This window comes from Microtus oregoni, unplaced genomic scaffold (assembly GCF_018167655.1).
Source record: "Microtus oregoni isolate MIOR12 unplaced genomic scaffold, Mior012 000011F_ref0000422, whole genome shotgun sequence".
NCBI classification, from domain to species: domain Eukaryota; kingdom Metazoa; phylum Chordata; class Mammalia; order Rodentia; family Cricetidae; genus Microtus; species Microtus oregoni.
Window position 1 is genome coordinate 9,142,217 of NW_024543070.1, and position 63,632 is coordinate 9,205,848.

The window sequence follows — 63,632 nt, forward strand, 5'->3', positions numbered from 1 at the left end:
TTAACAATTAACTTGAGCTACAATCTATGCAGCTCCTTAGGTGAAAATCACAGACCCTGGCCGTGTAGCATTTCCTTGAATCTATTTTTATTCATTGAAACCCTGTATAAGCTATCATTGTTATTATCCATTAGATAGTAGTACAGCTTGGAGAAGAATCATCATCTTGACGATCCATAAATAAAAATGCCCAGCAGAACAGGATGTTTCCATGAGATAAACACACTACACGGAGGCAGGGAGATCTTCCCACACCCTTAGTTAGCAGCAGCGAACACATAAAGACATTCCAGCGTCTGTAGTCCGGTGTCCTTCCCTAAACTAGATTCACCCATCAGAGAGTTTTCTCCTGGTGGGTTGACACCTTGAACTGAAATTGCCACTTGCTGCTCCTCTGACATGGCCACCAGTAGATTACTAAAGATTTAAGACTTAGGAAGTAGAAAAGATATAGGCAAAGCCATATAACATGGAAGAACTGGCAACCTGGGCTAGAGTTTTGGGTGGAGTCTGTTTAGAGGAGTCCATTTTGTCCTCTGTATTAAATGCTTAATGCCACTTGAGATCTGAAATTGATTTACACCAAGGGCCCTTTTGAATTGCTTTTAAGTATGGTACATAATTAGAACTCAAGGAAGCTCTGAAGAAACATCTTCTGACTGATTGTTACCATCCCTCCAACAAGAAGAGCTATCTGGTAGGTGATGATTTTGTTTTTGAAGAGCCTTATCGTTTGGGCTATTACCATCATAATCATTCGGTGATTGCACTTACAAAGCAGTACACACACACCCTTTGCAATCTGCCTCTTAAGAGACCTTTCTCGAAAGCAATTCTGAAGTGTTTTTATAGCTCGGATTTTAAAGTACGACAGCAAGAACGGCTGCACTCTTCTCCTTTTCTTCTATCCTAAGTTAAATATCCTCGTAGAGAAGATAATCACATTAGCTTCAGAAGGCATTAATATTTTATCTCAAGAGCATAAGCTCATATCTACTTTGAAGATACTTACTCCTTGTGAAAAGTACAACAGTGTTGAGATGTGGCTATAAACTAGAAATACCTTTTGATTATTAGCTTTCTCTTTCTCTGAAATGTGGCCCCACCTAACCCCAAGACACCTGAATGCTTTTATATGGATGCCTTCTCCTTTCTTAGGATTTTATGTAGGAATGTTTTGAGAGTTCATATAATGCTAACTTTTGCTGCCCCTTGTACATATAACATATACTCTATAGATTGCTTTGCTCCATAGGTTCATAAAGACTGGCACTTTTGGGAGGTGTGGCTTATTAGAGTAGCTGTGGTGTTGTTGGAGAAAGTGTGTCACCGGATATAGACTTTGAGGTCTCAGAAACTCAGGCCAGGCCTTGTGCATCTCAGTCTCTTCCTGGTTTCTGTGGATCAGATGTAGAACTCTCAGCTCCTTCTCCAGCACCATGTCTGTCTGCACGCTACTGTATTTTCCTTCATGCTGATATTGGACTAAACCTCTGAAACTGTAAGCCAGCCAGTTTTAGTCAGGGTTCTCTAGAGTCACAGAACTTACAGAATGATTCTCTTTTTCTCTCTCTCCGTCCATATACATATTTTATTATAAATAAAACATATATATATATATAACTAGTAATATATTATTTTATTGGAATGACTTAGAGGCGAAAGTACACATGCCTAGCTGTGATGAAAAGTCCAAGAGTTAGTAGTCTCTCAGTCTCACAAGGTTGGGTGTCTCAACTGGTTTTCTGTCTGTGCTGGAGTCCCGAAGAAGTAGGTTCCAATGCCAGTGAAGGGATGGGTGTGCTGACAAGGCGAGGGCAAGCAGGCAAAGAACAAACCGCCCCTTCTTTCTTCCATTGTCTTTCTATTGACTTCCAGCAGAAGATGTGACCCAGATTAAAGGTGTTCCTTCCCACCTCAAGATATCAAATAAAGGTGTGTGTCATTCCGCCTCAGGATCCAGATCAAAAGCCTCTGTCTCTCAGCATCAAGAACCAGATTATAAATATGCCCTCCATCTCCAGATTGTAGTTCATTCCAGATATAGTTAAGGTGACAACCAACAGCAGCTATCACACAGCCTCAATTAAATATTTTTCTTTATAAGAGTTGCTGTTGTCATGGTGTTTCTTCATAGCAATAGAAACCCTAACTAAAATAGAAATTGATACCAAGGGGGTGTATAGCTGTGATAGACCAGACCATGGTTTCATTTGGAGGAATGTGGACCTTGGGATTTGGGGTTAGGAAAGTACTACAATGTCTCAGCTTTGCTTAATGGGCTATAATAGTAGGAACATGGAAGACAGTGGTGCTGAGGGTAATAGAACTCGGAGGGCCTAGCTCAAAGGTTTCAGAGGAGAAGAACATTAATATGTGGCTTAGAGATTCCTACTCCTGTGATATTTTCATGAAGAATGTGACTGCTTTTACCTTTGTCTGAAAAGTCTGCCTAAGGCTAACTTGAAGAGTTTTGGATTAATTTCATTGGCAGAGGAAACTGCAAAGCAGCCTAGTATGGACTCTGCCGTGTGCTTATTAGTATTCATACTTACACAGATGTATAATGAAAAGGAGCAAGATGAGCAAGCAAAAATACAAAATGTCCCATTTTAGGAGAAAAGGAACACCAGAAAGAGTAAGCAGACAAAGAGAAACGTGATGCTAAGTGGAATAAAGGGAGTGGTTACCTCAGAGCAAGACCCCACCCAGCTCAGCTTCCAGTTTGTAGAAATAAATTAAAGAAAGGTGAAAAGGAATTAAAGAAGAGCTTAGGGCCAGGAGTGGTGATGCACACCTTTAATCCCAGCACTTAGAAGGCAGAGGCTGGAGGATCTATGAGTTCCAGGCCAGCCTGGTCTACATATCAACTTTATGCCAGCCAAGTTCAAGCAGTGAAGGACAGAAAGCTGGTTAAGGTGTAATTGAATGAGGGAACCATGTTCCAGCCCCAACAAGCAATAAAATTTGGCTGCTTCAGCCAAGTGGCTCTGGTTTTAGAGTCAAGGAGAGAAGAAAGGGGCCATGGAATCTCTCTCCACAGTTAAGGAAAGTCTCTGAGTCAAGGGAGATATCAAGGGTATACCTGTGTGGAGGCCTAGAGAGGCCACTGTGTGAAGCCTAGATTGCCTTGGAGGCCCCACAATGTTGGAGATGGCCAGAGCCTTGGGATAGCTGGCTGGAAGAGCTACTAGCAGGGAGTGGAATCAGCCCAAGAGAAAGAAGTATGTTGTAGTCAACATAGCTGAAAAGAATTGGGGATATGAAGGTGACTTTGACATCAGACATGCAGATACAGATTTTAGAGTTTTCCCAGGTGGCTTTTGGTCTTTCTTTGATTCAGTATGTCCTCTCTGAGCTCCCTTTCCATGCTTTTGGAATGGTAACATATGTTCTGCGTCATTGCATGTGATCTGATTTTTCATTTTGGCATTTAGAGGGAATTGCCATTAAGGTTGCATGAATCTCAGAAGAGACTTGAACTTTGGACTTTTAAACAAGTTTGAGACTATTATTGACTACGGCAACTTTTGAAGTTGAACTAGATGCATTTTGCACTATGATATAGCTGTTAGTCTGTGGGTGCCAGAGAGTGAAATGTAGTTTGAATGAAAATGGTTCTATGGGCTCATGGGGAATGGCACTAAAGGGAGGTGTGGCCGTGTTAGAGTAGGTAGGGTGTTATTGGAGGACATTTGTCACTGGTGATGGGCTCTGTGGTATTAGATCTCAAGGCAGGCCTAGGGTGTCTCAGTCTCTTCATGCTGCCTGGGATTGAGATATAGAACTCTCAGCTCTTTCTCCAGCACCATGCCTGCCTGGCTGCCACTATGCCTCCCACCATGAACTAAACCGCTGAAACTGTAAGATAGTTCAAATTAAGTGTTTACCTTTATAAGAGTTCCCATGTCCATCATGGAATTCCATGGCAGCAACAGAAACCCTAACTAAGACAACTCCTCACCCCCAAACTATCTCTCCAGCCCTGCACTGTTATAACATGTTAAGAGAATGCATCCTATGCCAAACCTTTGGGACATATTAGGAAACACAAAGAAGCAAGGCTTCTACCAGACAGTCTGTATTCTAATAACATTTATAATAAATGGTTACAACAATAAATAAGTGAGATAAATTAGATAATTGCAAGAGACAATAGAAAATAAAACAGAGGAGCTTTTATGAAAACATGGCAGTGTGACATGAATAAACAGCAAAAGTTGACAGAATAAATCTGCATCTAGAGAATTCAGGAGAGAAGAGGCAGCATGGAGGGGCACCCAGGGTGGGAAATATTTTCTAGGTTGCATTTATTGAGAAAGCTGCCGCTGAACATGGGAAGGATAAGATGAAATGATGACTTAGGAAAAAGAGGTTGCTAGGTCACACTGGATTTATAGGCTGCGATAAGGATTTAAGTGTATTCTAAAAGCAGTAGGAATCTGACAGCAGGGTGCAGAAAGGGCATTGTGGTAAGTTCAAAAGTGAAGGCTTACACTCCTTAGCAGTAGCTGTGTGTTAGTTCTGCTCTCCCCTTGTGTTAGAGCTTCATGCTGTGCATTTGGAAGTTTGTAGTGGGAGGCTGCTTGTTTGTTTTCTGGCCGCCCAGGCCCAAAATAATCACACAGAAACTATATTAATTGCAAAACTGTTTGGCCAACAGCTTAAGCGTATTTTTATTATTCAAGAACTGGGTGAGCCTGATGTCTGCCTGCATTACTGCAAATAAAAAACCGCAGTTGCCTTTTAACGTGGGCAGAAAAGTAATACCACAATCACACCAGGTCCTCATTCCTGGTACTAGTATAGGACCTTATTTGATGAAAAGCATTTTTGAAGATGAGAGTTAGAATCTTAAGATGGGGAGATGATCTTGGATCACCAGAATAAACTCTGGTTGTCATCCAAAGTATTCTTACATGTGAGAGGCTGAGGCAGCTGGAGATACTGATGGCAGGAATGGTATGGTTAGAGGAAACATGTTTTCCTCTAAAGGAGAGAGAGAGAGAGAGAGAGAGAGAGAGAGCTCTGCTTTGCAATTTTTGTAAATACACTGATTTTGTTCAGTGACAACCTCTTTGGATATATAACTTGAAGATTAGTGAGAGAATATGATTGTATTTTCACAAATCAGTACTTGTAACTTATTACAATAGACCCAGAAAACTGATACAGTTTTAAAGTAGGAGAAAGTGATGTAATGTGTGGGAAAAATCAGGTCCATTGATGATTATGTACACACTTTTGAGAAGCAGATGAGAAGTTCTGAGTACTGTTGAGAAAAGACTTTTAATGCATTGTGTACATACTTATTAGAAAGCAAGCAAGTACTAAAGTTTCATGTTAATGAGCTGTATAGCTTAAGTGAATTGGATTTAAAGGCATGAAATCAGAGACTTTAAAGGCAATAATGCTGACTGTCAAAGTTTTATGGAAAGATGGGAGAAGGTAAGTTGGATAGTTGTGTATCTTCACAAATCAAAACGAGGTGGGTAAAAGCACAGTCGGCACTTAGGAGGCAGAGACAGGCAGATTTCTTTGTTCCAGGACAACAAACAGAGTTACACAGAGAAATCCTGTCTTGAAAAACCAAAAAAAAAAAAAAAAAAACCAAAAAACAAAACAACACAGTTGAATTTGACCAGCTGTTGTCTGAACCACTCCCACTTGCTTATAAAATAGACTTCTGTGTCTTTGAAAATGACAGTAAAAACACACATACACATGCATACAGACATTGTAAATGGAGTCAGAGCTTCCTCCATGGTGGGAATAGTAGGGTATGGTTTGGGGAGGAAGAGTCTATCAAGTTATATTTGTAGATAAGACAATCCATGTGGGATGTATGACTTTTATTTTCTCCCAAGGATTATGGTCAAAGTACTCTTACTGTTCATACTTTATCTTATTTTAACTCTTTCTTATCTTTTTTTGTTTATTTGGTTTTATTTTTATTTTTCAAGACACGGTTTTTCTGCATAACAGCCCAGGCTGTCCTGGAACTAGCTCTTGTAGACCAGACTGCCCTGAACTCACAGAGATCCACCTGTTTCTGCCTCCTGAGCACTGGGATTAACGTCATGAGCCACCACCACCCACCTCATCTTTCTTATCCCTACCTACTGGAGGAATTAGGGATAATTGAAGAGATCTTCAGTTTAAATTGACCCCATGTGAATGTTTCAGCATCTACTGCAAGTCAATTAACAGATAATGGGTTCAAAATAATTTACCAGATTCCTGGAATCTACTACTACCCTAAACAGCAGTGGATTGCCTCTTCAGCCCTTGAAGTCTATTTGAGATCTCTACATTGGGTCTAGTAGACAGCCAGACTCTTAAGAATTTTAAGTAGAATTACATAAGCCGGTGTGAATTCCTAACCAAACAACTATTTAAATGTGCACTAGGGCTAAAGATGAAATGCAGGAAACCAACGTAGCTAAAATACCCAGGAAATCATATGTTTCTAGGGTAAGACAGACAGCTGAGGAGCACAACTGCTCAAGAGAACACTTAGTAAAGGACATCCTGGGGACAAGAGCCAAGTTTTGCTGCTTCCGTATGGTCCCCAAGCAATTTTTAAAAATGTATTTTCAGGTGCTTGAGAAAAAAGAAACAGTATTGCTGTGCCATATTAAAATGATACAAGATTCAAATATTAGTGCAACTGTTTTTGGAACCCATGCGTGTTTTCTGTGATGGCTTCACACCACAATGGCAGGGTTGCATGGTAAAGGGAGAGATCATGAGTCTCCAAAATCAAAAATGCTTGCTAGCCTTTTTCTGGAAGTAAGTCAGAAAGGTGATCACTGGAAATGCATAAATCTCAAGTGAAGTGATTAAAGCATACATTTACAAATGGAAAATCCTATAATAAATAATTTCAGAGGTAAAGGAGGCTGTGGGAAACAATACTGTTTCAACTTGTCAGCCAAATTAACCTTTTGAAATTAGTTATTTTCTTCTATTATAATTATTTTCACCATTTTTGAGATTATTACTAGAGTCTAAATCAATAGTATATATAAAGCCTTTTATATATATATATATATGATATATATCGTATATACTATAAAGATCCTGTTTACCAGTCCTTGAGATGGTCATTGCTACCAGTTTTTCTTGTGTTTCTTTGTACATTTTAAAGTTTTTATGTTTCTGTCATGACTGAAATGCTTTTCTATTTGGTGTGGAATTCTAAGATCAAAAGCACTATGTTTTAGAAAGAGACAAATATCTTCCTTCAGTTTGTCAGACAGAAATTTTCTTTTTCAGTATGCTTAGTTTTTAAGAATTTTAAACTAATAAAACCACCAATCTGTTTTCCATCTTTATTATTTTCATTGTAAGAATATTAAATAAATGGAAACAAAATAACATTGCAATTGTCCTTTTTGTTTACATGGCAAAACACCCTTGGGATTAATCTGGGTTGTTTTCAATTCAATAATTTATTTTTATTGAAGAAAAGTCCGTGGTGTGGATGCACTGTCATTTGTTCACCCTTCAAAGACATGAGTGGTTCCCAGGTTGAGCCGTTATGAATATAGCCGTGAAGAGCTTTTCTGTGAATGCGTGTTTCTCCGAAGATCATTATTTTTCAGGCATACATTCTCAGGAGTGCAATTGTTATGCTTGAATATGGTCTGCTCAGTTTTGTAAGAAACCACCATGTTTTTCTCCAGAGTGGATTCTTACAAAACTACTTTGCCATCTACATTCCCACCAACGACATAAACGTGTCTTTTCATATCCCTGAGATCACTGGCAATATTACTGTGCTTTATTTGAGCTATTCTCATAGGTGCACATTCACATCTTATATGAATTATACTTTGAATTTCTCTAATGGCTACCAGTCTCAAAATTTTTCCTGTATGCTAGTCTGTATGTTTTCTTTAATGAACGATGTATTCATTTTTCACCTCTTTTCTAACTTGGTCACTGTTTCCTTTTGGAGTTGTGAGTCCTTTTTCCTTTCGATGGACAAGTCTTTTTTTTTTTTTTGTTCTGTTGTTTGTTCCTACTGTCCACAGCCTTCCCTTCTCTTTGCAGTCTTTTTTTTTTTTTTGGTTTTTCGAGACAGGGTTTCTCTGTGGTTTTGGAGTCTGTTCTGGAACTAGCTCTTGTAGACCAGGCTGGTCTCGAACTCACAGAGATCTGCCTGCCTCTGCCTCCCGAGTGCTGGGATTAAAGGCGTGCGCCACCACCGCCCGGCTCTTTGCAGTCTTTTTTTTATGTAAAAATGTGACTTTAATAGGTATGCAGGCCAGCTTGTTAGAGAAGCTGACCAAGATACATTGAGGAGATACAAGTGGCCATCTAGAGTTTCTATACTGCGTTCGTTTTGCAGAATATTTATTAAGGTTGCTTAATATACAGTTTTCATTTGACATTTTGGCAGTCCTTTATTGTAAAGATAATCCTTTTGTCTGGCGACAAACAGCAGCCACAGCAGTCATTCTGGACCTCCACGCTGGATGAAGTCCATTTCTTCTTGAGTTATAGGTTTTCTTCTGTATTTCTGAGGTAATGTTTTTAGTATTTCTGCAGTGTCCCTGATGCATCAGCAGATCTGGGGATGTGCTTCCTTTAGAATGCTGTGAAATTACAGAAAAGTGGGAGGGTAGCCCAGCAGGTCTCAAAACGTCTGAGGCACTGAGTTTAGGATTGTCTCTTCTGTCAGGGAACCTTATTAATGGAGTATGTGGCTTCACTACCTGCATGACCCTGCTGGCGGAAGCCATCATGCTGCCCATCGTGACCCCTCTTTGCAGTCTTTTTAACAACAACTTCGGCATTCTGATGAGGTCTAATTAATGATTTCCTATTTATGGATTGTATCTTTTATTTCAAATGACTAGTCATATATTGTCAACAGTTCCTTTTACTTTTCTTTGAAAAAGTTAATAGTGTCAGGTTTTATAATTAAATTTATTGCTCAACCTGGGTTAACTTCTGTTCAAGAACCCTGCCCACTCAACTTTGTGTCTTCCTCTCTTTTTATAACCCTTCCAATCCAGCTAGCGCTGCTCATATACTCTTGGATATATTTCCTTTCACTGAAGTGTGGTTGACTTTCCATGGGCAACACCTTTAAAGAAGACCAACTCTCCTTCTCTCAGTACCAGTCGACTGCCAATGTCTCCTTAGTAAGGATTGGTGACCATATCTCCTCTCCATGCTGGGGCTTTGCTTGGCTTGAGGTCTATTTTTGAGAATTTCATACATGTATATGATAAAATACGGTCCTATTTTCCCTTATTCTGCTCTCCAACTCTCCAAATATAGCTCGCAATACCCTCTTCTGGCAATTTAATATGCTGTTTTGATAGCTCATTAAATTCGAGTTAGCGCTGCTCATGTGTGCATGGGGTGGAGCCTTCCACTGAAACCTGGGTAACTTATCAGTGGCCACATCCTAAGACAGAATGATTTTCCTTTCTCCAGCAGTAGTCCCCTGCCAATTGTTCCTCGGTATGGGATGCAGCTGGAGGTCATCTCCCCTATCTGTGCTGGAAGTGTGGTTAGCTTGGTCTTGTGTAGGTCTTGTGCAAGTAACCACAGTTGATCTGAGTTCCTGATTGTGATAGCTAGGTCATAGCAGAAGATAATGTTTTTCTTGATAGTGCTCCTCCCTACTCTCTAGCTCTTACATTCTTTTTTTTTTCTTTCTCCTATGATGTTCCCTTAGCCTTGGTAATGAGGAATTATTATATATGTGCCAGTTAGGGCTGAACACTCAGTCTCTTACTCTCAGCATTTGATCAGTTATATATCTCTTCTTTGACTGCTCTCAACTGCAATTAAAAAGCTTTTCTTGCCGTTGGTAAGATCAGCCCAGACTATGGGAAAATAAGAAGTTCTATCCTTGGGCTTTTCATGTTCCCAGTCTTGGGCTTTTGACATGAAATTCCTTCCTATGGAGCAGGCTTCAAAATCTATCAGAAAGCAGTTAGTTATTCCATAACAGTTGTGCCACTATTACGCCAACAGGTACATTTTACCTACCTAGTTGATATTTAGCATTCAGGGTCCAGAACTGAGTAAAATCACTTATGTCTCCCCCCCCCACCCCCAACAGCTTCTACCACTAGGCACTGAAAGCTGGCCAGCAGTGAGGGAGTTTCCTGATTAGTTTGACGTTGATTTCCTATCACAGTCAAAGTGGTGTGTGGTGTCTTCAGCAATACGGCATTACCATTTAGTTAAGGTACATCACCAAGGCAATGACAATGGCCATATTGAGAGTTTTTGTTTATTTTTGTCTTGGCTTCCATTCTTTCTCCCAAATCTTAAGATTTATGTCCAGCCCTGATCTTCACTGGCACAACTAATGTTTTCCCCCTGAGCCCAAAGTTAGCATAGGAGATAGCTGTTTGCAAAGTGCTTTGAGAGCCTAAGAAGGAAATGACTGTGCAGGCCTTAACCTGCTAGCAACATAGGATAATGAAAGTTGATTACTATGGGCCTGAACCTGCTGGTAATATGGGATAGTAAAAACTGGCTACTACAAGCACCGTCTAGCCCCTTGAGTCAATATGGTAAGAAATTTAAAGAGAGGAATCTTTTAGAAGCCAAGATTCCAAAACACTCTTGGATAGAGAGTGTGATGGGGGGGCGGGGGGCTCTTCCTTCCATCCTCAAAGACTGCAGAGCATTATAACTCTTAAGAACAGAGAAGTATAAGGAGACAAAAAAGCTGTTTGTGTAGGGAAGATTGTAGCCACATGGAAAGGGAAAGATGATATATTAAGAATAGGCGAGCCCTGTGAATAAAAGTGGATTCCAGTCTGCAAAACTAGCTACTCATAAATTTCTACATCTGTCTAAGTGATAGATTGATTATAGGCAAGCCTACAAACTGGAGGCTCGGGACATATTTTATTTAGCTCTCACCCTGCTTTTCTCTTTCCTTTATTTTTCTTTAAAAAGAAAAATATTTCCTTTTTCCTTCAGAAGAGTCAAACCCCGACGTAAATACTGAGTTGTCCGAATCGAGGAATGCTTGTGTCAGACGTCATTTCTCTACAGCCTGCTCCATCCCAGCGACAGGAACGCATCGCCTCTGTGCCGTCTCACCCTTTTCCCCTGGCTCCGGGAACTGATTTCTATTCCAAGCTGCTTTCAGTACACTAGCTGGAGAATACATTCTTTCTCTATCCCTACTTAAAACAAAGGTCATAACAATTGCATTTAAAATAAGAAGAGGTGAAAAAGGGAGCATTTGGACACAGTCTTCTAAAAGCTCCTCAGTTTGCATTCTTCCCCAAAGTGACCGGGGTTACAAATGTGAGGTGCCGTGTCATAAATTTTCATGTGGGGGCCGGGGATCTGAACTCAGGTCCTCATGCTTACACAGCCAATACTTTACCAACTGATCCATCTCAACATCCCTAGAACATTTTTCATTGTTTATCTCGAGTGACAACTTCAAACACTTCTTCCGTTGAGTTTATATTATTCTTATTTAAATAACTCTTAATTGCTAATGCTGAGGATGTATTTCTTTTCTCATTCATTACCTGTCTTACTCTGAGCAGCTTTTTCCTGGATTGTTTTCCTCTCTTGACTCTGGGGTGTTGGTCTTCCTCAGACATCAGTCCTTTGTGTTCCTTCTCTGGCTTTGCAGTCTTCTCACAACATGGTTCCTCTAGGGAGGGGCCCAACCGCAGCTCTAAACTCTCCGACTTAAAGACACACAAATGCTATTTTATCATGTTCTCTCATTGACAGTGTGGAAATATTCTTCATCTTCTTTTTCTCTTACCCTCTACCTTCTTTATCTGCTACATCCATCAGTCAATAACAGCTGCCACTTCTGTGTCCTGCATGCCTCAAATGCCCCTTCTCATTATTCCCTTTGTATCTGCCTGGCTCACAGTCCCATTGCTTCTAGCCTGAGGTATTATTTCACCTCCTGACAGGCCACCTTCTCTCTGGTCTCTTCATGTGTTTGTTTCAATAATGTAAAAGCTAATTGTTTACTAGACAAGGTCAGATTGATGCCATATATATGTCACATATTTACATATTGTTTATATTTATATTATATATTAATATTTATATACATATATAATTATATAATGTTTTTGTACCAGTTCTTCAGGTACCATAAAAAGATAGTATTCCCCTTTGGCATTATACTTAATTTGCTAAGCATACCTTTTTAGGTAAGTGGCAGCTTGGGAAGTATCCAATTCTATACTAATGGATCATTGATCTAGTGAATTCCTCTAAAAAGATGCGCCATCGTGAATTTGTTTCCCTTGTAGTAGCCATCCAGTCCATTCTCTCCTATTAGTGCTCATTTCCCACACAGCCAGGGGCATTAGCCAACCTCAACTCTAAGGCCATGGCCTGGCTATCATTGAAAAAAGCCATATCTGATGTTTCTATTTATATATTCAAATGGTTGGTATAACAGTGAAGAGGCCTAGGTCAATATTCAGGCTTACAGTTAGATGACTTTTTTCTAGAAAAATATTTAATTTCAGATACAGTGAGGCCCACAGATCAGGCAAGACATAGCTCCTGTTTCTGTACTGTTCAGTATCACTTCCAACAGGCAGGAGGAGGAAGGTGCCAATTTTTAGGGGGCCTTGGGTAATATTTTTATTCACTCTTCTTTGGAAAAGCCTTTTGATGGTGGAGAGGGAAGACTCCATGGTAATTCAGCGGGCCCGAGAACCACTTTTTGAGGCACAGGCCTCCTCGCTGCTTTCCAAGACTCTTTGCTATGTAAGGCAATTTCATGGCAAGTTGAGGTTTTGTTGCTGGTCTTAGAAGTCATGAGTCATCTGCTTTTCTCATTTATTTAGATTTTTAAAAAGATAAAAAATATCAGACCATGTAAAAGCAGAAGTACACGAAGTCTCACTACACATTATGCTGGTTCATGGAGGTCCCAGCATCCCTCTAAACTGTCACTCTTAGAAAGTGTGATGCTTCCCTCTGACCTTCCGAGATTTCCTCTTCATATCTGCTGAATAATTGCCTCATCTAAAACTCTGTGTAACATTCCATTGTTGCCTCATTTGCCCAGGATTCGGTTCTTCAAGGAGGTAAAAAAAGGTTATGGGGAACATTGCTGGTGAGTCAAGTGAACGGTGCACACATTTAACACCCTGATCTAGAGTCACTTAATTTAAGCTTTCATTTGTTCAAATGCATAAGGACGTTCATTAAGTTTCGTGAGGTGCTTTGGATTTCGCTGGAGGTTTAATTTCCTTGTCTGGAGATGTCACACTGAATACCATCTTGCCGACTGTTGTGACAGCTTGATGACCAGAACTAATGTGTATGGAGGCCTTGGTGGAGAATGAGACACAAGAGTGGTGGTTCTGGCCTCGGCTGTTGCCATCTTTGCAGTGTTTATAGCCTGCATCTGCAATTTCTTGCACAAAATAATCATTCAACAGTTTAGAATGGAACAAAGCACGCTATTTTGTCTTCCTTAGTCATCTGGCCACGGCAGTTGTAGGAGAAAGGAAGATGAAGATGTGTTTGTTACTCTTGAGCATTTCTTCCTTGTTCTTTAAGATAAAAGTTGCTCTCGTTTTCTTTCTAGCAATAAATGGCAGTAAGTGATCTGTGTTTAAGAATTCAGCTTTAATGTTTTTTTTTTGTCTTTTCTGTGGAAGATGTCCTATTGATTTTCATAGCTAAGCTAATATTTATTTAAAGAAATAAAAAATAAAATTAATTTTATGGTCTTTTTTTGGCCTTGTTTTTGTTATGTTTCTCTTTTTAGGTTCTGATGCCGGAGGGTACTAAGTAGTGCCTGTGGGGGGGGGTGACATGTGTTGGGGGGTTATACATGTGAAATGGGCTTCTATCAAGTTCACATCTTGCCCTGATCTGGTTAAACAATCTCATTAAGGAAGAAAAGCAGGAGATCATTGAGAGTTGAGAAGAAAGAATGGAGACTTTATTTGTGATATTTATGACTGGGGTCTGTTGGAGAGTGTGTGTAGTGACAGACTAACCCCGTATATAAGCCAGAACAGGCTCCATTAGAAGGTATTATGTTTACTCAGCATTGCAATTACTGAAGAATATGTAGACTGTAGCAGTGTGTGCACGCGTGTGTGAGTGCGTGTGTGTGTGCGTATGTGTGTGTGAGACAGTCTTTCTGATTGTTTCCTCCCTCATGTTCATTTTTCCACACACTTGCCGCAGCCTGGAAAGTAGAGGTTACCCTTGTCATCTAAATACCTTGCTTCTCACACCGTTGAGTACTGCGTACGCTCGCCCCTCTCAGTTTACTCAAAGTCAGAATATAGAGCCTGAAAGGTTCTCCATTGGGATTATTTCCCTCATGGCTGGATCCAGAACAGGTATAACCTTGCATTCTTTTCCTCTGTGTGGGTCTGTGTGACTGCAATTAAAACATGCAGTCTTTTATTTTTTAAATAAAAAAAAAATCCAGATTGTAGAACTGTTTTACCTAGAACAGTTTATTGAGCTTCTACTTTGTAAAGTATCAGCATTACTTAGAAATGTTTTTCCATTCATAAACACACATTGGGTTTTAATGGATGTTGACACTTGGTGATGCAGAACTAAGAATGGAGGTGGAAAGATGCATTTAGAAAACACATTTCCACATGAAACATTTCAGTTTCCTTTTTTCTGAAAATTCTCTAACACCTATTTGAGGACACGTAGGCCATTGTGTCTCTTTTTGATATGAAAAATGGTCTTGGCCCGGAAAGCATCAGTATTTAGAACAGGGAATTTAATGAAACACAATACAATGTCATACATTTTGAACCCAAGCAATACAGAATAATTTATACATGGAACTGTTGATAGATTCTCCAGCAATTTAGTCAACTACAAAGACATAACTCTTTCTCAAGGATACAAGCTTCTCTGTGGAAAGGAAAAAGTCTAATGTCTGACTTTTGAGAAAAAAAATACGGTGGAGTGTTATTCCATAGTTTACAATTTAGTGGCTGCATTTTTGTTTTTTTATTGAGTATAAGCTGCCCTTTCTCAGGTCTGCTCCTATATTAGACTCAATAGTCTGACTTTAGCTTAAGTTTTCTGTTCTACTCAATTCTGAGAATTCTAAAATCCTGCTTTTTCACTTTTCTCGGTGGCCTCTGTTACTGATTGAATTTTTATTGCTGTTTACTGAATATTTTTCTTAATCTCTTAGGAACCAATTTTTCTTGCCTGCTATTTCAAGCCTAATCAGTCAATCTTGCTTTAACCTATTGTTATCTCAAAGACATCTTTGCTGTGTCTTTACTGTGGGGGCACTGTCACTACCTCGGTAAGCCCTGTTTTGTTTTTTCCCAGATAAAAACTATTGGCACCCTTTCTCCAGCACATTCAACAGCTCTTTCTTGCATACCTTCCTTCCTTACTTCTGAATCTGCCCTTAGTACAACATTTAAGCTCCACTTAGACATTATTCTCATAACATTGCCATTATGGGACTTCAGTTACTATTCTAGAAGCTTCCTCTCTGCAGATAATCAGAATGAAGTGAATTATTTGCAGAGCAATTGCATGGATCATTGTGATCATTCAGACACATGACACACGATAAGGGACTCTGTTCCATAGAGAATACATTAATAAGCCTCAGGTCAAACTCTTTGTCATTATCAGAAGGGTGCAACCGTCCCTAAGATTAAAATCTATTTTTGCAATAATTAGTGACATTATTTATAACCAAACTCAATGAAACAAGCCAAACATAGTCACGATCATGGTACTATATTTTGGCTTATGAAGTATTCACACAAAAATTCACAACGCCAACTGTTACATATTAGAGCTTTTCTGTATTTGTGATCATTTTAATAACCTTAGGGAAGGAGAGTTTTTTGAAAGATAAAACTTATAATGGAAGAAATGATAAATTTCATCAATATAAATTTCAGTCTTCTTAGCCTTTTACTTATGAGGTAGGTGTACTGGGAAGGGAGAATCCTATTAGGGTAAGGAAAAAGAAAAATTCTCATTGTAATCTTTTTTTCCTTTATTGTTTGGAAGCATAAGTAGAATAAAAAGGAGGAAGATTGGGATTATATGGCATTTGAATTCACATTGTTCAAAAGTTGTAATTTATAACCAAGTTTAAAGATTAAGCAAAGTTTTATAAGTAAGTTTAAAAATTACGAAGTAATTTCCTTCTTTTTCTTTTTCTTTCCTTCTTTTCTTATTTCCCTCCCTCCTTCCCTTCCTCCCTCTCTCTCTTCCTCCATCCCTCCCTCCCTCCCTTCCTTCCTTTCTTTATTTTTGTTGTGTTTTTCAGATAGGGTTTGTGTAGCTTTGGAGCCTGTCCTGGAATACGCTCTGTAGCCCAGCCTGGCCTCGAACTCACAGAGATCAGCCTCCATCTGCCTCCTGAGTGCTGGGATTAAAGGCATGCAGCACCACTGCCCGGCTCCTTATTTTCCTCAACAATTTCTTTTTATAGAAAAAAGTGTGAGGTAGCTTTATGAAACACATTGTTCAAATCTGGGGGTGAAAGAGGAGTGTTGCTTTAGCTGGGCAATTCCAAGCATTCTGGTCCTAAATGAACATAGGCCAATTACCATTTTAATGCTTGGGTGAAATTTCCCTTAGAGAGGAAATATTGTTTCTGGGGACAATCTCAATTTTGTCAGTTATGTTAAGTTTCTCCTTCTCAGTGAGCTGGCAATATATTTAGATTTCAGAATGGGAGCCTTCTTTCCTTTCCCATATTCCCTTAGTTTTCTCTCTTTCTCATGATTCATGCGTAAAATGACCCAAGTCAAACTTTACTCACTGAAAACAGTAAGTGATCTCAGGGTCAAAGTGTTCCTGTACAAGAGTTTATTAACTCATGTGAGTTTCTTCATAATTGCCTACCTTTATTATGTGGGGGAATGAAGTTTATAAAACCCGTATTAGAAGTTGGGTTCTTAGCTCAATTTAAATGAGGAGCAGTCTAACCCTCTGGAGTTTCTTTTCCATCTCTGCCTCCCAAGTGCTGGGATTAAAGGCATGCACCTCAACTGTCAGGCTCGGTGTTTCCAACAGGAGTTGTAGGTGGCCTCTCCATAAACGTCCCTACCTGATCATTCCTTCCAGGTTCCTTAATACACCAAGGGCATGCAGACCTGGATAGTTGTCTGGGGCTGACCATGAAAGAAGACATTATACAGTGTAAATTTGGCAGAAGTCAGCAAGGAGGACCCTGCGATTCTGAAAGGGGATAAGCTTTTGGTAATCCTTTGCCCATTTTGGTAACACCGTCCATTTGAAAGCTCTGGCATAAGACTTCAGGAATAGCCAGGAATTGCGCCTCTTGCATAGGAAAGCAGGACTGGCAGGAAGATCCAACCTTCCATCTGAAACCCACAGAATATTTTCTGGACCCCTCTCTGCTGCTTCCTGGGGAAAACATGCTTTGTTTAACTCCGAAAGGTGGCAGTTTTGTCCTGAAACCTTCATATATTCTGTGAAGACGAACTATCGATTTTCATTCCAGGAAAATTAATATGAGGTAAACCTCCTTCCTATTTTGCCCAGGCTACGGAGCTCATGTAGAGTGATCTTTATCAGCTGTGTTCCTTCTTATCACCATTACTATTAAGCCTGAGCAAAGCCTCTGTCGGGCTCTAATGAGGCACAGAGCAGAAGAACTGCTGTCCTCTTCCCCACAGCGACGTGTGCTTTGATCTCCAGCTTGCACATACTTGAGACTCAAGAAATACTTTTTGTGACTTCTCAGACTTAAACTCTAAGAAATCAGCTTGCTGGAAAGTCAAACATGACCAGGCAGTTGGGAATAATCGGGATACAAACATGGATAGAATTTCCCCTTCCCATCTTGATTTTTCTTCCCCAGTTCTTAGAGGTGAAGTCCAAACTCCCTGCTCATTTCTGGCAAAGATCAGTTAGAGGTAAGGGTCTTGGTTTTGAAATTAATAGGAAAATAAATAATAAAATGGTGGAAGAATAAGAGACATTGAGGAACACGTCTATGTGATCAATCTTTGAACCAGAATAATTACATACTAGTCAAAATACCTGTCATTTGGAATGTGGGAGGATCCTAGCAATATTTATTACTTCTGAGATTTTGTATACCCTCAAGAGACAAAGGCCAACAAAACATCCTATTCTCTCAAATAAACACCCCTGTTTTTAAGACATTAAGCTCAATATATCTAGACAGAAAGAAGAGAGAACAGAAACTGGAATACACATATTTATAACTTGCATATTTGATAAGGAATTTTTGCTATAGTTTGGGACCTTAGTCCCCCACAAAGATCAATGTGGCCAGTGCTTGGGCCTCAAAGGAGCACTGTTGGGAGTGCTGAAGTCTACTGGAGCTAGAGCCTGGTGGAAGGTCATTAGGTCATTGGGTACTTGCCGCTTGCATTTAAGGAGGAATGGGAAGCTCTGTGACCTTTCTTTTCTTCCTCCTGATACAGTGTGGTTTTACTCCTCTGTGTGCTCCCAGCATGCTGTTATGCTCCATCATAGGTGCAAAACACCGAAGCTTAGCAGGCACAAGAAACCATGGACTTCGGCAAGAATCCTCTCTTCATCCTTGATCATCTCACTTATAATGGTGAGAGAGGACTGGCAAATTTGACTGTTATCCAAAATGCAGAAAGAGCTCTTACATCTCAACAATAAGAACATGAGCAGTACAATTAAATGAGGAAAAGATTCAAACAGGTATCTTAGCAAAGAAAACATGCAAATGGTTAATAAACTTAAAAATATACTCCATATTCTGTGTGATTAGGGAAATGTGAATTAAAGAAAAAAGCTTATTATTTGGATTGGAATGATCAAATTAGAAACACCAACCACATGCTCAAGGACATGGAGCAGCAGGGGCTCTCATTGACTACTGTTAGAGGTAAAGTGGTGTAGAGGAACATATTTTAACAGGTTCTTGAAAAAGTAAGTTATCATTGAATCTAGCAAGAACTGTTCTTCATATTTACCAGAGTTAAAAGCTTGTGTCCTAACAAACACCTGCAGATACCTGTACACAGATGCTGGCTGCACACAGATGATGCTGGCTACACACAGGTGCTGGCTGCACACAGATGATGCTGGCTGCACACAGATGATGCTGGCTGCACACAGATGCTGGCTGCACACAGGTGCTGGATGCACACAGATGATGCTGGCTACACACAGATGATGCTGGCTACACACAGATGCTGGCTGCACACAGATGCTGGCTGCACACAGGTGCTGGCTGCACACAGGTGCTGGCTGCACACAGATGATGCTGGCTGCGCACAGATGATGCTGGCTACACACAGATGCTGGCTGCACACAGATGATGCTGGCTGCACACAGGTGATGCTGGCTGCACACAGGTGATGCTGGCTGCACACAGATGATGCTGGCTGCACACAGATGATGCTGGCTGCACACAGATGATGCTGGCTGCACACAGATGCTGGCTGCACACAGGTGCTGGCTGCACACAGATAATGCTGGCTGCACACAGATGATGCTGGCTGCGCACAGATGATGCTGGCTGCACACAGATGCTGGCTGCACACAGGTGATGCTGGCTGCACACAGGTGATGCTGGCTGCACACAGATGATGCTGGCTGCACACAGATGATGCTGGCTGCACACAGATGCTGGCTGCACACAGGTGCTGGCTGCACACAGGTGCTGGCTGCACACAGATGATGCTGGCTGCACACAGATGATGCTGGCTGCACACAGATGCTGGCTGCACACAGATGATGCTGGCTGCACACAGGTGATGCTGGCTGCACACAGGTGATGCTGGCTGCACACAGATGATGCTGGCTGCACACAGGTGATGCTGGCTGCACACAGGTGCTGGCTGCACACAGATGATGCTGGCTGCACACAGGTGATGCTGGCTGCACACAGGTGCTGGCTGCACACAGATGATGCTGGCTGCACACAGGTGCTGGCTGCATAGATGCAGGTAGAAGCTCTATTCACAATCGATCAACTTTGGATGCACGTGAGATGCCTGTTAGTCAGCAAATAGGTAAACTGTGGTTTATCTAGGTGATGTCCTGCTTTTCAGCACCAAGAAGGAAAGCACTATTAAGCTATGACAAGAGTGATTTTAAGTGCATATTAATAAAGTAAAGAAATCAACCAGAGATGATAAATATTGTATTGTTTCACACACACACACACAGACACACACACACAGACAGACACACACACACACACACACACACACACACACACACACACACACACTGCCTTGTAGAAAAGGTAAAACTATGAAAGAAGTGAAAAGACTCATGTGGTGACAGAGAAAAGCAGGAAGGCCATGGGAACTGTATGTAGTTTTAGCTCAATTTTCTTGTGAACCTAAAGCAGATCTGAACAAAATCTATTTTATAGAAGATCCTAATATGTAGGACTTAGCCATATTGGTTTATTAGTTTTAATTTTTAATGAAGGAAAGCAATGATTAAGATTGTGGTGATCATTAGAAACTTGGTTTGTGTCTTTGTCTCAAATTGGTTTCATTTTAAGGCTCCGTGCAAACTAAAACGTAAGTGCAGCTCAGTAAGTAGGCAAGAGCCACGATGAGCACTCTCTGCATGGCAAAGAGGAAAAGCTCTTCTCCCTTGCGGCATTTGAAGAGATTCTTCTCCACTCCCTTCCATCTTTAAATGTGACTGCATTTGTTATTCTCCCTCATTTCTTCACATTTCCACCATGTATTTTTTATGAAGACAGTAGTGCCAAGAGCAGAAACATTAATCTATTGGTAGTCAGACCAGGGACAATTAATTAAAGCTTTTAAGTTAGGATCAGTTTCTCAAAACCTCTACACTCGATGATGGGCTCTTTATTTCACTGAGGTTCCCAAGGTCTAGATCTGCCTATTTAAAAAGACAGAAGAAAAGTACAAGGCTGGGAGATGGCTCAGGAGTTAATAGCACTTGCTGTCCTTGCAGAGGATCTCGGTTCTATTCCCAGCACTCTCTTAAGATGGCAAACAACTGCCTATAACCTATAACTCCAGTTCTGGGGGATCTAATACCCTATTTTGACCTCTCAGGGTACCAGGCATTCATGTCAACATATACCAGACACTCAACACACACACACACACACACACACACACACACACACACACACACACACCTAGCTTCATAATTAGATCATCCCTGTATGGGGGATAATTCCACATGAAGACCCACAAGTATCTTCTTGAGAGTTCTTTCTGCCAATCAAATGCCTGCTAGTAAATATTTTTAATACCTTGGAGGAAGTGGCATCCTCTTATTGAGTTTGATAACCCTCTTCCCAGATAGTGGTCAAGTTAGCAACTAATATTTTCTTTTCTGTCCCCAAGATGAGCTGTATTTGCTGTCCTTTTCTAATTGTCCTACCTGTCATGTTTGTCCTACTTGAGGCTGGGGTCTTAGAGGTTCATCCCACATGCATTCAGAGTTATTCTGGTTGGAAAACAAAGAGAGGGCATACCCTGCGAGGAGGTACTCAGGTGGGATTTAGATCCTGTGATACATTTTTTAACTCCAGCATAACAGGACTAAAATAGGTTTAGAGAAATTCTAGTTGCTAGGGGTGTATAGGCTTTAAGCAGATTCTGAAGGAGGTATTCTTTCCATGAGAAATCCTGACTTTCGAGTGATTCTAGAGAAGATACTTAACAGACAACTTTCTAAAATTTAACCTCTTAGGTTTTGTTTATCACAGCTGAGTCCTCTGTTAGTCTCTCCCACTAAGTGTCTAGAGGTTTTGGAGCCCACTTCCTCTTGGTCCACATTCATATGGTGCCACTTTTATTACACTAACCATCATGTATTCCCTCGAATGGCACAAGATACTACATTAGTAAAAATGACCAAATCTGATTATTAAAGTAAATCTTCAGAAAATCTTGGGCCAATATCTTTCTTACTTTGTTGTCTTTGTTCATCTGTACCAGGATATATTGCAGTTGGTTACAGGATAAAAGAAAAGTTGAAAAATGGATGGAACTGCTAACCTAGCTAGCTACCCAAAGGGGAAAATGCCCAAAAATGTCTGCCTGCATAGCACAATAGATATGTTCGTATTTTTATTATTTGACTCTTCGACAAGTTAATAAATGGGGTTTGTTTAGGTTTATGATTCTTTTTTTTTTTTTTTTTTTTTTTTTTTTTTTTTTTTTTGGTTTTTCGAGACAGGGTTTCTCTGTGGCTTTGGAGCCTGTCCTGGAACGAGCTCTCTAGACCAGGCTGGTCTCGAACTCACAGAGATCCGCCCACCTCTGCCTCCCGAGTGCTGGGATTAAAGGCGTGCGCCACCATCGCCCGGCAGGTTTATGATTCTTGCTCATGGTTCTGCCCTTAGGATGCAATCACCTCTGATGGCTCTTCTTCTGGCGGAGTCGAAAGGTAATACAGGACCTCACAGAGCAGATGTAGGAAGTTTGTGTGTGTTTGTGTGTGTGTGTGCATTTGCATGCACATATGTGTATGTGTGTGTGTTCTGTCCTTGTCATCCCCTATACTGAATAATGGGGATTTTATTCTGATGGATCTTTCCTATCCCTAATCATTTTCTAAAGTTGTTGCGGGAGGTCCTCCCACTCCTCCAGCCTATAGCTGCTGAGATACCAGCCCATTGGGGTGTGGTCTCTCTCCCTTTAAAAAAGCGGCCACTTCCCTCTCCTCTCTCTCTTCACTTCCTGCTCCGCCAGCGACTAGACTCCCTTCTTGGTTGCGTAGAGGGCTGTTGCCTGGGACAGTGATCTGTAAGTTTTTCCCCTTTAAATAAATACCACCCTATTAATCATAATTCCAAACTGGTGTGGCATTGTTTGTGACTTACGCCTTCACAAAGTTTTACCTACAAATACTGTAATTGGATTAAGTTCCAACTTATTTAGCACCTACAATGCGGATTAGACTCACATTTACACAGCAGTCCAGTTCTACATCACTGATTAAAAGAATTGCCTCAGTGTGCAAAAACAACATTGCAGGTATTTAAAAAGCAGGTGTTTTAGTTTTCAAAAGAAGCCATCACTTAAATCTTGCGGAGGCCTTATCTCCTATGTGAATTGATTCCTAGTGGAATCGGATAGTTTGAAGGGAAATTTAAAAAAATATTAAAACAATTATAATTTGTATGATTTAAAAAATATTAAAAGAGTGTTATTATGAATCCTGAGGGAAGGGATGTGACATTTTAAGGCAAAAAAGACATGGTTTTGCTAATACTGAGTCTAAATGACCTACATTATTTTTTTCACTTTTAGTACCAGGAATTATCAATCATTTATATATTTAACTAAGTCTCTTGAATTTTGAATCTAACATTTTGAGACCTTGGAAAGAATAAATATGACAATAAATCACCCTATTTTGTTGTTGTTTTGTTTTTATTGATTCCTGGCAATATTCTCATACAGGGTAACTGGAAGACAGGGAAATACCCACACTTTTACTGTTCAAGAGTACTTGCTCTTAGTCACCCAGGGAAATCTTTCTCTTTCCTTCTTCTTGATATGCGTGCTTCTGATGGAAAGAAATAAATGAATTATGTATTAGGATTGGGGCCCTATTGGGAAAAAAATGCTTCTATGTGGAACAGTATGAGAAAAACTACTTTTCATTTCTAAGGTCTAGAGTATTGATGCTTTCAAAATGCCTGACTTAGATAGTGCTCTGGAAAAGCCTCTTGAACCCCCTTTTAAGGAATGTTCATATCCTCTCTCTCCTCGCTCCTACAGGCTATCTTAGTGAACACTTTTGTGTCCATATTCTATAAGAGTGGAAAACATTTGCCCTCCACTGAAGTTTGGTTGCATTTATTTTCTCTTTAGAAACACACAGCATTTCATTCTGTGGCCCTGGCTTTTCCCCATTTCTTCTGCCTTTCACTGAAAGGGTAATTTTAACATGGAACTGTGAAGCATCTCCACATGGCAACCCACAGAGCTGAGACTTGCTATAGAAGGAAGGCACGACGGGGCTTTTCTTCATGCCAGAGGCATTAGCTTTGTGGTGGTGGAATGGAACATTTTCGTCAAATTTGATCATCTTTTATCCCATGGTTCACTTCAGGGGTCCTTTACCTATCCTTGGCTGGGTCTATTAGTGTTTTGCTTCTTCTGTTCATCCAAATGGAAGAACATTCCATCTGAAGAAGAGGCCCCCAGCAGCTCAGTTGTCAGCTCTTCGAGAATACATTCTGCAGACCTTTATACTCAGCTTCGGCAGCCCTTGGGTTCCCACTGCAGTGAGATGGTTCCTCTGTTGTCATTATGATCACAGTGCTTCTGGTCCCTCGGATTTTGTTTGCTTTTGTGTCACCCATGTTCAGGGAAATCATCACATCAGCAACCTTCATGGAGATGAGCATTACTTGCGTTTTTAGTAGACTAGCAAAGAAGCATTTGAGGAAAAAGTAATGCTATCTAATTCCTAAAGAATGGTATGAGAGCTGATGAGAGGCTAGTCTTTTTCTTAGCTTATCCTCAGAGGCAGTACAGAGATTGACAAGAAGGTATGAAGTTTAAGCAAAATGTTCAAAGGATAAATAAAGAACATATTGTGCTTTTAAGTACTTTGCAAAAGAAATTTACATGTATACATTTTCTTGACATCAAAATCTGTTATTGTTTCCCGTTCCCCCAGCATTTCTCCTTCTAAGTATTTGTATATTTGTTTGTGCTTTTCTGCACTTCTGAATGTGGTTGCAAAGAATTTTTTAAGTTTTGGCTCGTGTCTTCCCTGCCCCCCACCACACTTAATTCACTTTATTTTTATTCTAGAAAAACCCATATGTATAGCCACAGCTCATCTGAAAGGAGACTCTGGTGTGGATTTTTGTAAGATGATGAGTGAGTTCCTGATAGGGAGACCTGGTGAATAGTTCCAGAACTCGGGGGTCAAGCAGCTGTAGGTCCTAGAGATGGCATCAAAGGTGGTCTTGGCTTAAATCTGGTCTGCTTGCCAGTCAACTCTGGTTCTGCACTAGCATGGTGTTTAGAACCTCACCATTTGGAAGTGCTCCAAGGGAAAAAAGCCAATAATCTTGGATTCATTAATGGGTAGGGAGAATAGGCCTATCTTCAGGGACTTGATCTTGCCCTTGAGCAGACAGCATAGTCTAAGGATGAGTATCCACTCCTTGTCTTTGGTTTTCCTTCCATGGGGCCCCCACCACAGCTACTACTTGAAGACCTCTATGGCATCCTACCTGGGTCCCCATAGCCCATCTTGAGCACTCATCCACCGTTTGGTATTTCACAAAACAAGCTTGGGTTCTTTTCATCCCTTTCATCCCTCACCTTCCAGAGATCTCTCGATCTGTATCGAAAAGCTGTAAATGGAGCTGACTTTTGGCACTGTTAAAAACAGATCCACTCTAGCCTGCAGTTTTGCTTTCAAAATATTGGTTCATTAGGACCTTGATGAAAGCCCCCTTGGACTCATTATATGTAGCGCGGTTTTAATTAACTTCAGTCATCAGGATTGATGGCAAGTCAACATGTGAAGCTTTAGTGCAGTGAATTCATGGGCAGCACATTTGGCGGTCTTCCCAAACTCTGCTATAGATTTAAGCTCAACATTCATTCCTTGGGATGTTTTGTCACCTTTCATTGTAGGATTGAGAACTGTAGCATTTAATGCAAATAATATGTGCTTTTAAAGTAAATATTAAGTAAGTGTGTAATTATCATAAAATAACAAACTAAAAGATAATGTGCCATACTTTAATATGTACATTGTTTCCATTGGGAATAAAACAATTTTCACATTAGATATTTTTAATTACAAGATAAATGCATAATTATCATGACAAGTAAAATGGTGTAAGTTGAATAAAAAAATTAAGCTCTCTACCTTAACATTCCTGAGATAATCAAGGGTGTATCTTATGCCATTTTCCTTTCTCATTGTCTTAAACCAAGACAAAGAATTGTTTGTAAAAATGAGTTGTTACTATATACAATATTTGACTTGTATTTTTTCATTTATCCATACAGAATAGTTCTCCTGAGAATGGTCTGGATATATATTGTTTAATTTTTTTTCCTCTTTTAAAATTTATTTTCTTTGTCTAAAACTTCTGACTTAAAAATAAATAAAACTTCTGACTTAAAATATTAATAACTTGTATTAATAAATATAAATAATGACCCACATATTTGTGGGTATTATAAGTTATATTAGTACATGTATTCCCTCAATGATGAATAAATAAGGCTAAACCTATTCATTTACATAAATGCTTGTCATTTCTTTATAATGGAAACATTGCTTTCTTCTGGCTTCACCAAAGGTAGTTTACATTTTTATTATCTATGCTGAAAGTTATTCATTTTAGTGTTAACTAGAAGAAAAAACTGACTGGAATAGGAAAGTCATGATTTCCCATGGCACATAACAATGCTTCAGTCAACAACAGACAGCATATATTGACATAGTATCCTAAGTAGTATGATCTAATGACATGGTGGCTATCTTGGTTTGGGCATGCATACTGTGTGATGTTTGCATGCAATGGAATCATCTAAAGATGTGTTTTCCAATGTATACCCCTGTATCCAATGAATATGATGAATATGTGAGTACTGTTTTACAGATGAGTACATATGCACAAGCATATGCACAAACTCTCTCTGTCTGTCTGTCTGTCTCTCTATCATCTATCATATCTATCTATTGTCTATCTATCCATTTATCTATCTATCCATCTATCTATCCATCATCTATCTATCTATCTATCTATCTATCTATCTATCTATCTATCTATCATCTACCATATCTATCTATTATCTATGATCTATATTTACCTATCAATCTATCATATCTATCATCTATTAATTTACCTATTGATCTGTCAATTGACCTGTCAGTCTATCATATCTATCAATCATCTATCTACCTATTATCTATCTAACTATAATAAACTTTACTTATATCAGCACCTTTTCTTGTGACTCTGATCAGATATCTGACAAGAAGCAACTTAGAGGGGGAGGGTTTATTTTGGATCAAGGTGCAGTCAGTCATGACAGGGTGACACGGTGGTGGGCGTGACTTGTCTTTGTGGTGGGAGTGACTTGTCTTTGTGGTGGGAGACACTTGTCTTTGTGGTAGCAGGTGTTTTGTGAGGCTTCCTTCATCTACAGATTAGGAAGCAGTGAGTAGACAGTCAATAGGGTGTGGCTACAAGCCACAAGGCCTTCTCACACTTCTATAGAAGCCCACCTTCTATGAGTTCCATAACTCCCAACATAAGTCTACTTACCACTGGGCAGCAGCTGTTCAAGTGTGAGCTTGCGAGGGACATTTTAAATCCACATTTTATTTTGCCTCTGGCCTACATATTTTGTTCATAGCCATCCACCTCTGTTGCCCACAAAAAAATATGGCCTCATTTTCCCCCTGGGGCCTCCACACAGTGCCCACATCTTTCCTCAGCAGTTACCACACATTTCTGCCATCTCCAATACCTGTAGCCTCCATTGTATTGGCTTCGTAGTCATAGCTTCTTTAACAGCCCACTGGGGAGCTCTCCACAGGAAATCCAGCCCTATTAGAGGTTCAGGATTCTCAGCACCTGTCTGGAACCCTGCTGTGAGTTTCTCTTATGCCTGTATCTCACAGTTGCACAAAACCAGCCCTACACAGGCACTGCCAAATTGTGCTGCCACCATGATTGTTAGCACAGCAACAGAAATGGGACTTAAACAGTATCTGACACAGGGGTCGCTCCTGAGGAACTTTTAGACGTTCTTGGGCTATAGCCAGTCTGTTCAGGAGATGTCATTCAATTTCACAAAAGCTTGGAACACTAGCTATCAGCCTAGGAAGAGGCGGCTTAGCCATCAGTCTCTTATACTTGGGGGTTGGAATTTTAAGAATGCCATTAAAGTCAGTCTGCCTCTCCCCGGTGCTGAAAGAATTTTAAAGGTGCCCCTTTAGCTTACACTTCCAATAAAATAAAATAATAAAATAAAACAAAATACCGCATGTATAGTGTGGCCCAGAACTGAGGAAGTACTGCTATTATAGTTTTAAAATATACATTCCCAGCTTTTTTTACAAGTATTATCTCTTCATTCCACAGCTAGTAATCTCAGGTAATAAGCTCAATGGCTACCTTCATGTATTCAGCTCCTATACCTTCCTTTCGGTTGTGTGAATTATTTTATGCCACAGTTATAACTCAGTCCTGAAGGTCCACGAGATCCTTCTCACAAGTCACAAATGTTCTGTTCATTTTCCCTGCACTTATCCTTTCCTCCTTTTACATTATTGCCTAGTCTTCTTTTTGGTTCGTAGTTTTTAATTGATGTTTCACAATGCCCGGTTTGCCAAGAACAATAAACCACTCCCCACCTGCTCAGAATTCTCCCATAGAATACAAACAGCAATATTCTTAACTTTCACAACAACCTTATGGGATACAATTTAAGTCTTAATAAACTAACAGAATTTTGTGTATTTACTTTTTGCCAATAACATTACATTAAAATTTAAAATAAAACTAATTTTAATTTGAAAAGAATTTGTAAGTTAATATACCAAGTAACAGATTTTATTTTACTATTTTCATGCAGAAATGTCATTCTATGTTGTCCTAATTTGCTTCCCTTCCATTGTACACCTCAGGCCACTGATCCCTAAGCTATTAAAGAGCCCTCCCCCTTTGTGTTCCATGTCCCATATACCCATTTCCCACAGAGATGGTTAATCTTGATTGTCAGGTAAACGGAGTGTAGACTCCAACCCCTGGGATTCTCTGTGAGTGAGTTTCTACAGAATTCTCACTGAGATGGAAATGCCTGTGTTAGCATTCATCTCTCTCTGCTTCCTGAGTCCATGTACAATGTGACAAGATTCCTCACTCCTTCTGCTGGGGCCAGATTCGCTTCTAAGGCCACACCATCCCCCTGTGTGATGGATTGTACCCTCCTCTGTGAAACCTTTCCTTTCGTAAGCTGTTTTATTGTCAGGCATTTTGTCATAAGAACAACAAAAGTGATTAATACATAGTGACTGATAAGTAATCTCTCAGCCACCTTCATTTAGGATTTCTTTCTTCCTCCTGTCCCAATCCCATCTCTAGTTTCATAACCTACACACGCATAACAAAGTTGCACACACAGATATGCACACACACACACACACACACACACACACACACACGCAATTTTAATCAAGGCTCCACTTCGAGAGGAAATATATGAGGTGTAACTTTCTGAAGCTGGCTTATTCTGCTTAACATAATGGTTTGCATTTGTGTCATGGCTTCATTTTCCTTTATGGCCAGATAAAATTCATATACATTCCAGTTTCTATATTCATCTCTTGATAGACTTTTAGGCTAATTCCATTTCCTGGCTCTTGAGATTAGTGCAGCAAAAGATTTGGATGTTGTCCCTGAGGTGTAGATTTAGAGACGTTTGGCCATACACCCAAGAGTGCTATTGCTGAATCATAAGGTGGTTCTATTTTTAGTTTTTCTGAGAAGCTTCCATACTGATTTCCTAGTGTCTTCATATGTTTACATTCTTTACCTGCAGTGTGCCAGCTTCATCTTTTCACGCATCTTATCTAGGATTTATTCCCACTTGTTTTCTTGATAATAGCCATTCTCACTGCAAAGAGAGAATTTCAAAGCAATTTGCATTTGCATCTCCCCAATGACTAGCAGTGTTGAACACTTCCTTGAGGATTTCCAGTAGTTTGTATTTCTTTATTTTGAGGACTATCTATTCAGTTCATTAGCTAATTTATTGTTTGCGGAAATTTTTGGTGCCAAACTTTCCAATCTTTATGCATCTTAGATATTAATAACCTCCTGATGTGTAACTGACAAATAAGTCCTCCCCCTGTTCTACAGGTTGTTTCTACACATGGTTGTGCAGAAGTCTTTAATTTCATGTAATACTGTTCATTAGTTCATGAAATTACTTCCTGTGTTATTGGATCTTAGGTTAGTTTGACAAAAGGCTCATTATTCTCATTTAGGTTTTCAAAGAACCAACTTTGATTCTATATGATTTTCTGTTCATTTTATAAATTTCTACCCTAGCACTTATTTCTTTTATATGTGTTGTAATTTGGATTGTTCTTGTTTTCTAAGGTCTGGAGATGCATCATTCATTTCTAATGTTAGTACCCATCTGCCTAGAACTACTTGAGATTCATTCCCAAGCTTTGTATAAATTGTTTTATCAGCTTCATTAAATTGTAGGAATTAAAAAAAATTATCCCTAATTTATTTTTTAAAAGAACCATCATTTAAAAGTGTAGTCTTCACTCTTTGTGTGTTTGTGTCATTTCTGAAGTTTTTCTTGCTACTTATAGTTTTATTCTCCTCTGACCTGAACATTATTTTGATTATTTTCCATTTGTTATCATTAAATTTGTGGCTTAGAATGTGGTCTATGTTAAAGTTCTGTGGTCTTCTGAGAATAATTTGTATTCTGTGTGTGTCTGTGCATATCACATTACTGAATTTGCTTGTTATTTCTAGTTTTCTGGTAAATTTTTTGGGATCTCTAATGCATAGTACCATGTTATCTGTAAATGGAGACAGTTTGACCTTGTCTTTTCATATTTGTATCCCTTTAATTTTCTTCTCTTCCCTTATTGCTTATTCTAGTATCTCAAGCACAGTATTGAAAATGAGTAGAAAAACTAGACATCTCTATCTCATTCCCGACATTAGTGGGATTGATTCTAGCTTCTCTCCATTTTGGATGATGGTGGTTGTGAGGTTTCATATATAGCCTTTATTATATTGAGAATAGAATTTTATTATATTCCCTCTAGGTCTACATTCTCTAGGATCATTATTATGCAGCTATGTTATTTTTTGCCAGTGACCTTTTTCTGCATTTATTGAGATGATCATGTAATTTTTGTCTTCAAATCTATTTACGTGGTTTATTACATTTATTGACTTCGATATATTGAGCCACCCCTGGCTTTCAGAGTTAAAGCCAACTTATTTGGTCATGATAAATAATTTATTTAAGTGTGAATGTATTCTTTTCTACAAGTAATTTATTGAGCATTTTTGAGTATATGTTCCTCAGTGATATTGGATTGTGGTTTTCATTTCTTGCTGTCTCATTACCTGACGAGGATATTAGAGTGATACTGGGTTCATCGGAGTTTTAGAGTGTTCTTTGTAATTAGAATTTTTTTTTTGTGGGGGAGTTTAAAGAGTTAGCTATATTGGTGAGAAACACTGTCAAAAAGAGACATGTAGAATCATGATCAAAAGTCCTGGGAGAAAGCCCCAGATCCTATTGCTAAAGATATAATATATTTAATAAACATTAATAAATCAAAAAAAAAAGAATTAGCTATAGACCGTCTTAGCTGGAAAGCTTTCTATTATTATTTCAATATCCTCATTTGTTATGGCTGTTTTTAAGCTGTTGATGTCTTCTTTAACTTTGCTGGGTTAGCTGCATCTAGAAATTCATCAATTTCTTTTAGACTTCAAGTTCAATAGATCGCAGTTTTTAAAATATTCCCTTCTAATAGTCTAAATTTCTTTGGTGCCTCTTATGTTTCCATTTTTTCTAATTTTGTTAATTTCTATCCTCTCATTCTTTCCTTGGTTAGTTGGGTCAAAAACAAGTTGATTTTTTTGTAAGATTTTCTTTATTTATATTTCATTGATTGGTGCTCTGATTTTTTTTATTATTTCTTGCCATCAAATGGGTTCAGGTTGATTTGTTCTCATTTTTCCAAATATTTTACTTGCATCATTAAGTTATTTATTTGTGATCCTTCTGATATTTTAATGTAGACACTTAGATCTATAAACTTCTCTTGCAGGACTTCTTTCAATGTGCAGTTGTACCCCTATGATATCATTGTATCTCCATTTTCATATAGTTCCATGAAAAATTTTATTTCTTGATTTCTTCTTTCAACCATTCAACATTCAGTAACAAGTTGCTCAATCTCCTTGAGTTTATGTATTTAGAAATTTGTTTGTTGTCAACTTAGATTTTATTGCATTGTGGTCATATATCATATTATAAAGGGTTATTTCAATGTTTTCCTTTTGTAGAGATTTGTATTTTTTTCCCAGGATATAGTCTATTATTAGAAAGGGTTCTGTGTGCTTCTGAGTAGATTCCTTTGGTATTTGAGTATTATATTCTACAGATAAACTGTTTAATCCAGTTGGTCAATTATACCCATTAATTCTGATGTTTCTCTGTTTATTTTTTGTTCTGATATCTTATATGTTGGAGAAGTCAAGGAAATGAAGTCATCTACTGTTCATGGATTAATATTAATGTGCATTGTTAGATCCAATCCTACATTTTTATGAACTTAGCTGCACAAGATTTTTGGTGCATCTCTATAGTAATATAGAGTAGTAATGACTTCATAGTTACTAGCACAGATTAGTTTTAGTTTGCAGTCTATTCTGTCAGATATTAGGATAGCAACACTGCTTGCTATAGATTTGAGTACTTTTTCCCATCCTTTTACTTGAAGGGCAGGTATATCTTTTTAAAATTAAAATGAGTTTCGTGTAGACAGCATATAGAGAGCTGTGTTTCTCAATTTATTCAGTCCATTTATGTCTTCTGAATGTGTAATTGAGGCCATTAATAGCTAAAGTTATTATTGAAATGTATGTATGTTAACTGTGGTCATTGTGTTGTTGATTTTTGGTGGTTGTGTTTGTGTTCTCAGTGGTATTTTGTATTTTAATAATTATGGCTTTGTATTTCATTTCACAGCTTTTTAGCTTTGCTCATTCCTCTCTTTAGCCAGAAACAATGCTTTCTGCATTTTATTTAGATTTGTTTTGTTGTAGATATATAAAAATTTAGGCTGTTCATATTATGGAAAGTTTAATGCACTTTCTTTGTTTTGTTTACTTAGTATTTTTAGATAACATGTCATGGGGATTTTCTTTTCTAGTCTTGTCTATCTGGTGTTCTGCATACTTCTTATATCTGTACTTGCATGTCTCGGTTTGGGGAAGTTTTCTTCTATGATGATCTTGTCTATGTTATTGCCTTGAGATTCTTCTCCTTTATCTATGCCTATAATTCAATAATTTTTTATGATGTCCTATCTTTTTTGTAGGTTCCTTCCCCATGGGCTTTTTAAAAATTTCATATTCTTTGCTTATTTGGTCTAGATCCTCCATTCTATCTTCAAGTTCTGATAGTCTGTCTTCTGCTTGATTCATTCCACCATGAGCTTGTCAGTTGAATTACTGGGTTTTTCAAATCCATGTTCACTGAGGTTGAGTTCTCTTCAATGTTTTTATCTCTTTATTGAATCCTGTTCTCAAGTCCTAGATTTTTTTTATTGATTTTTATTGAGCTCTACATTTTCTCTGCTCCTCTCCCTGCCTCTCCCCTTCCCCGTTGAGACCTCCCCCAAGGTCCCCATGCTTCCAATTTACTCAGGAGATCTTGAATTTTTTTCACTTCCCATGTAGATTAGATCTATGTCTCTCTTAGTATCCTTATTGTTGTCTAAGTTCTCTGAGATTGTGGTTTGTAGGCTGATTTTCTTTGCTTTATGTTTAAAAACCACCTATGAGTGAGTACATGTGATAATTGTCATTCTATGTCTGGGTTACCTCACTTAAAATAATGCATTCTAGCTCCATCCATTTTCCTGCAAAATTCTAGATGTTGTTATTTTTTCTTCAGTTCTCCATTGTGTAAATGTACCACATTTTCCTTATGATGACAACTTATACTGGAGAGGTTGCGGGGAAAAGGGAACACTTCTGCATTGCTTGTGGGAATGCAAGCTGGTACAACCCCTTTGAATGTCAGTGTGGAGATTTCTCAGAAAATTAGGAAACAACCTTCCTCAAGACCCAGTAATACCACTTTTGGGTATATACCCAAAGGATGCTCAGTTGTGCCACAAGGACATGTGCTCAACTGTGTTCATAGCAGCTTTGTTTGTCATAGCCAGAACCTGGAAACAAGCTAAATGCCCCTTGACTGAAGAATGGATAAAAAAAATGTGGTACATTTACACAGTGGAGTACTACACAGCAGAAAAAAATAATGACATCTTGAATTTTCTTCATCATTTCTATCAGTATTTTGTTTGTGTCTCCTTAGTTATCACTCAGGTGTCTAGTTTCTTTAATTTTCTTTCTCAGTAGTTTCATTGATTTGCTTCTTTCAAGTGTTCTTTTAAATTCTTTGATGATGTTTGTGATTATTCTTTTAAATTATGTGTCCTGGAGTTCATCTAGGTTATTCTAATTGGCAAGCATTTCTATGGGAGTGGTAGGCCTTGGAAAGAGGACACTGACTTGCTTTTTCATGTTGCTTGCAGTTTTGTGATTGGTGCTGGGCATATGAAATTTTTTGTTAGTTCTAAGACTGTTATAGACAAAGCAGGCTAGGACAAAAGAGAGGGTGGATAGATGTCTAGATATAGGAAATGGTTTGGGTGGGATGAAGTCAAGTAGACAGGGGAGCCCAGACTAGGCCAGGACACTGAAGAAGGAGCAGGGATAGATCTGGAGACAGGAAAGGTACATGAATCTGGAGGAGGGTCAAGGAGAATTGCTTTCTGAGTAGAGATGTTGGTTGAGGTGCAGAAGCTAACTGTGGGTGGTTGCAGGCATCAGGGGGCATTGGGTAGGGTACAAGAAGGGGGTGGATAAAATATACTGGGGCACTAGATGTGGAATCCTAGAAGACCTGATGGGGAGGGTTAGGGATATTCACTGGGCTCAAACCTAGGGAAGGATGTGAGAGAACTCTTGGGGTGGAGAGGTTGGACTCTGCCCAGAAGGGAGCCATGGCTAGTGGTAGGTAGGTCTAGACGAAACCTCGAGGTTTGTTGTGGCGAATTTGTACTGAGACAAGGCTGGGACACTACATGTGGGTCATTGGCTAGACCTGGCAACTTAAGGGGAAGGTCTGGGTGGGGTAGAGCAGGGAGACTTGCAGGGCTATACCCTGGAGAGCACTGCAGAAATCTGACTCGGTGGAGAGGTTGAACAGAGCACAGAAGAGATCTGAAAGTGTTCTCTCCTTTACCCTATTTCTCCTCTTATACTCTGCACCTTGGTTTGTGTCTCTGCCAACTTCTACTACTCTTGGCTACATTTCTTCCTCTGTTCGCCTCCCATTTTCAGTTCCCCATAATCATTTTTTTCCTCCTGCTTCATGGGATCTTTTGTTCTCCCTGTTGCAGTTTAAATTTCATCTTTATGAGATCTAAAATTTGAATCTCTATTCCTGATCTGTCTCCTACTCTCCAGTTTCAGTATCTAGTTATATACTGACAACTTCACCTGCATGCTATGATTCATCTTGAATCCACTTAAATATCTCAAACCCAGCTGATCATCTCATCCCAAACCTGACAAGTTCAAGTTTGTTCTTGCCCACTGGAACAAATCCAGAAGTTAAAATTCACTTGACATTTGTTGAATTGGTGAGTGAACATTATTTTAAATAAAACCCTCATGGTTTCTATCATTCTGCTGCAATAATGGCATCCCAATTATTACCCTGCAATTATTTTTAGCCACTTATTTTTCCTCACTATTCAAAGTTATTATCATGGGAGAAGACAGTAAGAGATTTGCTATTATTTTGCTTTTGTTTGATTGACTTCCTAGGTTTGACTATCTCTGTCATATTTGATTTCTCATGCACCTTATTTATTGAATGAGTTTCAGTTCACTTCAGGGTTTTCCAATATTTTGACACTGCAAATTATGGTCTAAAAATATTTAGCTATATATCTTCTATGTAGACCCCCATGAAACACAAAGAAGAGCTTCATCTATAGCTATCCTGGGATATATATGTGCACTGACGTGTGTAGAATTTTTATGAGTACATTTGGAATGGACTTCCATGATTAATAGGGCTGAGAAGTACCAAGGTCTATATTTAGAAAGTGAAAGTCCAAGAAGAACCTATGGTGTGAAGTCCAAGTATAGAAGCTTGAGACCCAGATGAGCTAACTGTGAGTTCTAGTAGCAACCTAAAGACAAGAGAACAACAATGCCTTGCCTTGTAGGCAGGGAGACAGAATGAGTAGAGCGTGGAGAGAGTGGGAGGAAAGAAGAAGGGAGAGGGGAAGAGAGAGAATCAAAATTAATCTCCCTTATTCCTCTTTTGCTTCCATGTAGTCCTTTAGCTGTTTGTATGGAGTGCGCTCACACACGGCACACCATCTGCTTTACTCAAGCTACTGATTTAAATGTTTCTCTCCTCCTCAGAATGCACACATGGCCAGAATCGTGTTTATAAAAATATGTGGACCTCATGGCCCCCATGTAGTTCGCAGAATTAACTCTCCTAGTGAACAATGTTAGGGCATAGTAGGAAATAACCCCAAATGCTATTATTTTATTTTATTTTTATTTTTATTTGGATTTTTGAGACAGGGTTTCTCCGTAGCTTTTTGGTTCCTGTCCTGGAACTAGCTCTTGTAGACCAGGCTGGCCTCGAACTCACAGAGATCCGCCTGCCTCTGCCTGCCGAGTGCTGGGATTAAAGGCGTGCACCACCACCGCCCGGCTCATTTACTTTATTATAGTAGTCTCATTGTACCATACTCAATTTCTTCCTTCCTTTGTTGATGGATAGCCACTTGATTCCATTTTTAAAACTATAATTATGAAAGGCTCTGCCACAGTCTACCTTGCTAAGCCTCTTCTCTCATTGTGAACACTTACATTCTTTGTGTTGAAGCTTACCCTTGGGTCACAGCTGCATATATAGTTCTCTGTCATACAAGTAGCATGGCTATTGCATGACCTGCATCCTATGAAAATGAACTCTGACTTCAAGATGGCAGATGAGATACTACATCTGGGAGACCAAGAGATTGGATGAAAGGAAGTTAGAATAACCAAACATCAATAGAGAAATACTACTTGGTCAAGTTTTCTCTTCAAAGAAGGCAGCTCTCCACCCCACCCCAACTGCAACCAGCAACCCAGGAAGTGCTAGGTCCCCTTAGCACTTGGAAGTGTGGAACACAGAAAGCTGTGTGCACAGCAAGAGAAGAGGACTGTGGGAGCTGAAGTTGAGAGATTTGAAATACCCTTTTCTCCCTTTCCTTGCCATGGCCCAGACAAGCAAAGAGAAGGGGGTCACAAAAAGTTCAAGGTAGATCATAGATCATGGTGTGTAATATCCTGACAACAAGAGACCTCAATCAGCACAGAGAATAGATATAGCATCAAAGTATATATAGTAAGGGAATCTGAAGATGAGAGATTTTTGATATCCACCCAGCCTCCTATAGCCAGGGCAAGCTGTAGGAGAACAAGATTGCAATAAGTTTGTGGTAAAGCGTGCTGTAGTTTCCCGATGAACTGATGACAGAGGAACACAGTTGTGCTGACGGACTATCCAACTACACTCCCTGAGAGCCTTTGTCCAGATTGTCCTCTGCACACCACCAGTCCCACACAAGGGTGTGGAGTTTTAATTTGCAACCTTATGGGGAAGAGGCAGGAAAAGTCTGTCAAACATTGCTTTTTAACCATAGACATCCTCTGTGGAAAAAAAAGCACTGATTTCACTTGTTTGAATGACTGAGACTGATTCAAACTGAGACTAATGAAACTTCACCCCCCTGTGAAGATGAATGGAAAAAAAGGAATAGAAAAACCAAAGAGTGGAGGAAGGCATATCTGACTATCCAGGTAGGAACGCTGGCCCAGAATGGAATACATTCTACTTCTTTGTATTGCTCTTTCAAATCACTGTAAACGTAATTTAACGTTTTGGGTTTTGCAGTATTGGCACGTATGTACTTAAAGCATTCTCTTGTTCATCTTCATTAACATCTCTGGGGAAATGGCTCAGTGTGTAAAGTCCTTGCCATGAAAGCAGAAGAACCTGAACTTTGGTCCTCCTGACTCACATTAGGAAGGCTGGATGTGGTAGCACACATCGGAGATTCCAGCATTTTTAGCGGTGAGCTAGGAGGCAGAGACAAGAGGATCCCTAGAAGCTCGGGGGCCATAGCAGAGGCAATGAACAACAGTAGATAAGGCAGAAGGCAAGCGCCAATACCTAATACCTGGGATTGTTCTCTGACCTCCACATGTATGCCCTCACACACACACTGAACATACACTCACAGATACATGTACAGCACACACCTGCACAAAGATTTAAACCAAAGCTTGTATCTCACTGGAAATGGTCTTTATTTCATTCCATTCTCTAAACCTAATATGTAATATTTCCTCTACTTTTCATACCTCTTTTTCACATTTCCTCTTTCCTATTACTTTCTCACTTCCCTATTTAAATATGGATAAGCCTAGTCCTAGAATTAGAATAAACTTCATTCTCCTTAGCCAGGACCATAATGCTTCTTGCTGTCTGTGAACCACACAGAGAAGTGCCCTTGTCTTTTCCTGCAGTTAACACTGGCATGCTGTCACTCACTGTAGTTGTTACTATTGTCAGCTTTTTCCCTGAACATAATAAGCCCATGGAAGAACAGATCATAGGGAGAATCCATGTTAATGAGAAAGTCAATGCCTAATGGTAAGAAACCCACCTGCCTACTTATAAAGGAATCCCTGAAGGACTCTAGAGGTCCTGACAATTGGTATATATTTAAGCTAAATATCCAATTCTCAGACTTCTGCATATATTTGGGAAAATTTACTTAAGTCATGTTTTTCAAAAAATTCATTAAATTTGCTACTCAGTGCCTCCCCCTCAAGCCAGATTGGAAAAAAAAAATCACTATTTACATTGGATACACTCCCGATTTCATCTGGGAACCTCCAGTGCTTTGGAGCTGAGAATTTCAGAGCCATAAGGAGCTTCAGAAATCATTTTAATTCAAACTTCTTATTTTACTGTCCTCCCAAAGCCCGGGCTACTCAGGGGACTTCTCCACAGTCACACAGCTGTCTGATGGCAGGGCTGGCAACATCATCAATGGAATTTGGCTGCTGTTCTTTAGAGATATTTTTTTTTATTTATTAAAGATTTCTGTCTCTTCCCTGCCACCGCCTCCCATTTCCCTCCCCCTCCCCCATCAAGTCCCCCTCCCTCCTCAGCCCGAAGAGCAATCGGGGTTCTCTGCCCTGTGGGAAGTCCAAGGAACCCCCACCTCCATCCAGGTCTAGTAAGTTGAGCATCCAAACTGCCTAGGCTCCTACAAAGCCAGTACGTGCAGTAGGATCAGAAACCCATTGCCTTTGTTCTTGAGTTCTCAGTAAAAAACAAGGGCTTCTTGAATTTTGCATGCAAATGGATGGAAATAGAAAACACTATCCTGAGTGAGGTAAGCCAGACCCAAAAAGAGGAGCATGGGATGTACTCACTCATATTTGGGTTCTAGCCATAAACAAAGGACATTGAGCCTATAATTAGTGATCCTAGAGAAGCTAAATGAGGAGAACCCAAAGAAAAACATATAGGCATCCTCCTGAATATTAACCTTCATCAGGCGATGAAAGGAGACAGAGTTAGAGATATTTTTTATTACAAAAGAAATTTTAGCAGACTTAGGCTAAATGAAGCTCTGAATATATAATTAGAATAGCAGTTATTGGGTTACTTTTTTAGTGACAGGAATGTATTTGCTAAATTTTAAAATAATAGATAAAATCCTCAGTATTTAGATCAGAGATGGGCTTCAGGGTGGTCCCTTGGAATGTAATAGTGTGTTGTACTTATTCCTCTTTGATAAGGATACAGTTTTCATCCGTTTCTCAAGTCTATGGGTTGGAAAAGACTGAGAACCAAAACTTACAGCTTTCTTATGATTGGCTGGAAGTAAAATCCAGTATCCACAGATTTAATGACGTCAGCTGATTGGTGCCTACTCACTCGGTGGAACTTTGTCTGAGGCTGTGGGTGCTGAGAGAATGATGCAGCATCCTTGGAGAAGGGCTCTTCCGTGTTCTGTTTGGGAAGGCTGGTTATACCATTTAGCCGGGAATTGATAAAGCAATAGCTTACATTATCTGATTTCACTTCAGTCTTTTGCCGGCCAAAAATCACTGTGTCCGACTGGGATAGAAACTGGAACCACTGTAGAAGAAACCTTATCCTAGTCTTTATAGAGATTTGTACCTGGCATCAATGAGAAACATCCCGTCTCAATTCTGCAAAACTCAGCTGTGACTCTAACATAAGGGGCCATGTCTTACACAGTTCTGCAGGTAACAATGTAATATCTAACCGAATATCAGTGTTTATGTCTGAATCATTGTTCTGTGGATTCTTTTCCCCCCAATAACAAAATTTGATCTGCCAGATATTGAAGTTGAATCTGTGGAGCCTGTCCTGTCTGGGTGATGCACAGTAACCAGAGGTTTCCTGATGTGATCAATAGGTATGGTTATAACAGGGTGTAAAATGCTCACTGTCTCTGACCAGGTTTATGGGAAAGGAGTAAAGCAGGTCAGAGAGAAGATGACTCTATCGGACAGAACTGGCCAGGCACAAACCTTGGACCCTTAGGGACTCAGGCTGCTTGATAGCCCAGAAGAGTGATCACCCAGTCAGTTCCCACAATAGCTGCCTGCTGGCGCTGCTCCCACCCTGCCCCCCCCCCAACATGTGATCTACTGGGCAAATGAAACCTCCTTGCTCCACTTCCAAGGCACCGCACCTCAACCAGCATTCCAAATTCTTCAAACAGAAAAGACATTCAAATGGTTGTGTACAGAATGCTGCCCTGCATCTTTCTGTCTCAAAGAGAGCAGATTTCTCCACAGGACACTGTCCCCACTCCATGCTCTTGAACAATTTCTGTGCCAACATGAAGAGGAGGGGTCCCAGACCCATAAGCGCTCTGGGCTATGAGGGATTGCTGCAGCGGTGTCAGGGCGCAGGGTAGGCAAGACACTGCAGACTCCAGGCTGCATGGCCCAGATCCTAGCATCTCCTCCCACAGGCCAACTTACTTCGTCAGGGAAAACAACAGCATTTTTACTCCTGACCAAGTTGCGTCATCTCTTGCTTTCCTCTTCTTTCTTGCTGCCTCCTCCATCATGATTGCCAGTCGATCAAGGTCAGCCTTGGCCTGCTCTGTCTTCCCAGTCGAATGCATCTTCATGTAACATTCTTCTGCTTTTTGCTCCTCGATTTTTTTTCTCCTCTCCTTGAAATATCCTTTGGCCCATCCAGGCCCAGTTACATAACCTTCTTGGTTGTCAGAGCCTTTCCCCATTTTTTTTTTTTTTTGCCTTTGCTGGTACTCATCATTCTCATCTTCACGTTTGGGGGGTCACCCAAAGCTCCATCTCCACCTACTTATTGTCCACCTTCTTTGTTGGCCTTCTATTTTTAAACCTGCAGCTGGGCATCAATCTCCTCAGGGCTTATATACTGCCTCACCTGGTCTTTATGGTCTTCCTTTCTACATTTAGAGGCCTCCTTTAGGCATCTCAGCGCCAGCATCCACAGTGCCTTGAACTCAAGGATTCTATCTTAATGTCTCGCATAAAAATCTGTTGACTTTCCCTTACAGATAATTGACTTCTTTCTGGATAGACTACAGCAGATAATGACTTGAATGTTTCACCAGAAGGGCTATTCAGTGAGCAAAAGAAAACTGCGCATTTCATTTGTAACTATACCGAGAATAACATTTTAAAAATCAAATCTACAGTGCCAGTAGCTGTCAGCTTGTTTGGGTGGCAAAGTATTCAAAATTGCTACTTTTAAGAAAGCAACAAAAATAACATCAAAATCTAAATACTTACAAAGCTCTTTACTGTTGCTAAGAAAGAAAATAAACTACAATGAAGGAATGGAAGGAGAGCAAATACAGGTTTCATAACCAGAGTTCATGAAATTGTAAAGCATTTTCTCAGAGTGAAAGTAACATTTTTCTTTGTCATTAAGGATAGAAAGTATGTATTATAGAAAGTCAAATCTCTTTCTAGCTTTTAGTGAAAGTACCTTTTTCAGGTAACCATTAGACTTATAATGATGGTATAGTTAATTTTGAATAGACACATCTTACCTGGAGATGCAGTGGGAAAGATTTAAAGGAAAATATCCTTGGATCGCCTAACTCCATAGCACCTTAGGGAAATCTCCTAGGCTGGCCATTCTTGTGGCTTGGAAGTTTTGTACATGGGTAGGACTATTGATTGATTTTCTCCCTGGGCAACTTGAATAACACTTTCATATTCGAGGAGACAAAGCTGCTAATCCCTCCTAGTCCTGTGAAATGGGTGGCATCTTCAGCAATAGGGTCTTAAGTTCAAGTTCTGAAGGTAGCCAAGAGAAACAGCAATGGGAGTATCTTCAACTCCCGGCAAGAGACTAGAAATGAGCTTTCTCCTGCTTGAAATTGGGGATTTTGTTAGATGGTATCTTGGGAAATTATCACTCCAGGTGGGTTTACTTAAAAAGCACCATATGTATGTGTGTGTGATATACATATGTATGTATATATATATATATATATACACACACACACATATATATCATATATATGAAATTCCTTAAGTAAACATGAAAATGTTTTTTTCAAGCATCCTCAGTGTTATTTATCTCTCCTCTTTCCCTCTTTTTGATTTAACTTCTGCCTTCCCAGCTAATCGCCCACCTCCATTTTCCCCATTTTCCGCCTTCATAGCATCTGTGTCCCCCTGCCTCCCTCTGTGGAGTTCCTGTCCCTTGGTCCCTTTTACTTCCCTTGTATCTGTGGTTACTCCAGACTATATACTTATATTAAAGATTCAGAGCTTGGATCGACAAATAAGAGAGAACATGTGGTATTTGTCTAAGTCTGGGTTAGCCAGACTCAATATAATATTTTCTAGTTCCCATTTGCCGCACACCGTGGCCCCCGTCTGCGCTCTAAGTGCTAGAACTCAGTTTGTGAGCTTCGGGCAAGGGGCTGGAGGTTGAGGAAACACACGTAGAGACAGACCGACACACAGACCTTCCAACACTGGTACCAAAAGCCCCTCTTTATTAGCACCATGTAGGCTTAAATACACTGCAGTCAATGGCCAACAGGTGAAAATCCCATCCGCTGATCCTCTAAGCTAGGCACAGCTTCTAGGAACTTTAATTAGAAGGTTCTAGGAGGGAAGAGCAGCTGAAGGCCAGGACTCAGTCCCAACACCCATTAATTTACTTTCAAGTTTTAAGATATTCATTTTTCCTTAAAGCTAAATAGAATTCCATGTGTGTATACATACCACAGTCTTAGCATCATTTATCAGTTGAAGGACATCTAGGTTGTTCCCATTTCCAAGGTATTATGGATAGAGCAGCAATGAACAAGTATCAGTGGAATGGGCCTTAAGTTCTCTGGGCATACACCAAGGTCTGATATAGCGGAGTATATACTTTCTGCTTTTGGGGATTTCTCCATACTGGTGTCTAGAGTGTTGTACCCATTTGCATTCACACCAATGGTGAAGGAGCCCCCCCCCCCTTTTAATGTCCTCTCTCTCCAGCATTGTTCTTTTTTAAATTTTTTGTTGACTTTATTGAGCTCTACATTTTTCTCTGCTACCCTCCCTGACTCTCACCTCCCCTTCAATCCTCTCCCATGGTCCCTGTGCTCCCAATTTACTCAGGAGATCTTGTCCTTTTCTACTTCCCATGTAGATTAGATCCATGTATGTCTGTCTTAGGGTCCTCATTGTTGTCTAGGTTCTCTGGGATTGTGATTTGTAGGCTGTTTTTTTTTTCTTTATGTCTAAAAGCCACTTATGAGTGAGTACATATGATATTTATCTTTCTGGGTCACCTCACTCTAAATGATGTTTTCTAGATCCATCCATTTGCCTGCAAATTTCAAAATGTCATTATTTTTTCTGCAGTGTAGTACTCCATTGTGTAAATGTATCACATTTTTCTTACCCATTCTTGGTTGAGGGACATTTACAAACAATGCTGCTATAATGAGAGTTGAGCACATGTTCTTATGGTTTGATTGAGCATCCTTTGAGTATATCCTCACAAGTTATATTCCTGATTGTAGCTGTTCTGATTGGAACAAGGCGAAGTCACAAAGAAGCTTTAATTTGCTTTTTCTCAATTGCTGAGGATGTTGAACACGGTAGCTTTTCTTTCCTCTTTCCTCCTTCTACCTTTTGACTTCATCATTCTTCAATGTTTGCTTCTCTAAGTACCTCCAATATTTTTTCTAAGAACCATCAGCCCCCCTTTTAAGGGTTGCTTCTTGTTTCTCTCCTTACTTTTGGACACACAGCAGCCCATTCTCACCATTCTCAGGTTTATGTTAGGAAGATGAAGCGGGAGATTTTGGTATTGTCTTGCTATCTTCTTTACCTCAAGCATTACATGGGGCACATTGACTTTTGACTAAAACAAATGCGTGATGACCCTTTGTACGGCCTGATGTAGTTCCTGAGGTTCTGATAGTGCAGACACCTGTGAAAAGCCTGGTCTTACGAGTCACCTTAGGCCACTGTCACTTACCATGGGTGTGCCTGAATATGCTTATTCATCTTTGTCCCTTGCAAAATTGCCCATCATTTATCCAGTACATCTTCATTTTCTCAGCACCCTGGCCCTGTGTGCTCACAGAAAATTTTAAGAGTAACTTCTGGGAGAGCTATCAACATGGCTGAGTGGAAGGACATGTTATAAATATAGTGGTTTTGTCAACACTGTTGTAAAGGGAAGAACAGAGTGTGGGGAGACCAGTAAACAGAGTAATGCACCCTTTCAGGGTGGGCTGTGTTATTCTTGGAATTGTTGGTGATATTTTTTCCTAGATCATGAAAAGTGCAGATGTAATTACCAGGAAGGAAAGGCAGCTCCTGCTCAAGAGGCATAAATTCATATGCCTTCAGGGGCAGACAAATCATCTAAGTATGCAAAATGGAGGGTGTAGGTGGAATATTAAAAGGGCCTGTGGCAAACTGGAGAGAATGTGCCCGTTTAAAGCCACTCAAGTTCAAAATAATTTCCTAAAAGCTCTTCTGTCCAAATAAACAACAATCTGCATATAGAATATGGTTGTAATTTCAACCTATGGTGGTGGGCATCCTAAACTGTGTATCTGAGGATAAGAAGAAGCCATAGATGGGATATTTGGACAAAGGTGAGAGGCAGCTGTTCCCAGCAGTGGAAACCCCGGTAGAAAGGATTTTTATAATTACACGCTGAAGAACCTTCTGTGTCAGTAGAAGCAAATTGAAGTTTATCTTGGGTGGAGTAACACAATCAAGTTTTTGTTGTTGTTATTGTTGGGTAATTTATCCCAATTGGAAAATCAGAGTAGGTTTGATGCCAAGAGTTGGAGACACATAATGTACAAGTCCACGTGAGTTCAATGAAGTCTAAAGAAAGGTATCTCTAAGAAAGGAGCATGGCAACAGCAAAAGCCTTCTGATGTGAAATAAAACCATGTCAGTGGGATTGCTTCAAAGGATGATGAAAGAAATGTTTAATACCTAGTGCTAAATGGGCAAATACCTGACATGTTGACCATGACAGTGACTGGTGTTAGAGACCCCTGGTCCCTCCCCTTTTCCATTATCACTGCCTCAGGGTCAGAAGTCTGGAAGAGCAAGCATGTGACTGAATTCTTCCTAGGCTGATTTCTCTTCTGCAGAAGACAGGCTCTAATTCAGAGAGAACTCTGCCATTTCCTCTTGACTTTTTCATCCACATGGACCATATATGCTGTAAGCATTTGCTTTTATTCAAAGAGAAAAAAAACTAAAAAGAAAGATACTTATGTAGGTATAAATATTACTCAGTATTAAAATCAAAACAAAACCCAAACCCACCAATACATCTTACAGTTAGCCAGAATCTGTTACATTGCTACCATAGCAACCCTCAAAGGACACGTTGACAACCCCCCTACCCATTCCCTCCCAAACCCATATACCTGACAGTCATCCTCTTAGTGAGGCTGTCTCTCTTACACTACACCCACTAAGTGAAGATCCAAAGCAAAGAGGCAGAAAATAACATCTTCTACCAATCTGCTTGTCATTTAGAAAAAGCTCACTGTATAAATGTCATGGAAACAAGCTGTTCTTGCAGAAAGAAGAGAGGAAAGCCCTTCCCTCACTTGATTCCCTTTCAATTTTAATCTTCCCAATCAAAGGGTAACACAAAGCAAATGTTAAGTGTTTGAAAGCAAATATCTGTGAAGATTGGCCATGATGTGGTTCAGCTGCATTCAACCTGCTAGTAGGTTCCAAGTAGCAGGATCAAGCTCTTTAGTGAAGGCAGCAACCTGTCCAAAACGATGCCCAGAGAATGAAAGCCCAGAATGGTAAGGCAGTGAGTATTTTTCTTCTAATCAGGACTTTGAATTCTTAATAAATTACCATCTCAAAGGCTAACAAATTTCTGTTTAACACACATTCAAAGGCACGTAATGTATATAGTTCAATGTGATGCTATCGATGAAATTGAGCAATACCCAGTTGAAGCCCTGCTCTCCATTACAAATCAGAGGTCTGTCTGTTCTTAGCTGAAGAATGTAGGATGGTGTCAGAGAATTCTATGGAGGCAATCTGAAAGCCTACATACAAATGAAGGCTGTAGAGAAAGTGGCATTTGAACTGAGCCTCAGAGAAGAAGTAATATTCTCACAACAGAATGAGAAGGGGAGAGGAAGTGCATTCTAGAGAATGAACTAAATTATCATAGAAGTGGTGGTCAGCCACTTACACTGTAGCAGAGTCAGAGATCAGTCACTGAGGTAGAGTGGAGGAGAAGGACAGGCAGTGAATGAATCCAATGTTTAGCCACAATAGGAAGACTTGCCATCAAGTATGCTGCGAGAGGGCAGGACAGGTATAAGAAATACCTTAAGATTGTGCGTGAGGTTTCTGGCAGGCAATTTGCAGCATGCACGGGAGGACGTCCAGAATGATGGCTGTGCCGGTGAACCTGATGTACCATGCAGGTAATTTCTAGCTAGTGCAGTCTCCGCCATGCAAATTAGACCATCCAAATAAGAGTTCTGCAGTGGCCAGTTCAGTCTTCTGGCTCTTAGACACTACAGTCCTGTGGTATCAGATTCCAATTGTTCCAAGGCTACAAGAATTCCCCAATGGGAGCCAACTCCGTTTTCTGGTCTCTTTTTATGGCTTCTCTTTATCATAAATGAAAGCAAGAGTATTATGATACCCATGAACTGCAAATATTTGGCTCAAATTCATGGAAATATTTAACACCAGCACAGTCCCTTTTGGTCTGTCATGGACACTGAGATATGCCAGTGGTATATCTCACTAGCCATTTTCTCAACATCATTGTCTTGCTGGCTCACTGGAGGATGTGAGGCAACAGGACAAGGGACTGATGTGACATGTATGTTTGGGTTGACCTGGACAAACATGCCTATCACAGAGGTTAGATGGGTCATGGAGAAACTACAGAGTAACAACAGAGCCTTTGGAAGAAAAACTTCACAAAAGAAAGAAGCTGTGCAAGATTAGTTCAGTATTGCTTGTCTTAGGTCAGAGAAGCATGAAAGATCAGAGACCCACAGGGCTCTATCTGTAGAATGGAGGCAATTGCCAAAACTTATGGCTTCCTACGTGACTCCAGAAAGTCAGAGAGCAGATAGGTTCCCACTTCATTTTTTTTTCTGCAAAAGAGCTAGCCCCTGTGATGAGGAGAGCTTTTATAAACTAGCCAGAATTCTGTTTATCTAGCCCGAAGCCAGGAAGAGAGAGACTGGTGCATGAACGTGGAAGTCCTCCAAGGCCAAAGAGAGATCCCTGAAGGGACATAGTGTAGGGCCAGAAGCTGCCCAGTGGAAGGGTTGGCTGTAAAGCTAGAGAATACGCATCTACTACTTGGATGTGCAAAACTGACAAAGTACATTTTCAGCCATGTAGAGAATTTAAGACAGATCTACACATGATTGTCAGATGCGTTCTGTCACACAATTGTTCTGATGATGCTGGGATACAAAGACACTGAGCTGCCCAGATCAGAAAGACAATTTTGCAGCAGCCTAAGGAATGCATAAAGGTCTGAGCTGGGCAAATCAGAGGCTGTTGGAAAGGAGACAGTAGGAGTAAGGGCAAGGCCTAGAGCTGGTTTGGTAGGTCATTGTACATGAGGAAGAGAAAGGTAAAACTGACTACATTTTCAATTATGAAAGTTTAATATATAAGAAACCACAGTCAGACTTTAGAATCAGTTGGATTTGATCCCGTGTGAACCCCAACTAGATACATGATTCAGGGAAATAAACTCACACTATATCATGCTCTGCCAATGAAAACAAGTTAAATACTGTGTGTTTTCTGTTTTCCTTGTTCCTGTAACAAAATACCCCATGAAACAGCTTCAAGAAGAGGAAGTTTATACTTGCTTAGAGTTCCTGGAATCTCAGTTTGTCACAGTAGGGGACACAATGCTGAACAGTTTTTTCTGTGGTGGAAGGAAAGTGAAATTGTGGCTTATTTACTCGGTGGCAGTTAGTATACAGAGAGATGGGAACAAGCAGAACTGTGACCTCCAAAGACTCATTAGCCAGACCCCACTGCTCCTCAGCGCTCCACAGCTTTCAAAATGATGCCCCAAGCTGGGATCTGAGCCTTTGAAGCATGAGTCTCCGAGAGACAATTATATTCCAATTCCACAAGCCTTCAAAGTCCATAGTCTTCCCAGAATGCAAAGTGTACTTAGTCCATCTTAGAGAGGTCCCATAGTCTTTTGCATATTGACTTTTGCTTATTCACGAGAATTTCATAGATAAATCTAATGAAGCATGGTCATAAACATTACCCCATTTCCTTCCACGAATTCTTCCGAGGCTTAACAGTTCTAATGTTCAAAATCCAAACTGTCGAGAGGCGCAGCGGCGGCGGCGCCAGACGCACAGAGGCGCAGCAGCGGCGGCGCCAGACGCACAGAGGCGCAGCGGCGGCGGCAGCAGCACGGCGGCGGCGCCAGACGCGGCGCAGCAGCGGCCAGACCCAAGCGGCTGGGACAGGCATGCAATAAGGAGAGCAGATCGCCCTACTACAATTGAATCAAAGAGGTAGGCCTTTGGTTGGCCAGGTCACTGGCACAAGGGGAGCCTGGTCCTGTCCTGAAGATCCTTCGGAGGGGTGAGAGGGTTCTTGGCCTGCAGCAGGAACCACGAAAGAGAGTGAGGGCATTTTGTAAGCGGAGCCCTTGGCCAGCAGGGAAACCTGATCCGGTTTCTAAAGGATCCATTGGATAGGATCAATAGGAGGAGATGGGCAGGCGCCAAGGCAAGAACTCACCCAATAATCCGAAAAACAACATGAAAACATCAGAACCCAATGATCTTACAACAGAAGTATTTGAACAACCTAACACAGAAGAAGTGGAAAAAATCGACTTTATGAAGATAATAGAGTCCCTTAAACAACATGTAAAAAATGCCCTTATAGAAATGGATGAGAAGTATAACAAAAAGTTTGAAGAAATGAGTAAATACGTACATGATACCCTGGGAAACCAAGAAAAAACCATCAAACAGGTAATGGAAACAGTTCAAGAATTGAAAACTGAAATGAAGGTAAAGAAGAAAATACAAACTGAGGACCAGCTGGATATGGAAAATCTAGGCCAACGAGCAGAGTCTACAGAAACAAGCATAATCAATAGAATACAAGAGCTAGAAGAAAGACTCTCAGATGCTGAGGACACCATAGAGAAAATAAACGAACAGATCAAAGAAAACAGCAAAGCCAACAAATTCTCAACACAAAACATTCAGGAACTATGGGACACAATAAAAAAACCAAACCTAAGAATAATAGGAATAGAAGAAGGAGAAGAGTCACAGCTCAAAGGCTCAGAAAATATTTTCAACAAAATTATGGAAGAAAACTTTCCCAACTTAAAGAAAGATATTCATTTAAATATTCAAGAAGCATACAGAACACCAAACAGACTGGATCAAAGAAAAACATCTCCTCGCCATATAATAATCAAAACACAAAATATACAGGTTAAAGAAAGAATATTAAGAGCTGCAAAAGAAAAAGGGTAAGTAACTTATAAAGGTAAACCGATCAGACTTACACCTGACTTCTCGATGGAAACTATGAAAGCCAGAAGGTCCTGGATAGAGGTTCTGCAGAAGCTAAGAGACCATGGATGCAAACCCAAACTACTATACCCAGCCAAGCTATCGTTCACTATCAACGGAGAAAACAAGACATTCCAGGATAAGAACAAATTTAAACAATACGTAGCCACAAATCCAGCCCTACAGAAAGTAATAGAAGGAAAATCGCAACCCAAGGAATCCAACACTGCCAACACTGCCTACAATAACCCAGGCATCTAATGACCCTTCACGAGCACATCTCAAAGAAAGGAGACACACAATCTCTACTACCAAAAGCAATAAGAATAACCGGAGTAAACAACCACTGGTCATTAATATCACTTAATATTAATGGGCTCAATTCACCTATAAAAAGGCACAGGCTAAAAGATTGGATACGAAAACAGGATCCAACATTCTGCTGTTTGCAAGAAACACATCTCAACCACAAAGACAGGCACCTACTCAGAGTAAAGGGTTGGGAAAAGGTGTTTCAAGCAAATGGTCCGAAGAAAAAAGCAGGTGTGGCCATACTAATTTCTAACAAAACTGACTTCAAACTAAAATCAATCAGAAGAGACCGAGACGGTCACTTTATACTCATAACAGGAACAATTCATCAGGAGGACGTCTCAATCCTGAATATATACGCCCCCAATATAAAAGCACCTACTTATGTAAAAGAAATATTACTAGAACTCAAGGCAGACATCAAACCACACACACTAGTAGTAGGAGACTTCAACACACCTCTCTCTCCAAGGGACAGGTCAATCAGACAGAAACCTAATAGAGAATTAAGAGAATTATTGGAGGTAATGAAGCAAATGGACTTAACAGACATCTATAGAACATTCCACCCAAATAGGAAAGAATATACCTTCTTCTCTGCAGCTCATGGAACCTTCTCAAAAATTGACCACATACTCGGAAACAAAGGAAACCTCCACAGATACAAAAAAATATCAGTGTCCACCTGTGTCTTATCAGATCATCACGGATTAAAGTTAGAAGGCAACAACCACGCTGCCCCCAAAAAACCGACAAACTCATGGAAACTGAACAGTCAACTACTGAACCACACCTGGGTCAAGGAAGAAATCAAGAAAGAAATTAAAGTCTTCCTTGAATTTAATGAAAATAAAGGGACAACATACTCAAACCTATGGGACACAATGAAAGCAGTGCTAAGAGGAAAGTTCATAGCACTAAGTGCCCACTTAAAGAAAACGGAGAATGCATACATTGGGGACTTAAAAACACACCTGAAAGCTCTAGAAAAAAAAGAAGCAGACGCGCCCAGGAGAAGTAGAAGACTGGAAATAATAAAACTGAGGGCTGAAATCAACAAAATAGAAACACAGAAAACAGTCCAAAGAATCAATGAAACAAAAAGCTGGTTCTTGGAGAAAATCAACAAGATCGACAAACCCCTATCCAAACTAATTAAACGACAGAGAGAGAACACGCAAATAAATAAGATCAGAAATGAAAAGGGGGACATAACCACAGACACAGAGGAAATTCAGAGAATCATTAGATCTTACTACAAAAGCCTGTATGCCACAAAACTGGAAAATACAAAAGAAATGGACATTTTTTTAAATAAGTATCATATACCAAAGCTAAACCAAGACCAGGTGAATGATCTAAATAGACCGGTTTCTCGCGAAGAATTAGAAATGGTTATCAAAAATCTCCCTTCGAAAAAAAGCCCAGGACCAGATGGTTTCAATGCAGAATTCGACCAGAACTTCCAAGAAGAATTAATACCTATACTCCTTAAGGTATTTCACAATATAGAATCAGAAGAGTCATTGCCAAATTCCTTTTATGAAGCTACAGTTACCCTGATACCAAAACCACAAAAAGACCCAACCAAGAAAGAGAATTACAGACCGATCTCACTCATGAACATCGACGCAAAAATCTTCAATAAAATACTGGCAAACCGAATCCAAGAACACATAAGAAAAATTATCCATTATGATCAAGTAGGCTTCATCCCAGAGATGCAGGGCTGGTTCAACATACGCAAATCTATCAATGTAATCCACCATATAAATAAACTGAAAGAAAAAAATCATATGATCATTTCACTAGATGCGGAAAAAGCATTCGACAAAATTCAACATCCCTTTATGATAAAGGTCTTGGAGAGAATAGGGATACAAGGGTCCTACCTAAATATAATAAAAGCTATTTACAGCAAGCCAACAGCTAACATTAAATTAAACGGAGAAAAACTCAAAGCCATCCCACTAAAATCAGGAACACGACAAGGATGTCCACTCTCGCCATACCTCTTCAATATAGTGCTTGAAATCCTAGCAATAGCAATAAGACAACATATGGAGATCAAGGGGATTCGTATTGGAAAGGAAGAAGTTAAGCTTTCGTTATTTGCAGATGATATGATAGTGTACATAAGCGACCCCAAAAATTCTACCAAAGAACTCCTACAGCTGATAAACAGCTTTAGTAACGTGGCAGGATACAAGATCAACTCCAAAAAATCAGTTGCCTTCCTATACACCAAGGATAAGGGAGCAGAGAGGGAAATCAGAGAAGCATCACCTTTCACGATAGCCACAAATAGCATAAAATACCTTGGGGTAACCCTGACCAAGGAAGTGAAAGATCTACTTGACAAGAATTATAAGTCTTTGAAGAAAGAAATTGAAGAAGACACCAGAAAATGGAAAGACCTCCCTTGCTCTTGGATTGGGAGGACCAACATAGTAAAAATGGCAATTCTACCAAAAGCAATCTATAGATTCAATGCAATCCCCATCAAAATCCCATCAAAATTCTTCACAGATCTCGAGAAGACAATTATCAACTTTATATGGAAAAACAAAAAACCCAGGATAGCCAAAACAATCTTATACAATAAAGGTTTGTCTGGAGGCATTACCATCCCTGACTTCAAACTCTATTACAGAGCTACAGTATTGAAAACAGCTTGGTATTGGCATAAAAACAGAGAAGTCGACCAATGGAATCGAATAGAAGACCCTGACATTAACCCACAAACCTATGAACACCTGATCTTCGATAAAGGAGCTAAAAGTATACAATGGAAAAAAGAGAGCATCTTCAACAAATGGTGCTGGCAAAACTGGATGTCAATCTGTAGAAGAATGAAAATATATCCATATCTATCACCATGCACAAAACTCAAATCCAAATGGATTAAAGACCTCAATATCAGTCCGAACACACTGAACCTGATAGAAGAGAAAGTGGGAAGTACTCTACAGCACATGGGCACAGGAGATCACTTCCTATGTATAACCCCAGCAGCACAGACACTAAGGGCATCATTGAATAAATGGGACTTCCTGAGACTGAGAAGCTTCTGTAAAGCAAAGGACACTGTCACTAAGACAAAAAGACAACCCACTGACTGGGAGAAGATCTTCACCAACCCTGCAACTGACAAAGGTTTGATCTCCAAAATATATAAAGAACTCAAGAAACTAGACCGTAAAAGGCTAATCAACCCAATTATAAAATGGGGCACTGATCTGAACAGAGAATTCTCAACAGAAGAACTTCAAATGGCCAAAAGACACTTAAGGTCATGCTCAACTTCCTTAGCGATCAGGGAAATGCAAATCAAAACAACTTTAAGATACCACCTTACACTTGTCAGAATGGCTAAAATAAGAAACACCAATGATAGCCTTTGCTGGAGAGGTTGTGGAGAAAGGGGTACACTCACCCATTGCTGGTGGGAATGCAAACTTGTGCAACCACTCTGGAAAGCAGTGTTTCGGTTTCTCAGGAAATTCGGGATCAACCTACCCCTGGATCCAGCAATACCACTCTTGGGAATATACCCAAGAGAGGCCCTATCATACAACAAAAGTATATGCTCAACTATGTTCATGGCAGCATTGTTTGTAATAGCCAGAACCTGGAAACAACCTAGATGCCCTTCAGCGGAAGAATGGATGAAGAAAGTATGGAATATATACATATTAGAGTATTACTCAGCAGTAAAAAACAAGGACTTCTTGAATTTTGCATACAAATGGATGGAAATAGAATACACTATCCTGAGTGAGGTAAGCCAGACCCAAAAAGAGGAACATGGGATGTACTCACTCATATTTGGTTTCTAGCCATAAATAAAGGACATTGAGCCTATAATTCATGTCCCTAGAGAAGCTAAATAAGGTGAATCCAAAGACAAACACATAGGCATCCTCAGGAATATTAACCTTCATCAGGCGATGAAAGGAGACAGAGACAGAGACCCACACGGGAGCACCGGACAGAAATCTCAAGGTCCAAATCAGGAGCAGAAGGAGACGGAGCACGAGCAAGGAACTCAGGACCACGAGGGGTGCACCCACACACTAAGACAATGGGGATGTTCTATTGGGATCTCACCAAGGCCAGCTGGCCTAGGTCTGAAAAAGCATGGGATAAATCCGGACTAGCTGAACATAGCGGACAATGAGGAATACTGAGAATTCAAGAACAATTGCAGTGGGTTTTTGATCCTACTGCACGTACTGGCTTTGTGGGAGCCTAGGCAGTTTGAATGCTCACCTTACAAGACCTGGATAGAGGTGGGCAGTCCTTGGGCTTCCCACAGGTCAGGGAACCCTGATTGCTCTTTGAGCAGATGAGGGGGGGGGACTTGATCGGGGGAGGGGGAGGGAAATGGGAAGCGGTTGTGGGGACGAGGCAGAAATCCTTAATAAATAAATAAATTAAAAAAAAAAAACAAAAAAAACAAAATCCAAACTGTCTTTCGAGACTCAAGGCAACTTCTTCTCTGTGAACTTCTATCAAATGAAAAAGAAAGCTATGTGTGTCTGTATGCTACAGAATAAAGAAATCCCTTCCATTCCAAAGGGAATAACACGAGGGGAATTGATGGAGGAAGGTCATTGGTTAAAAAAATAAAGAAACTGCTTGGCTGGCCCTCATAGGTTAAAACATAGGTGGGAGTAGTAAACAGAACAGAATGCTGGGAGGAAGAGGAAGTGAGCTCAGACTCCACAGCTCTCCTCTCGGGGGGCAGACGCCTCAGAGAGAAGCCATGCTCCTGGCTCCTGGGCAGACACACGCGATGAAGCTCTGACCCAGGATGGACGTAGGCTAGAATCTTCCCGGTAAGACGGGTGCTACAGTTTATTAGAAATGGGTTGATCAGGATATCAGAATTAGCCAGTAAGGGCTAGAGCTAATGGGCCAAGCATTGCTTAAAAGAATACAGTGTCTGTGCAATTATTTTGGGGCATAAGCTAAGCAGGCGGCTGGGGTGTTGGGGACGCAGCCCCGCCACTCGTAATACTACAGGTAATGAGGAAAACATGGATCAAAGTGATACTGAAACTAGCTAAGACAGATGTTAAATTCTGTATCATTGTATCAGAAACATCGTTTTACAGTCTGTACTCTAGAGGACTTTGTTCTCCCTGCCTCTGAATGAAAAAATAATTAAAAATGGACCTTGAGAGCATGTTTAAAAGTTGTAGCAGGGAACACAGTTACTCATATACCCTTGGCTGAAGACCGGTCCTCCCCTATTCCTGGAAGGTCACTTTCTTCGATTGAGTGAACTGCTTTGGGAGGGACACACATGGAGCAGTGAGGGAGGAAGGGGACACCAGCCTAACCCATCAGATCAGCGATCTGGAGATCAATGGGTTACAGATGTCTCAGCCAACTATGTTTATAGCAGCATTAATTCATAATAGCCAGAACCTGGAAACAACCTAGATGCCCCTCATCTGAAGAATGGATAAGGAAATGTGATACATTTACACAATGGAGAACTACTCAGCAGTAAAAACAATGACATCTTGAAATTTGCAGGCAAATGGATGGAATTAGAAAAGACCATCCCGAATGAGGTACTGCAGACCCAAAAAGACAAACACAGTATGTACTCACTCATAAGTGGATATTAGACGTAAAGAAAGGATAACCAGGCTACACTCCCCAAACCCTGAGAAGTTTGGTAACAAAGGCACTGAGAGAAACACACAAGGATGCCCCTAGAGAGAGGAAATAGATAAGATCTCCTGAATAAATTGGGGTGCAGGGGTAGGGTAAAAGGGAGCGGGTAGGGAACATGATAGAACGGGATGGTTGAGTTGGGGGAGGAACAGAGAGGGAGATCAAGGAAAGAGTTATCTGGATAGAAGGAAAGATTATAGAGTTAGAGAGAATCTGGTGCTAGGGAAACTCCCAGGAATCCAAAGGATGACCTCAGCTATGATTCCTAGCAATAGTGGAGAAAGTGTCTGAACTAGCCTTCCCTGTAATCAGATTGATGACTACCTTAATTGTCATCGTAGAACCTTCATCCAGTAACTGATGGAAGCAGATGTAGTGACTCACAACTAAGCACTAGGGTAAGTCCAGTCAAAGAGAGGTAGGGGGATTATATGAGCAAAGATCATTATGGGAAAACCAACAGAGACAGCTGATCTGAGCTAGCAGGAGCTCACTGAATCTCAATTGATAGCTGGGGAACCTGAATAGGACTGAACTAGGCCCTCTGGATGTGAATGACAGTTGTGTGGCTTGGGCACTCTGTGGGGCCACTGGTAGTGGGACCAGGATTTATCCCTAGTGCATGAACTGGCTTTTTGGAGCCCTTTCCATATGGAGAGATACCTTTCTCAGCCTTGTTACAGGGGAGGGGCTTGGTCCTGCCTCAACTTGATATGCTAGACTTTGTAGACTTCCCATGGGAGGCCCTACCCTTTCTGAGAAATGGATGCGGGGTTGGGTTGGGGGAATGTGGGAGGGGGAACTGTAGTTGGTATGTAAAATGAGCAAAAACCTTTTAAATAAAATATTTTAAAAAAGAAATAAATTGATAATTTATTTCTTTTTTTTTAATTTTTTATTTAAAAGGTTTTTGCTCAAGGTCAGGGAACCCTGATTGCTCTTCGAGCTGATGAGGGAGGGGGACTTGATCGGGGGAGGGGAAGGGAAATGGGAGGCTGTGGCGGGGAGGAGGCAGAAATCTTTAATAAATAAATAAATTTAAAAAAATAAAAACACAAAGGAACATGGCTGCTCCTAGTTATGGTGGAGGAGAAAGTTTATTATAGTTAAAAGGAGAGTGTAGCCAGAGACAAGGACATCTGTGAGAGTCTGGAGTGGACATGACCAGGCTAGCTGGGCCATGTAGGTAGAGGGGAAGGGAAAAGGAGAGGGGAGAGAGGAGAGCCATGTACAGCATGGAGGCCCAAAGGAGAATGGATGAAAGAACCAGAGGAACAAAATGGTTGGATTGTACAGGAAGAGCTTCTGGGGAAAGAACTGGGTCTATGTGCCCTGTAACACATAGAGACTGAGGGATGCTTGGAGAACCTGGTGGCCACTTCTGCTTTGGGATGTCAAGTAGGCACCTCAGGTTTTTCACCCCAGGGTTCAAGACTCATCACCTCTATGGTGTTGTCTTTGTAGTAGAGCTAGTCTCTGTTGTGTGGTCTCCTTTGAGTATCTGTGGCTTTCCTCAGAATTTAGCCATGCTCCCGGCATTTCAAGGACTCCAATGTAGCTTGAGTCTCACCCGCCCAGCATCCTGTGTCATTCTGTTTGGGGTTTTTGTGTGGAATCCAACCATCTCTACACTGGCATCACAGGTTCCATGACTCTGTCACTCTTGCATTCTGCATGGCTATAAAACAATGCTTCAAATTCCTCTCCCCATTTACCACATGGATGATACCAAGTTCTGCTGCCAATGTGAGAAAGAACCAGAACCAATTGGACCATGACCACAGAAGACCAGGCGCCTGGGCAGCTAAGCTTAGAAAAGCACTTCATTGTGAGGTCCTTTTCCAGCAGACTTTCTGGGACACTTTCCTTGTTTAGGTATCCTGCCTCCCCACCCCTGGCCCTCAGTCTCCTACCAAATGAAAATCTTTCAAAGGACTTTGCATTTTCATATGCTGGGGTTCTTACAGCGAGGGGTCTCACTAGCAGAAAGCTTTCCTGTTATCCCAATGAAAATTCTGGTTTCTCTTTATTGGCATGAATCTCTTTAACGTTTTTGCCTTGTTATCATCACTATACCCATGATCCAAGGAAGCAAGATTTACCTCTGCACACCGTTTCAGGGAGGTTTCAATTCACAAAGCAGAGTGTCTCCATCCACGGAGTAGGAACATAAGGCAGTGACTTACTATTGTGGTAGCAGAGAGTAAAAGAGAACCTAATTGGAACAAGACCTTCAAAGACCCGCCCCCCTGGGACCCACTTTTACAAGCCAGCATCCACTTTCTAACCGCTTCATAGCCTTTAAAATAGTGCTCCCACCTGGGGGCCAAGCATTGAAAACATGAGGCTATGGAATATATTTTAGACTAAAACTATAATAAACTACTTTCAACATACTAAAACATCATGAATAGTTACAAAACTACTTTGTTCATTGAAGAGAAGGTTAAAATTGTAGTGACATTTGAATTGGTCTTTATATTCCACCCAATCATGAGAAAGGATAAGATTTCTATTTGGTAGTTTACTATAATTACCAATCAAATAATACATAGTAACAATAAAATTTGAAAAAATTCTGCATTCATCATAAGCAAATCATTTATATCTGATTAAAAAAATGCTATTGTGTTTGTGCTGTGGTTGGTCAAATGAAAGCTAAATTCCACTTCCCTGTTCTAACTACTGCAAACCTTCTTTTATATAGCTGCTAAGATGTTTGGACTTTTTGACAAGCACATAATTGCAAACTTAAATGCAAATGTGGTCCCTGAAATCATTTCACAGTTCTCATTTTAGGATTATTCTCCAGAAAATCTTATGTGATGAGCAGAAATTTCAGTCTACACAACTATAATTTTGGTTAATTTGAGGTTCCGCAATGTCGTAGTTTACTTTCTGTTGCTATAACATAACATGTAAAACTGGCAAAATTATAAAGAAAAGAGGTTTCTGCCGGCTGACAGTTCTTGAGGCAGTCAGAGATTGGGCAGCCACACTGGAGGAGAACCTTATACTATGTCCCTATGTCAGAAAACTAGAAGAAAGGGGGGAACTCATGCAGAGATGGCAAACCATGAGGATCTGCCTTGCTTTATGATGCTCTGTTCTCACGAGAAAGTCATTGGCCCATCCTCATAACCATCCTAACTCCTGACGTCTCCATTGCCTCCCAACACTGGTCCTCTGGGAATAAAATAAATTCGAATGGGCAAACCATATTCAAATGCTAGCACTGTGGATTTAACTGGAGACCTGTTTTAGCTCTGAGACCTTGTGTATGTCTCAGAGACTGTCTCTTAAGGTCCTCATCCAGGCTGTACCCTGCTGATGAGATGCCTCATTTTTAACTGTTGCTTTTCCGGGGTTCTCTGCATCCTGAGCTACAGCCTCAAGACCCCCAGACTTCCAAGCTTCTGGTACTCAGTCAAGTTCTCTGTCACACAGGAGATGTTGAGCTGTCTCTACGTTAATCTGGCTTCAGAAGCTTTGCTTGGGTCTGGCGCATGGATCATTGTGCTCCTCCACTGCCAAAGCCTAGTGTGAAGAACACTGAGAGTGTGTCAGGCTATCTGCTCAGGCATCACATGAAAACATTTTGTCTGTTCCTAAAGCATGACAGATGTGACAAATCCTTACAACTTGCCACTCCTCTGAAATCTTTGCAGGGATTGGGGAGACAAATCCTCTTCTTCCTTTTCCATATGTCTCATGGGTGCCATTTTTCCCTGAGGCTTGCCACAAGAAGCACTAGGTTGTAAGTCTCATTCTTTTTTTTTTTTTTTTTTTTTTTTTTTGGTTTTTCGAGACCGGGTTTCTCTGTGGTTTTTGGAGCCTGTCCTGGAACTAGCTCTGTAGACCAGGCTGGTCTCGAACTCACAAAGATCCGCCTGCCTCTGCCTCCCGAGTGCTGGGATTAAAGGCGTGCGCCACCACTGCCCGGCTTGTAAGTCTCATTCTTAAGGTAATACAAATAGCTAATTTTTTTTTTAATATCCACCTGATTTTCCCCCCATAGATCTTGTAAGGGGCTTTAAGTTTTTTAAATAGTTAAAGTAAATTGGGATATAGGAGGTTATGAATATATTCTCATGTTTTGCGTTTTTCTTTTTGCATTAGTCAAGTGGTGACTATATTTTTTTGTTTCAGATCCAAAAATCTGAGTGGCAAGAGTAGAATAACCTCTTAGGAGATATGGACCAGCGACATTCCCAGAGACCCCCTAAACAATTCTTGTCATTTTTCTTGATTACCCACCAAGAAAAAAAAAATAAGAGCCAATTGCTGAAGGCACAATATACAGAGAAACCAAATTGAAACTGATCTAGAAGCCTTTCCCTTGCTAGCCAATTTTCATAGTTCCAGAAAATATACTAGAAATTTCCAGGAGAGACAGGCATCAGTGGTATTACCCAGTTGTAAGCTATATGAACCTTACAATACCAACCTGCCAGGAAAGACATCCTCACTGCAATAGTGGCATGATTGTTATGGGGGACAAACATGAACTTTCTGATTAGGTTTGAGCCCATAATTAACAAGGGTGAGTTCATGCCTGAAAATATAAGTTCAAGTAAAAAACTAGGAAGGAGGAGAACATAGGCTCCAGAGGGGAATTTACTACTGTTGTTTAGTGATATTGTTTTGTACCAAGTTGCCTTCTAAACACTTAAGCCTCCAATCACAGACAAATGCTACTCTCAGTCATAATCACAGAAAACTCTCTTCACAATGAGCACACAGATTAATGACTGTTCAAAGTACTGAGAATAAGTGATGGCTGAGTGTTCAGTCTTAAACAAATAGTTTTATTGGAATAGCATTTAAATAATAAAATTAAGTAACAAGGAATAATTAGGTTGTAGAGATTGTGATAATTGATACCTATAATCCTGTGATGAGACATGAGGACCATGAGTTTAAGTCTAGCCTGAGTTAAAAGTAAGATCCTGTCACAAGAGGATATTCCCCACTTTCTATTCTGTTAGGTTATATTGAGGTCTTTGATCCACTTGGACTTGAGTTTTGCGCAGGGTGATAGATATGGATCTATTTGCAATCTTCTACATGCTGACATCCAGTCAGCCAGCATCATTTGTTGAAGCTGCTTTCTTTCCTCCATTGTATAATTTTGGCTTCTTAGTCAAAGATCAAGTGACCGTATAGGTGTGTTGTTTTATGTCTAGGTCTTCAACTTGATTTTATTGATCAATGTGTCTGATTTTATGCCAACCCCATGCTGTTTTTATTATATAGTTCTGTAGTAGATATTGAGATCAGGAATGGTGATACCTGCAAAAGTTCTTTTACTGTGTAGGATTGTTTAAGCTATCCTTTTTTGTTTGTTTATTTTTCCATATGATATTAAGCATTGCTCTTTCAAGGTCTGTAAAGAATTATGGTGGAATTTTGAATGCATTGGCACAGGAGACAACTTCTTGAATAGAACACCGGTAGCATAGATACTAAGATTAACAATAAATGGGACCACATGAAAGTGAAAATCTTCTGTAAGGCAAAGGACATTGTCAATAGGACAAAACGTCAGCCTACAGAATGGGAAAAGATCTTCAGCAACCCCACATCCAATAGAGGGTTGATCGCTAAAATATGTAAAGAACTCAAGAAACTAGATATCAATAAAACCAAATAATCCAATTAAAAATTGGAGTACTGACCTAAATAGAGAATTCTTAACTCAAGAATCTTAAATGCCAGAAAAACACTTAAAGAGATGCTCGTCATCCTTATCCCGCAGGGATATGCAAATCAAAACGACTCTGAGATTCTGTCTTACACCAGTCAGAATGGATAAGAACAAAAACACAAATGACAACTTATGCTGGAAAGAATGTAGTGCAAGAGAAGCACCCCTCCACTGCTGGTGGGAGTGCAAGCTTGAACAGCCACTTTGGAAATCAGTGTGGTAATTTCTCAGAAAACTGAGAACCAATCTACCATAAGACCCAGCTATACTACTCTTGGGTGTATACCCAAAGAATGTTCAATCATATCACAAGGACACTTGCTCAAATATGTTCATAGCAGCTTTATTTGTAACAGTCAGAGCCTGGAAACAACCTAGATATCCCTCAACCAAAAAAATGGACAAAGAAAATGTGGTCCATTTCTATAACAGAGTATTACTCAGCTTTTAAAGGCAATGACATTTGAAGCAAATGGATGGAACTAGAAAAGACCATTTTGAATGATGTAATCCAGACTGAGAAAGACAAACATGGTATGCACTCACTCATAAGTGGATATTAACTATAAAGGATAACTATGCTATAATCCATAGGCCCAAAGAGGCTAGGTAACAAGGAGAACCCAAGGTAGATGCTTGGATATCCTTGGGAAGGGGAAGTAGAAAAAAGTTCCTGGTTGGTCTGAGGGTCGGTGGGCATGGGAACTTGGGGGATCACTTTTCTGGAAGGATGGGGGAGAGTGCTGAGAGAGATGACTGGAAAGGGGCCTCCATGGAGTCAGGTAGAAGCCTAATACAAGGGAAACTTCCAAGAGTCTATAAGGATGGTCCTAGCTAAGGCTCCCGGCAGCAGTGGATGTGCAGCCTGAATACGCCATCCCCTGGTGTAACTAGAGAGCCTTCATTCAGTGACTGAAAGAGGCCATTTCAGAGACACATGGCCAAACAATTGGCTGAGCTCAGAGAATCCTGCTGAGGAGAGGGAGGAGACATTGTAGGAGCCAGGGGGTCAGGGACATTGCAGGAAAACCCCACAGAAATGGCTAGCCTGGCTCATGGAACTCACAGAATCCGAATCAACAATAAGGGAGCATGCATGGGACCTAACTAGGCCCTCTGTATACATATGACAGTTGTGCAGCTTGGTCTATTTGTGGCACTTCTGGCAATGGGAGCAGGCGCTGTGCCTGGAGCTTTGGCTGGCTCTTGAGAACCCATTTCTCATGCTGAATTGCCTTGCCCAGCCTGAATACAGACAAAGTGCTTGGTCTTAAGACAGCATGATATACCATGCTTTGCTGATGCCCTTGGGAGGCCTATCCCTTCCTGAGGAAATAAGGAGAAAGGGTGGAATGAGGGAGGGGGTACAGGGAAAGTGGTGAGGGAATGTGAGGAGAGGAGGAAGGGGAAGGGAGGGAAGGCTGCAGCCAGGATGTTAAGGAAAAAAAGAAACTAAGAGGAAAGTATTAAATAATCTTATCTTGTTCATAGGCTTATATTTTAGGGCAGGCAGAGTGGGAGTTCCCAGGAAACTGAATGCATTTATGGGAAAGGAAGTTATTGCCTATATTAAATATACTTTAGAAATAGACATTCGAAGTGTCTTCATCTGTACAATAGAAATATACTTATATACTTATGCTACTGAAAGGATTAGATAAAACTTGTCTTTGTCAAATTTAAAAGGAGCTGGGTCATGGAGAAAGACACGACGGCTTTCCTAGGCTTGTGACGTGCTGCTGGGGTCTGGTGAGCATCAGTAGAAAAGTCCCTCTGTCTGTCTTTCTGACTGGCTGCAGCTTGTCACCCCTGCCCGCTTTGTGTTCAGGTTTTAGCTGGCCCCACATGTGAGCAGGCTTCTAATACATCAGTCCTTCTGACGGGCTGGGTCATATCTCTGCTACACATACTGCTAGCTGGGGAGCACACACTTTGGGGGAGAAGAAAGTACGAT

General features: G+C 40.3%; 2 pseudogenes; both read right to left on the reverse strand.

Moving 5' to 3' along the window:
* Positions 1–8,348: 8,348 nt before the first annotated feature.
* On the reverse strand, positions 8,349–8,762 carry LOC121453141 (annotated as a pseudogene).
* A 30,850-nt stretch (positions 8,763–39,612) lies between these two features.
* Positions 39,613–41,370, reverse strand: LOC121453554 (annotated as a pseudogene).
* Positions 41,371–63,632: the final 22,262 nt, after the last annotated feature.